General features: G+C 36.8%; 1 protein-coding gene and 1 non-coding gene across 2 annotated transcripts; one reads left to right on the top strand and one right to left on the bottom strand.

The window, feature by feature from the left end:
• Nucleotides 1-18,409: 18,409 nt before the first annotated feature.
• LOC150038108 (small nucleolar RNA R71) lies at nt 18,410-18,516 on the top strand. The gene has a single exon (XR_016528050.1). It is a non-coding gene; the product is annotated as a small nucleolar RNA R71 (small nucleolar RNA).
• Nucleotides 18,517-21,159: 2,643 nt separating this feature from the next.
• LOC120070682 (uncharacterized) lies at nt 21,160-52,665 on the bottom strand. The gene is made up of 7 exons (XM_039022524.2): nt 52,366-52,665; nt 52,129-52,231; nt 51,987-52,048; nt 30,836-30,989; nt 27,302-27,385; nt 22,881-22,918; nt 21,160-21,526 (listed from the first exon to the last, which is right to left on the bottom strand). The coding sequence occupies exons 1-5, from the start codon at nt 52,476-52,478 to the stop codon at nt 27,311-27,313; spliced, it is 507 nt and encodes a 168-aa protein (XP_038878452.1). The 5' UTR covers nt 52,479-52,665; the 3' UTR covers nt 21,160-21,526; nt 22,881-22,918; nt 27,302-27,310.
• Between the last annotated feature and the right edge of the window lie 19,424 nt (nt 52,666-72,089).

Consider the following 72,089-nt stretch of genomic DNA (forward strand, 5'->3'; position numbering starts at 1 on the left):
CCGCATTTTATTATCACCGAGATTTATTTTATTTTCGTATTTTATTTTATCATCACAATTTACTTATCACCGAAATTTATGTTACCGTACTTTACTTATCATCGCATTTTATTATCACAATTTATTTTATCATTGTTTTACTTTCATTATCGCATTTTACTGCTTACCGCATTTTACTTTTCAAATCAATTCATTATTCTTTTTGTTTCCCGATCGCATATATCACATTAGTATCGCTTTAATCACCGCAATCCCTGTGTTCGACCTCAGATCACTCTGAGAAACTTGCATTGGAATTATACTTGGTTCCAGTGTAAGAAAACTTGTGACACGCGCACACTACAGAATGCATACTACGGAAGCATCTAAGCATCACCACATACATCATTTAGAATGTAGTATCGCATATTATCATTGTCGCAGAGCGCATAAATCAGCAACCCTAACAAGTTGTTGGCCACACAATCAACGCATTTAAATTTTCATTACAAGTTTTTGGCACCGTTGTCAGGGACGAAAACTTGAGTCATAGTGCATCATTCATTTTAAATTTTTATTACAGAAGGCCTCTCTTCACTGTCCCCATTATTTATCGAAATAAACAATATTCACAAAAAGCTAAGTCTTTTAGTGCCTCTAGACTTAATGAAGCCTTGCTTCATAAGTTCATTCAAGCCTCTTTCACTAATATGTAAAAGTCTTCGATGTCATAGCTCAAACTCACTATTCTTCTCTATCTTTGACAGTAGAGCATACTTAGATTGGTTAACCTTCTTTACAACATATAGGCCCTTGATTTTATTTCCAACAAGGATTGTCCTCCCTTTTTTTTTCTATCTTCATAGCACCTATTTCACTAGTGAATGTACAACATTGGTCATCAAACATACCACAGGAGACGAAACTTTATTTGAGCTTTGGAACATGCCTAACGTCCCTAAATAGGACTTCCCTACTAGCTTTAGTAACACCAAGCCTCTTCCCATGATTTCACACATTGTTATTACCCATGTAAACTGAGTCTCATTCCTCCGATTTGTAATAAAAAAAAAAACCAGCTCTTCTTGAAAGTCATGTTATAGGTACACCTTGAGTCAAAGACTCAGTCTCCCTCCTTAGTTTCAAAATCCATGGCTGATAACAGGTAGAAATACAAGTTATTACAGCTCAAATTAATAAAACAATAAGAGAAAGTGATGGTAAAATAGGCAATATCATGTTTGAAAGCGCCAAACTAAAAGGAATTGCGATCACTAATGCTCATCGCATAAAAGTAGTTAATTTACCTATTATGTATAGGTACAATTCGATGGCGCATATGAAATTGCGATCCAAGGGCACAATGCGACAACGTGTTTGAATTTGCGATCGTGAGAAATTTCTCAAAAAGTGATCGCATAAAGACCTCGCATCAAGGCGACAACATAATAAATCATGATGGGACGTAAAGCTGATAACGGTCGATTTCGAATTCAGTTGACAAGCCATTAAAAACCATATTGTTGCAAGTACATTGAACTTTTGGTGACTTTTAGACGGCGCAAGAGAGTAGGGAAATTAATGCTACCCATCATTACAATCATTAGTAAGAAGAGTTGCTTCACCTTGAAATCTATAAATATCCAATGCTACTAGAGAGAAAAAGGGATAAAAGATACATATACATATACAGAGACAGAAAGAGAGCAAGGAGATGAGGTGAAGCCAAGAGAAATCGCTTTCCGGACAGATCGAGAGACTGTAAAAAAAAAATACAAAGGAGAGAAGCCCAACCCTTGCGAGAGAAAAAGGCCACGAACTAGAATAGAGTTGAAGTGATAAAGAGTAGTGTAAAAGGCCAAGGAAAGCAAGACATTGCTTGCCTGGCTTGTTATTTCTCAATCCATTTGTTATTTTGTATTCAACACTTTATTTGCAAAAATGGAAACTTCATTTCGATTTATGTCCAGTCTCTCCCCACCATGCATGAGTAACTAAATTTGTGAATGGGTTGAGAAGTACTTAGCTAGCATGACTTAAGCTATGCATTTTATGCGAGCATCTGTCTTATGTATGTGTCATTCATCATTTGGAAGTACTTGGAAGAGTAGTCTAAAGATAGAATCTAGGTTTCAGAGAGTCAGATTAAATTGCATAAGCAAGAGTAGAAACTTAGAAATAAGTTCTATCTGCTTCCTTCCATACACATCGTATGCGTCCTAGAAATAGGAAATGTGGCATTATGCATTGAGAAATGTAGTACTAATATTTGTGTATAGCATGATCGCATGACTTGTACATTATCTTGAGAAATGTTAGCTAAATCGCTTCTCAACATCTTCATCGCATACTTGTTATAACTCTACGCTTTCATCACTCCGCATTCAACTCCATCGCATGGGAAAGTCTAAATCAAAACACCATCTATTTCTTCATCATAACTACAATAGAATCAGATAGTTCGTTGCATATCTACTTAGTAGTCCCTGTGTTCGACCCTGGACTTACCAGGAACCTAAGAAGGCCTATATTTGGGCTTTGTTAGGAAAACTTGTATGATCATCGCATCCACACGTCATCACATACACACATCATCGAATGATAAACCAACACATCAAGTTTTTGGTGCTGTTGTCGAGGACTATGGTATAGATTGCGCTAACATCAAATCTCTTTGATCTTTCCAGCTTTTGACCTTTGTTGCATTTCCATTCCATCTATAAAGGAAGAAGCAAGCATCGTATGGGCGAAGGACACACTCTTGAGCCCAATTACGACCTAGAGATCGAAAGAACCTTTCGTAGAAGACAGAAAAACAGACGTAAACGACGAGGAAGAGTTCACAGAATGGCTGAACAACCTGAAGAACGAGTAGCAATTGAAAACAACATCATGGCAAATCCTATCCTATTGGCAAATGATCGCAATAGACCCATCCGGGACTATGCATCACCAAACTTGTATGATTTCTCCCTAGGAATTATGAGACCAACATTGGATGGATCAAGGTTCAAGATGAAGCCAGTAATGTTACAAATGATACAAACAGCAGGACAGTTTGGAGGACAACGTGGTAAATATTCGCACGCCCATCAATGAAGCTTCATCGAAATTTGTAACACTTTTGTGTTCCTTAATATTTCCCTAGAAGAGGTTCGACTCACACTGTTTCCATTTTCATTATGCGATAAAGCATGAAAATGGGCTTACTCTCTTGAACCAAGAGAGATAACTTCATGGAGCAAGTTGTGGAAAAGTTTATGAAGAAGTATTTCCCTCCCACAGAGAATTCCAGAAGGAGGAAATTGATCACCAATTTTAAACAAGAAGAAGATGAATCTCTCAGTGATGCATGGGTGAAATTCAAGACCCTAGTACACGACTACTAATAACGGGCAGAAATGCACGTTATTACAATGCAAAGATATAAAACAATATAGGATTGCGACGGTAAAAATATGTAAAATTATGTCCAAAAGCATTAAGTTGAGAAAATTGTGATCGCATACGTCCATCACATTAAAGCAACTAATTTACGTATTTTGTGCAGGGAAATGCGTTGGCGCAAGGCAGAATCGTGATCCAAGAAATTTAGCGTCCGAGCACATTAAAAGATTGCGACCGCAAGGCTATGCGATCGTATGCGTTTGCGAAGATCTGCTCAAGAGGGGCCTCATAGAGACGACACATCAAGGTGAAAGCGTAATAAATCACGATGGGACAGAAAGCTGATGATGGCCGAATTCGAATTTAGTTGACAAACCGTTAACGACACACTGTAGCAAGTATACTCAACTTTTTGGTGACAATTAATCGGCGCATCAGACAGAATTAATGACATCCCAACAATACAATCACCCTGAAGCTCTATAAATACCGAAGGCTACCTTCGTTAAAAGAGTTCGGTTCCATTCTAGTTTACCCATATAAAGTGTTCACCATATAGAAGATAGTTAGCCATTGTTCTTAGTTTCCTTACACTTAGAAGGCGGAGGAAAGTGAAGAGAGAAGATGCCGGAAGATCGTTCTTGGTCAGCTTGAGAGAGTGCCGGGAAGCGTTGAGAATGGAGAGAAGGCCGACTCCTGCGAAAGCAAGAATATTCTTTTGGGTAGAGTATAGAAAAACGTAGTATAAAAGCCTTGGGAAGCAAGACATTGCTAGCAGGCTCCCTAACCTTAATTCCTATTGTCATTTTATATTTTGATTTCATTTATAAAATGGAACTTGCAACTCTACATCTGTTCACTCTCTTTACATTATGCATGAGTCACTAAGCTTCCGAATGGGTTGAGAAACACTTAGCTAGCATGACCTAAGATCTTCATTTTGTGTGATTATCTTGTCTTATGTATGCGTCCATCACCCCTTTAGAGCTACTCGAGAGAGAGTCTAAAGAGAGAACCTAGACTTGAGAGAGCTAGGTTAGAATCTAAGCTTGAGAAAGTTAGATTAGAACTGCATAAGCAAGAGATAGAGACTTAGAGATAAGCTCTGTTTTCTAACATGCATCGCATATACCCTAGAAATAGGTTATGGTAGTATGCGGTCGCCTTGTGTATGTGTATGTCATTCATCATCGCATAGACAAGAGTAGAGGCTTAGACATAAGTCCTATAGACATCATCGTATACATCGCATGCATCTTAAAACTAAGAGCTATAGCATTTGCATTGAGAGATGACTTGCTGTTGTATGTATGTAGTATGATCGCATAACGTAAACACAATCATAGAAAGTGTTAGCTAAATCCATTATTAACCCGTTCCCACACATACTTATTGTAAATTTCGTATTATTAACTCTTTTCTCAATTCCGCCGCATAGAATCTATACCTTAAACAAACATACCAACCAACTCATTGTTTTATTTGTCACTGTAAAGAAGTCTGAAATCACCGTCGCATACCGTCTCTATAGTCCCTGTGTTCGACCCTGGGCTTACCAGGCAACTTAGTAGGATTTATACTTGGATTCTGCTAGGAAAACTTGCATGCACAACGCATACTCCACCATCGCAATATACACCATAATTTCATCATATTCACAATGCATCAACTGCCCACATAATGGATTGCCAGATTGCCTCCAAATGGAGATTTCCTATCATGGACTCAATTCTGCATCGCAGACAACTGCGAATGCGGTAGTAGCTGGAGGTCTGCTGGACAAAACTTAATACGAGTGAAAGAACATTCTTGATCGCATCTAGAAAAACCACGAAGATTGGTAAGAAGGTAATGCAAGGAATGGTGCCACTGCATCATTACAAAATCAGATGAATGTGATGATAAATTTACTGCAGGGCATCGCAATAAACATTTCAGAAACTCGAAGTGGGCATGTCAATGCGATAGAGCAAACAAGTACCAGCTGTGTTACATGTGAAGAACCGCATTCTGTTGAGGAGTGTCCATGAAATCCTCAATCAATATACTTTGTCAAAAACCATCCTTTTTCAAACACTTATAACTCGGGGTGGCGAAATCACCCTAATCTTTCTTGGAAAAACAACCAACAACAAGGAAGTCAGCTTATAGCTTAGAGAGAGAGATGATAACGGGTAGAAATGCACGTTATCATAGTGCTTAGTTCTTAAACAATGTTGGTTTGCGTTGATAAAACATGTTAAATTGTGTCTAAAAAGCATCAAATTCATAATATTGTTGATGCTTGTATTTATGAAGTGGAAATATGGATGATATGCGTTGCTGGAATTGCGTTATGCACTCAAGTTTCTCCAGCGGAATTCAAGTGTAAATTCCTCTGAGTTTCCTGGTAAGTCTAGGGTCGAACACAAGGACTTGTGAAAATAGATTGCATTGATAATTTTGATGAAAACTTTACGGTAACCGGGAAAATAAATAAGTGTTTGATTTGTTGATTGCATTGATTAAAAATAAACAAAAAATGCGGCAGAGTTTGCAAAGAGTTGGTAAACGGGAAATGCGATGAGTATGCGGTGAATAGGTTGAGAAAGGTTTCGGCTAACACTCCCTAGAATGTATTCATGTTTGCGATCATGCAACATGCATAAAACAGTAAACCACCTCTCGGTGCGAATACCACGGCTTCTAAGGCTAGAACGCATGCGATATATATGCGATAAGTCTACAAGGTTTACACATAAAGCTCTATTCCTATTTATGCGATGACAAGATGACATCTACAAAAATACGCGACCACATAATATCATACCTATTCCTAGGGTGTATGCAATGCAGTGTTGACAAACAGAGCTTATCTTTAAGTCCCTATATCTTGTTTATGCAAGCCTAATATTGCTCTTTCGAGTCCAGATTCTAACCTAACTCTCTCGAGACATTAGGTTATTTCTTTAGACTCTCTCTCAAATAACTCTAAAGGGTATTTTGCACAGCATAAAACAAGACAATCACAAGCAATGAACTTCCTAAGTCATGTTAGCTTAGTTCTTCTCAACCCATTCAACTAGTTTAGCTACTCATGCATATTAAGAGAGTGAGCAGATGTAGAAATAGAACTTCCATTGAATAGATATGAAGAAGAAGTACAAATAACAATGCAAGTATAATAAAGAGCCTGGTAGCAATTTCTTGCTGCCAGGCGTTTACACTGTTTCTACTCGTGTGCTCTAAAGATATTCTCGCTCTAGCGAGAGTCGACTCGCTCTCTACCCTTACTCCTCAAGGTTCTTTCTTGAGTTGCCCTGAGCGATCTCCAGTGCCACCTCTCTTCTCTTTCTCCGCTTTAAAATGTAAAGGAAATTATGAAAAAAAACAATTGGATGTAAAAACAGTGAACTCGTTAAACCCTTTTCTAAAGAATGCACTTGGTATTTATAGAGAATCCATGGTGAAAGGCGGCTTCTCTCTCCTGGTTATACAGATGGGACAACTTTAATTCTTGATTGACGCATCGAATGATTGCTATCGATAAAGCTAAATGTACTTTGTGACCGTTATCGGTTGTCAACTTAATTTGAATTTGACTATCATCAGCCTTTTGTCCCATTGCTCTAAATTTGTCTTTCACCCTGATGCATCCACCATGTTACGTTGACCAAGTTGCGGCGATCCTTCTTGGGAGAATGTTTGCGAGCATGATCAACGAAAAGCCTTGCGGTGAAGTTGCGTTTCGACCACTGAATTCCTATAATCACAATCTTTGCATTGCGTTAACGCATATTCTGCACAGAAATTCAAAAATCAATAGTTCTAATGCGCTGAACGCATGCGACTACAATATTATAGAATTTATGCTTAATGGATGCAATTTAACATATTTCATCAACGCAATCCAACATTGTTTAAGAACTTAGCACTATGATAACGTGTATTTCTGCCTGTTATCAATTGTGGTCGCATGCGTTCATCGCATTAGAACAGTTGATTTTCATATTTTTGTGCAGAATATGCGATGGCGCAAGGCGGAAATTGTGATCATAAGAAATCATTAGTTGAGCACAGCATTATCGCAAAGCTTTGTGATGAGCGTGTTCATGAATATTCGTCTGAGAAGGATTGCTGCAACTTGGTCAGCACAACATGGTAAGTGCATCTGGGTGAAAGGCTAATTAATCGCGATGGGACAGAAAGCTGATGATAGTCGAATCCGAATTAAGTTGACAACCGATAACGATCACAAGTACATTTAACTTTTTGGTGAAAAATATTCGGTGCATCAGTCAGGAATTAAAGCCGTCCCATCTGTACAATCATGAGAGATAAGCCGGCTTTCACCCTGGATGCTCTATAAATACCAAGCGCATTCTTCAGAAAAAGTTGTTGATCAGTTAATCAATTCACCAGTTTATGAATTTGAGAGCTCAAATCGTCTTTGATCATAGTTTTCCTTTCGTTTTAAGGCGGAGAAAGAGAAGAGTGGTGATGCAGGAGATCGCTCAAGGAAACTCGAGAGAGAACCTTGAGGCGTAGAAGCAGAGAGTGGGCCGACTCTCGCGAGAGCGAGATTATCTTTTGAGCACGAGTAGAAAAACAGTGTAAAAGCCTAGGCAGCAAGAGACTGCTACCAGGCCCTCTATTCTATACTTGCATTGTTATTGTGTACTTCATCTTTATATTCATACAATGGAAGTTCTATTTCTACATCTGTTCACTCTCTTAGCATGCATGAGTAGTTAAAATAGTTGAATAGGTTGAGAAGAACTAAGCTAACATGACCTAGGAACTTCATTGCTTGCAATTATATTGATTTATGTTGTGCCAAATACCCTTTAGAACTACTCGATAGAGAATCTAAAGAAAGAACCTAATGAATCGAGAGAGCTAGGTTAGAATCTGGACTCAAGAGAGCAAGATTAGAACTGCATAAACAAGAGATAGGAACTTAGAGATAAGCTCTATTTGTCAACCTGTATCGCATGCATCCTAGAGATGGGAATGATATTATGTGGTCGCCTTATTTGTGTGTGTGTCATTTTGTTATCGCATAAATAAGAATAGAGGCTTATGTGTAGGTTCTATAAACTTAGCGTATATATCGCATGCGTTCTAGCCTTAGAAGTTATGGCATTCGCACCGAGAGGTGGTTTACTGTTGTATGCATGTTATGATCGCATAGCATGAACGCATCCTAGGAAGTGTTAGCCGAAACTTTTCTCAACCCGTTCACCGCATGCTCATCGCATTTCCCGTTTAATCAACTCTTTTCAAACTCCGCCGCATTTGTTTATTTTTCATTAACGCAAACAAAAATCCCAAAAATTTATTTATTTATCCGGTTACCGCAAGGTCTTCATAAAAATTAACAACGCAATCTATTTTCACAAGTCCCTGAGTTCAACCTTGGACTTACCAGGAAACTCAGTGGAATTTACACTTGGATTCCACTGAGGAAACTTGAGTGCACAACGCAATTTCACCATCGCATATCATCCATAATTCACTTCATAAAATCAAGTATTAAGGGACCACCAGGATTTTTCCAAAGAACTAACGGACAACAGCAACAGCAAGTTAGCAGCTCTCAAACACCACTACCAACATCCCTGGAGAACTTGTTAAAGCAATACATCCAAAAGAATGAAACAGTCCTTCAAAATCAAGTTACATCCATCTACAATTTGGAAATTCAAATAGGACAAATTGCAAGAGAGCTAAAGAACAGACCTCAAGGGACATTGCCTAGCTTAACTGAGCTTCCACGAAATCCAGGGAATACAGAGAAAGAACACTGCCAAGTCACCCTAAGAAGTGGAAAGGCGATGGTAGAAGTCAGGAAGAAGCCTAGCAAGACCAATTCAAAGGAGAAACATACAATTGAATCAAAGAAATCGTTGTCGCAAACTGAGTCAAAGGAGTCCAAGACTATGGAACCTGAAGATGTGATCACCTCTAAGTCTCCAGACCATGGAACAGTGAAAGTATAACTACCTCCTCCTCAAAGACCGAAAAAGAAACAAAATGATGAAGGTCAACATCATCGCTTCTTGGAAATATTAAAACAACTACACATCAATATTCCATTTATAGAAGCGATAGAGCAGATGTCGGTGTATGCCAAGTGTTTGAGGACATTGTTTTGAAGAAGAGAAGCACCAAAAATTCTCCACGGTGGCATTAACATAAGAATCAAATACTATAATCCCACCAAAGATGCGTGACCCAGGCAGTTTGACAATACCCTACTCAATAGGAGGGATCTACATTGGTCAATCATTATGCGATTTTAGGACAAGCATAAACTTAATACTCCTTTCAATCTTCAAGGAATTGAATGTAGGACAGCTAACACCTACAACGGTGACTCTCCAACTTGTAGATAGGTCCCTGGTACACCCTGAAGGAAAATTTAAAGATGTCTTGGTCACAATAGACAAATTCATTCTACCTGTAGACTTCATTATCCTAGATTATGAGGCGGATAAAGATGTCCCAATCATATTGGGACGACCATTCTTGTCTACTGGTCGTGCTCAAATAGATGTGCACAAGGGGGAAATCACAATGAGCATCAATGGAAAGAAGCTCAGGTTTAATATTATCAGGGCAATGAAGTTCCCAGAAAAGGAAGGCTTATCAGATTTCGACGATAAACACACATGCGTTGAAGATTGGGAGTTCGAGGAAGAAAATGAAGAAAGAGAGGATGCTACAACATCCTTAGAAACTTGCCATGCAATAACAGAGATAGTGAACAATGAAGTAATGTTGAATTTGGATGAAGAAAGAAAAACACAGAAACCCTCCCTAGAGCAACCACCTACACTGGAGCTAAAAACTTTACCAACCCACTTGAAGTACGTTTTCCATGGCCAGAATGAAACCTTACTAGTCGTCATATCCTCTACATTACCCGAAGAAAAATAAACTGTGCTGCTCAGTATTCTAAAGAAATATATTAAAGCAATTGGATGGATGCTCACAGACATTGGAGGTATTAGCCTGACGTATTGCATGCATCGAATTCGGCTTGAAGAAATCCAGAAAGGCTCGATAGAACCTCAATGTAGACTAAACCCTGCGGTGAAAGAGGTTGTTAAAAAAGAAATCATCAAATGGTTGGATGTCGGCATTATATACCCTATCACTGATAGCACATTGGTTAGCCCCGTGCAATGTGTTCCCAAGAAGGATGGGATGACAGTAGTCCCTAACCAAACAATAAGTTGATCCCCATGAGGACCGTCACAGGTTGGCTGATTTTACAAGAAACTCAACGTGGCGACAAAAAAAGATAATTTCCCTTTACCTTTCATTGATCAAATGCTCGACCGACTAGTGGGGAATGACTATTTTTGTTTCCTTGATGGGTACGTAGGCTATAACCAATTTATGATCGCACCAGAGGATCAAGAAAAAACCACGTTCACCTTCCATATGGAATGTTCGCCTTTCGTCACATGCCTTTTGAACTATGCAATGCGCCCAGCACGTTTCAAAGGTGTATGATGGCAATCTTCTCCGAGTACCTTCAAGACTTAGTTGAAATCTTTATGGATGATTTCTCAGTCTATGGGCAAACATATGAAATCTGTCTGGAAAACTTGGAGAGAATACTGAAAAGATGTGAAAAGACTAATCTAGTGTTGAACTGGGAAAAGTGCCATTTCATGGTTAAAGAAGGAAATTTGCTTGGGCATAAGATTTCAAAGAATGGGCTACAGGTGGATAAAGAAAAAATTGAAGCCATAGAAAAACTTCCACCTCTAGCAAATGTGAAAGCTTTAAAGAGTTTCTTAGGACACGCGGGGTTCTACAGAAGATTTGTTAAGGACTTCTCCAAAATAGCTCGACCGCTGAATGCATTGTTGGAAGCTGATAGACCTTTTGACTTTGATCCACACTGCCTTATCGCATCCAAAGTACTAAAGGACGCCTTGACTACAGTACAAATTCTGATCGCACCTGATTGGACAAAGCCATTCGAGCTAATGTGTGATGCCAGCGGATATGCGATGGGGGCAGTCTTGGCACAAAAAGTAAAGACAATGTTTCACCCCATCGCATATGCTAGCAAAACATTGAACTCCACGCAGGCAAATTACACCACCACTGAGAAGGAACTTTTAGTGGTAATTTTTGCCATTGATATGGAACTTTTAGTGGATTTTCTCGTACTCCAAAAATTTAATATGGAGATAATTGACCGAAAAGGAACAGAGAACCAGGTCGCTGACCATTTATTGAGGTTAGAAAATCCTGAAGTGGATCGCATCTAGTCGGAGGTGAATGCATCATTCCCTGAGGAGCCATTACTTAGGATTGAAGAACTACCCTAGTATGCAAATAATGTCAACTTCTTGGTCTGCAAACAATTTTCGGAAAACTACACATCCCATTAGAAAAAATGGTTGATTCATGAATGCAAATTCTACTACCTGAACGAGCCAAATCTCTACAAAAGAGGACCAAACCAGATATTGAGACTCTGTGTTCCAGAGACTTTTTTCCAGCGCATACTTTTTCAGTGTCATGAATCACCCTATGGGGGGTATTTCGGTGGACAGCGTACAGTGGCAAAAGTTTTGCAATGAGGGTCGAACACAGGGACTAAGGAAAATAGTATGCGATGGTAAATTTCGACTACTTTGCGGTAACAAATAAAATAATGCGTTGGTTGGTTGGTTGTTTGAAATATAAAAGCTATGCGGCGGATTTGAGAAAAGAGTTAATAATACGAAAGATGCGATGAGTATGTGGGGGATTGGGTTGAGAAGGGATTTAGCTAACATTTCCTAGGATTGCGTTCATGTTATGCGATCATGCTACATACATACAACAGTAAATCATCTCTCAATGCAAATGCCATGGCTTCTAGTTTTAGAACGCATGCGATGTATGTGAGGGTGTCTATAGGACCTATGTTTAAGCCTCTATTCTTGTCTATGCGATGATGAATGATAGACACATACATAAGGCGACCACATACTATCATAACCTATATCTACGGTACATGCGATGCATCTTGGCAAACAGAGCTTATCTCTAATCTCTATCTTTTGCTTATGCAGATCTAATCTTGCTTTCTCGATTCTAGATTCTAACTTAGCTCTCTCAAGTCTTAGGTTCTTTCTTTACACTCTCTCTCGAGTAGCTGTGAAGAGGTGATGGACGCAACATAAGACAAGATGATTGCATGCAATGAAGATCCTAGGTCCTATTAGCTACGTACTTCTCAACCCATTCGACAGTTTTAGCTACTGATGCGTATTTTAAAGAGAGTGAACAGATGTTGAAATGCAAGTTCAATTCTAAATATGAAATCGAAGTACATAATGACAATGTGAAATAAAGATAAAGAGCCTAGTAGCAATTTCTTGCTTCCCAAGGATTTTATATTGTTCTTCTTTACTCAGCTCAAAAGATATTCTTGGTCTCGCAAGAGTCGGCCCTCTCTCTATTTTCCATGCTTCGTGGCACCCTCTCGAGCTGACCAAAATGATCTTCTGACTTCTTTTCCCTTCTCTCGCTTCCGCCTTCTAAGTATAAGGAACGAAGAACAAAGGCTAACTATTATCTATATGGATCAGCTGGAATGAAAAACTGAACTCCTTCAACGGAGGTGGCCTTCAGTACTTATAGAGCTTCAAGGTGAAAAGATTTTTCTCTCTTATGATTGCACTGATGGGATGACATTAATTCTTTGTCTGATACACCAAATAATTGTTTTTGAAAAGTTGAGTATACTTGCTATAGTATGTCATTAACGGCTTGTCAACTTAATTCGGAATCGACCTTCATCAACTTTTTGTCCCATCATAATTTATTAAACTTTTATCCAGATGTGCCCACCTTGATGCAACAGCTCTATGCGGCCACCTTCTTGAGCAGATTTTCACAAACGCAAACGATCGCATAGCCTTACGGTCGCAATCTCTTATGCGTTCGGACGCTAATTTTCCTTTGATTACAATTTCGCTTTGCGTCAACACATTTTCTTACATAAAATACATAAGTTAGCTATTTTAATGTGATGGGCGCATGCGATCGCAATGTTGCAAACTTAATGCTTTTGGATGCAATATTATATATTTTTACCGCTTCAATCCATCATTGTTTTATAACTTTGCACTATAATAACGTACATTTCTACCCGTTATCACACCCCCAAATTTAAAACAATGCTTGTCCTCAAGCATAAACTAAAGATTTTCTTTAGAAAGTCAACCAACTTCTTCTTTCCTAGATTTCTCAAGGTTGCTTTATTCAAATCCTATGTACCAAAATCTCCTTAATTCTTATTCACGTATCTTCTTAAAATATTTCTAAAATTTAAGGACCACAAGTTTAACCTTCAAAAATACTTTACTTGTTTATAGGGCATCGCTTGATTTATTCCATAAAAACTTTTACAATTGGGGTATTTCCAAATGATTTTTATCCTTGCGTATTTTGGACATATTTTTTTCTATGACCTTGCACTGATCCAAGTGTCTAGTCTTCGTTTTTGGCTTGCCCCCACATGTGTCATGCGGACATCCAACTACGAGCAAGACGATCTTTCTCAGTCTAAACTCATGCCCATTTGGCAGCGGAGTTGCAATCATTTATTTATGCATTGATCACGATTTCTTCCTTCGTTTTGGCTTATCTCCACGTGTGTCATGCGGACATCCAACTACGAGTAGGATTCGATCGCAATGTTTTTTTTAGAACCTAAATATAGCAAGTTCGAAAAAGAATACCGCACCCCCAAATTTAAACTTGGCAATGTCTTCATTGCAGAAAGATTGAAAGAAGTCATGCAATACTCTTAGGAAGTTTCGTAAAGAGTCAGTTTGAAAGAAAGCTGGCAGACTACTAACTTCTAGAAATATTTCATGAGATGACTGTCCTAAAATTAAGTTAACTCTAGTATATACGAAAAAATATAGGCATGCATTTCATCATTGAAATCATAAATAGCAAAGAGAAATAATACGGCGGCTTACTAAAGTAATCAATGTTAAATGATTGCACCAACAAAAGAGGATGCGATGATAAAATTATCAAAGTTAAAATGATATGCGATAGAACGAAATTTGGAATAAAGAGGTCAAGGAAGGATACAACCCCCAAATTTGCTCTATCGCCCGCATTGTGTGTGAACGCATCCTTCTTTGCGGCGAACTGCTTTTCTTCGATTGCAGTGATGGAATAAAGTAGTTGTGTCTTTCGTGCGGCTCCTACGCAATCGTTCACCTCGATTGTTGCAAAGAAAACATCGAGAGGGTCAAATAACAGGCAAAGTTAATAAAATCGTTTACCACAATCGTTCAACACGATTGCAACGCCTTTTTTTCCGTAGAAATGCAAAAAGACAAATATACGATAACAGATAAAAGAAAGATAATGAGAGTTTGTGAATCATCGATAGGAAATAAGGATATTCCAAAAGGATTTCGTCCTTGGTGAGTTTGAGTCACATAGTAATGCAGGGACTGCTTATTTCAATCTGAGCTTTCTACGTCCAAGGCGGCTTCCTCTTCTTTTCTCGGTCTTCTTGGATCTTGACTCCTTTAATCCGGAGCTTTTCCCCATTGACGTTCATTATGATTTCCCTCTTGTGCACATCAATTTGAGCGCAACCGATTGAGATTAATGGTCGTCCCAATATGATGGGCGCATCTTCATCCGCTTTATAGTCCAAAATGATGAAGTCTGCCGGTAAGATGAATTTATTAATTGAGGTTGCGGCATCTTCGAACTCTCCTTTAGGAGGTATTCGAGATCTGTCTGCAAGCAAGAGAGTCTCCGTTGTGGGTGTTAGTTTGTCCATATTCAATCGTTTAAAGATTGACTACGGCATTAAGTTTATACTCACCCCAAGATCGCATAGTGCTTGACCAATGTAGACCCCTCCAATTGAGCATGGTATCGTGAAGCTTCCTAGGTCGCACATTTTTGCGGGATCATAGCATTTTGCATTATTGCCATTGTAGCGATCTTTTCTTCAGCATTTAGTTTCTTTTTCAATCTTTGCGGGAATGGTGGTGGTTGTACTTCTTCTATCTCATGTTTTAGAGGCTTGAAAGTGGACGCAACTTCTGGGTTCATCTTCTAGGGCTCTTCTGAATCATATGTCAACGGGTACTCGATCGTCACCGCATTTGAGTTGGTCGTGATGGGTTCTTCCCCTACTTCCGCTATCGTTTTTTTGCTTAGCAAGGAGACTACTAGGCATTGTTCCTTTCTTGTACCCTCAGAGTTGCAAGGGAGCTCAATTGAGCTCGGCAATGCTCCCTACAGTCTATTCTCGAGTTCACCCGCAATATGTCCCATCTGAATTTCAAGATTACGGATGGACGTTGCTTGATTCTAAAGTACTATTTCATTATTTTCAATGTATTTCTTCAGTAAACTCTCCAAGGATGAAGATTGCAGTGCCTGCGAACTATTGGCTTGGTTCTACGTTTGACCGTTTGTTCGCGGGAAAAATCCTAGTGGCCATTCCTTTTGTGCATTGGTTGAAAATTTTGCTGTTGATTTTTCCACGCAAAGTTAGGGTGGTTTCTCCACTCGGGGTTGTACGTATCAGAGACAGGGTTATTCTTTATGAAGCATACTAAATGCGGATTCCCTGGGCATTCTTCAATCGGATGTGCTTCTCCACAGATGACACAACTTGTGGTCGTTTGAGCAATTGCGTTGACCTGCCTTTTTTTCGTTCCCGTGATCTTGATTATGATGCTTGTTGGGGTTGATGCCCTAAAGTCTCGTGTCCTGTAGTTTGTAAACAGTATGTACGAACGCTTATGTTGTTAATATATGATATTTACTTCACATTTTGATTTTCGCTTAGTTAATTGTTTTATTTGCTTTACCACAAACTAATAAACATTAAATCCTTGGTTATCTGTATGTGACTCAAGCATGTGGTGACATATAAGTGGATCATGTCTTGAGTGATAACCAAAATGATCTGTAGTATATGGATATAGGAGGGAAACCTTATCTTGGTAACACTACGAACGCGACCCGCTTTGTGGAATGGTCACAAGTGTTGTAACTTGTCACAGATGGTCTGATCCTGATCATTCGTGTTGGGGACATGCGAGCGGGGGCGTCCTATACAAAGAGTTTGTATAAGACCTTACCACGAAGTGTTAATGTCTCGTTATATAACACCATTCATGATAGAGACTTCACTTCACTAGGATGACCATAGGTAACATGACCTCAATCCTAAGTGAGTTGGGAACTCGTGCCATTGAGGGCGGTCCTTTGATTTGTATGGGTGCGAGTAGCCTGGTCGCCAATTCAAACCTACCATTTTGGGGATTCGTCTAATTTGAGAGCTGGGAACTTAGCTACATAAGATGGAATTCACTCCTTTCCCGAGGCAGGGGTAAGTAGATAGATGTCTCCCTTAAGGGCTAATTCCGGGGCTTGAACGATGTGGTGCCACACACCTTCTCTTGGCCCGAGAGGTGTTCACACATAGTTGGACTATGTTGTATTGTTCATTAGAAGAATCAGTGGTACTTAAGGAGTGAGATGTAACTACAAGGGCAAAACGTTAAATTAGCCAGCTGTACTTACGAGCATCTGTGAAGGGTCATTGTACTCATGATTGGTTATATCCGATGGACACAGAAATATATCTATAGTAAGAAGGGTTCAGCTGTTGGTCTTTAGTGGAATCATTGATAGTTAACGGACTGTAGATCTCGTGACTAAAGAGTTTAGTCAGCTATTCATGTACCTTTGGAGCTTCGAGCCACAGGTCCATTAGGTCACCTTGGTAGCTTGGATAAAGTTGAGAACTAGTGTTTGCGTTAATTTGAAATGTTCAAATTGACATGAGGAAGTTCAATTATATATGATATAATTGGATTGGTTAATTATACATGATATAATTGGCTAAATGTATGAGATACATTATTTTGGAAATACTTAGATATAAATATGATTTATATCAAGTAGAGGAGAAAATACTATAGTAGATATATGATATCAAACTATAAGATATAAATTTAATATCATTATATTTATTTATTAAACAATTTCATTAATTATATGATAAATAACAAATTTTTCCACGTTCGGACATGGGAAGTGGACTGCGATGGTTATGGTAACCAGCGGATTAAAACAATGAAAATCGTTTTCATTTTTAATTAATTGTGCATTCGTATTATTGTTCGCACCCAAAAGATTCTGTGAAAGCGATCACGAGAGCCTATACGATAGAAACTCATCAGTCTAAACGATCGTCTGCCTCACGTTTTCTCCAAATGATCATACACGTTTTTACTAAACGATGGTTCGGTCTTTCATACACAATCGTGTAGCTCTATTATACGATAAGCATTTTCGCTATACGATAGCAGAGTTTCATCTCCCACTTGCTTATCGTCTACACGACGCGTTCTCCTCCGTCCTCTACTAAACTCACCAAAGTCCACTTTTTGGGTTTTTGGCATCGAGGATACCGAACTTTCTCTTGTGGTGGTGTCATCCCCGTGGCAATGTTCGTGTGCGTTCTGATCATTCTATTGCAGTCGACATACTCGCAAGGTGCTGGTAGATCTGTTGGAGGTTTTCCGCTGCATTAGGTTCAGAAGTGTAAAGGGAGTCTTTAACTAGTATGAACCCTTTTCTTGTTAATTACTATATTCTGAGCATGCCGATAATTAGTTTTATATGCATAATCATTTGTGTGGAATGTATGTGTTTTGTGTTTCAGTCATTGTAAAATCGGAGTAATCTAAACCCGCTCATGGAACTCTCGGTATGAGATCCTTCAATGACTTGTATCAAACTCATCATCGTGTTCATTTGGGTTTGTAGGGATGCGATGGCCCAATTATTTGCGTCACTATCTTTAATTCTTAATCTTTGATCGCTTTCTCGCCAGTCCTCGTGATTTTTTGAAATGTGATCAAGTATATTTTTGGCCTCGTCATACGTTTTATCGAGCAGACCACCAGCTGCTGCTGCGTTGGCAACCGTCTGCGGTGCTGGGTTCAGTTCTTTGTAGAAAATCTCCATCTGTAAACAATCTGGTAAGCCATTATGTGGGCAATCTCTTACCAGCCTCTTAAACCTCACCCAGGCATCGCTAAGCAATTCGTCAATATCCTGTTCAAAATTGGTGATCAACTTCCTTCTTCTGGCGTTCTTCGTCAGAGGGAAGTACTTCTTCATGAACTTCTCGACTACTTGTTCCCAAGATGTAATCTCCCCTGGTTCGAGAGAATAAGCCCATTTTCGTGCTTGGTCGCACAATGAAAACGGAAACAATGTTAATCGAACCTCCTTAGTGGAGATGTTAGAGAACAAAAACGTGTTGCAGATCTCAATGAAACTCCGAAGATGGGGCGTGCGGATCTTCGCCATGCATTCCACCAAACTGTCCGGCCGTTTGAATCATTTGCAACATAGCCAGTTTCATTTCAAACCTCGATCCATCCAACACTGGCCTCATGATTCCTGGGGAGAAATCATATAGTCTGGGCAACGCATAATCCCGAATGGGTCTATTGCGATCATTCGTAAGGAGGATGGGGTTGGCCATTATATTATTTGCGTTTGTGGCCCTCTCTTCCAGTTGTTCCACCATTCTTGGAGTTCTGTCTTCTTGTTGTTGGCGATTGTTTTTCAATATTCTTCGGAACGTTCTTTCAATCTCCGAATCTAATTCGCCAGAGATTGAAAGCTGCAAAGAAAACTAAAAAAAAAATTACCGTTATTGCCATAGTCCCCGACAATGGAGCCAAAAACTTGATCCGTTATTTTATGCAATGAAGTAATGGTCTAGAATGCGATGGTGGGATATGCGTTGTACATGCAAGTTTTCTCAGCAAGACCCAAGTATAAATCCTACTGAGTTGCCTTGTAAGTCCAAGGTCGAAGATAGGGACTAAGAAAAACAGTATGTGATGGTAAATTTCGACTACTTTGCGGTAACAAATAAAATGTATTTATAAAAAGTTTACAAACTACGAAATTACAAGGAGATTTAGGATACAAATCCCAACACACTCTTTAATTGATCTTCAAGCTTCCTTCAAGATTACAAACACCAGTTTACTTTTTATTTACAACTCCTTCTCAAACTCTATTTCTCTGTATTTCGATATACAAGCTTTATGCAAAACATTTATTTTCTTGCTTTTGCTTTTTATTACAGATAACTAGAAAAAGTGCTAAGTAATTCATTGTAACCATTTAACGACCACTAACTATTTTCTATTTTATTTGCTTTGACAGAAGCTAGAGATTTTTGTTCAACTTCATAACATCTTGCATGAAATTATTATTATTATTTAATCATTTTAGTACAAATTATTTTTTAGAGCTAAATTTAATATTTATGTACGAAGACTATGATTGAATAAATTTCAAAGTATGAGGACTAAAATGATATTTTAACAATTTTTAATAACGATTATAAAAATGAGAGATCAAACCTAAAAAAATCGACATTATCAGGAAGCGACTCATTGACGCTATAAGCATATTCCCATACACAAATACAAACACATAGATGGAAATGAGTCAAACCTCATTATCTTGAAAAATATGCTAGGCTTGGATGTACGAAATATCGAAGCACATCATATCATCAAGAAATTATATGGAAAAATGTTTTCATTTCTCGTGTTTGTGCGTGCATGCCTATTCCATTTTATTCCTTATTAGCTGAGCATGATTTTAAATGAAGTCTCTCTCCAAAAAAAGAACTTCTAAGATACATTATCTTAATGATCCCACATTGGTGATAAAAGATCTAATTACAGTGTCTTGAAGTGCTTAAGCTTACTCCCTTTTCAAAGTATTTTTTTAGGATTGTAAAGTGTATTGATGCAATGACAAACTATAAGTGTCATGAATATTTTTTATTACGACATTTTTAAGGAGTAATCCTCTTCCAAAATATATTTTGCCTCATTTCTTCTAAAGTTAATTAGGTCACATAAAACTATAAAACTCATAAGAAAAATTCTTACCTTGTTTCGAAACCTTTCGTGGTGACAAACTAATTAGTTCAAATAAAATTATGCTTTACTGTTGGGAACTTTAAATAAAAATGACAACATGCTCAGATATACACAAGAGAATCCAATAGAGATTTTTTTTTTAAAAAAAAAACTCAACCTAGAGCTATGCTATTCAATTTCCACAACGAACCTTAACATAGAACCAATCGTGGCTAATCATAATCTGCAATTCCACACCAATTAAAGCACATAATTATTAATTGTAAAAATATTCTGGTTACCCCAAAATTTTGAAACTATTTTTTTTTTCTCGAAACACATAATATTTTAAATAATCATAGGAGGGATGTACGTATGAGTAAAAAATCGCAGTACAATTCCAACTCAAACAAAAAAGATGTGCATGATTCTCAATGCATTAAAATAAAACACAGTTAGTGTGAGGCTAACTTAAGCATGCGTCTTAAAATCAAACGCCTTGTAAAAAATAATATCTTTTTTATTTTCGTGTAAATGCACATTATCGATAAGTAATAAGTAAGAGTAATCAGTATCATATCAAAGGAACATATATAATAAATTTTCAATAAATTAACAAGATTTTCCTCACAAAAGCAATCGATTTTAACCATAAAATAAGTTGAGAGATGATGATGATTGCGAAAGAAAGGCGAATGACAATAAAAATAGTAATTCAAACATGCATAATCAAATTTCCACAATAAACTAGGAAACATTACGAAAATCCACCCTTTTAACTAACTCCACTAGCTATGCATATTTAGAAAATTTCAGCAGCATAATAACCTAACCATAATAATTAACTTCCAATTTACATTGCACCTAATAAGTGAGATATGAAATTTTTACATAGAGACTTCCAACAAACAATCCAATCTGTCTCAAACCATAAATCAAGCTCATATTCAACTCATAAGATGTCCAGCAAACTTTGGCAAAGCATAACCAAAATCAATAAACTCTCAAAAGCTATAGAAAACAAGGTAAAGTCAGTTGCAATCGCCCAACTCTAGAGTCAAACAATAATTCAAAGTTCCAACTAGAACAACCTTTAACAAGAAATTAAATGGTTAAGTTCTCAAACTAAATAAACTCAAAGAAAATGACTAATGGCTTATCTTTATCATGTCTATCACGAAGGTTGTACTCCTCACCTTCACCTACAAAATTAGACGGCAAAGGGGGCAAGTAGAAAACATGTATGGTAAGTAACTCACACGTCAGGAACCGTCATACAATATACAAGGCACAGATCATGCTAAACGCAACAATAAAACATTGTCATTTTACATATATATTAACTACAATTAAAATAGGCTAGAACACATGAATTGACACACCATAGTATGCAACATCACACAACACATGGTTTACACGTCATGCCCTACTATCCGTACATGATTTACTCGTCATGCTTCACCACCTATACATGTTTTATGCATCATGCTCTACAACACATACATGATTTACATGTCATCCTTCTACAACCCAAACATGATTTAACCATCATACTCAACAATGTATTACATGATTTACAAGTCATGCTTCACAACCGATACATGATACTTATCACACAAACAAGTCACAATAATTCACAAATGATACAAAGAGAATAATCATCACATCAAATATCCAGCGTGCTTTTAGGATGCCCAACCATATAAATAGAATGTCATACAAAATCTTAAGAAGCATCCAAGCATACTTGGCCATTATAAAACAGCCATTTAAGAATCATTTCACATGAGCCATACAGTTACTTATACATAGTAGATATTTAAGAAGCACAGACACCGATACGCGGCATGGTGACACGGCGATACCGACACGGCGACACGCCAATTTTCAAAAAAGTAGGACACGACACGTCGGGGACACGTTATTTTTTTATTAAAAAAATTAAATATATGTCGTGAAATAAACATATTGGGAAATATTCCATTTAAAAACACCATTAATAACCATACAAGATACAATCACAACCATAGATAAGATGACTAACGTCCAATGTGGAGGTGTGGCCGGCGTGGAGTTTTGGGCGTGGAGGTGTGGCCGGCCGTCGATCGAGTGGGCGTGGAGGTGTGGCGTTTTGGGCGTGGGGATTCTAGGAGTTTTGATATTTTGAAGAAAAGAAAAGTGGAAAGGAATAATATATTTTGAGAAATTAAAATAAAAAACACAAAAATCTAAAAATTTTGGGCTTGGGCTGATGCTTTTGGGCTGCTAACTTTAGTTTTATAAGTTTTCATTATTTTTTCTTTTTAATTTTGCAGTGTCGTGTTCCAGAAGTGTCCCAATCGTGTCCCACCCGTGTCCTATCCGTGTCCTCGCCGTGTCGGAAATTTCAAAAAATAATAAAATATTCGACACGCTAGCTGGCGTATCGGTGTCGGACACCTGTCCGACATTGACACTTGGCCATCTTAAGAGTGTCGGTACTTTATAGGTAGATATAAACTACATAACAAAACAATAGACAAACAACCAAACCCACTACGCACAAAATATACTTACCTATTGTTTTTAGTGCTTCCTTGCTATTAGAAAGACTCCTGAAATTATTAAAACAAGATTTCAACGTTAGATCCCAATTAAAAAATTTAACTTGTGTCCCGAAGAATATTCAAAATGAATAAACAACCAAAACAACATTTAAGCATTAACTAAAAAATTCTGAACTAGTTTCAAATTACAAATAAAAAGTCTCCGAGAATTATAAAAAATTTACAGCACTTTAAATGAGTTCGAAGAGGTCTAAAGTAAGGTGTTACCTATTTGAACACACCAAACATATTTATTAATTCTTTAACCAATAAGTTATTTCTAAAGAAACGTTTGTATCATCTACATATGCAGGAAGATATGTCTACGAGAACATCCTGATCAATTAAATAAAATCTTATTAGATCCGCGTAATGTAGAGGTTAAGGTTGATGATGAGGATGTTGCCCTAATTTTGTTGACGTCTTTGACCCCATCGTATGAGACTTCCATTGACTCATATATTGGAGGGAAAGAAGCTCTGACCTTAAAAGATACAAAGTCTACGTTGCTTATGAGGGACGATCAGAATGCAAGAAGTTTAGGTACAGAAAGTCAGGCTTCTGGGTTAGCTACTACAAAGAGCAAGGGACATAGGAATTCTAGTAAGCAAAAGTCGAACCAGAATAATATATGTTCGAAGTCAAAGAGTTCTAAGTCAGATGATGTTTGTCGTAAAGAAAATGGGTATTGAAAAATCGAATGTCTTAAGATAAAAAGGTATTAGGAAAAGAAGGAAGAGAGTGACAAAAAGAAGCATTTGACTCTGTTGCATAAGTTGAGATTGATCCTAAAGAAGTCGAAGTCAATTCTGAAGAAGATCTAGCTTTAGTTGAGAATGAACATTCACATTCTGATGATAAATGGGTTCTTGATTCTAGGGCATCTTATCATATGTGCCCAAATAGAGAGTTGTTCTCAACATATCAATAAATAAACGGAGGAAATGTTAGCATGGCTAATGATGTTGTGTGCAAGATAGTTGAAATCGGCTCAGTTAAGAAATGAACACATAATTGTGTCTTCTACACTTTGAACAAGGTTAGACATGTTCCATTAATAACGAAGAGTTTGATATTTTTAGTGCACTCAATAGTAAGGGTTACAGTTTTAAAGGTAAAGGTGGAGCAATGTATGTCTACAAGGGTTTTGTGATAGTTCGGAAAGGCATAAAACATGGAACATTGTATTTCCTATCAAGTTCTACAATAACAAGTTATGTTGTTGTTTCATCGTTTGTCATTCACAAAGATGATATGAAAAAGTTATGGCATATGAGACTTGGTCATATGAATGAAAAAGGAATGCAAATTCTGTCAAAAAAGGATCTTCTATGTGGACACAAGGTGCAGGATTTTGAATTCTATGAACATTGTGTATTTGGGAAGCTTCATCGCAACAAGTTTCCAAGAGGTGTTCATTAAACAAAAAGGACACTTGATTATGTTCATTCAGTTGTTGGGGACCTTCCAGACTTGAATCTATTGGAGGTAGCATGTATTTTATGTTTATAATTGATGATTACTCAAGAATGACTTAGGTTTTTATGATGAAACATAAAAGTGAAGCCTTCAAAAATTTCAAGCAGTGGTAGATATTAATTTAAAAATCAAACTGGAAAGAAGATCAAAAGGTTGCGAACTGATAATGGTTTGAAATTCTGTGGATCTGAGTTGAATGAGTTTTGTAAAGCTGGGGGGATTGTTCACCATCACACTATCACAAATACTCCACAGTAAAATGGGGTTGTAGAATGTATGAACCAGATGTTGTTGGAGAGTGCAAGATGCATGCTCTCTAATGCAGGGTTGGCTAGAAGGTTTTGGGCAGAAGCAGTAAATACAGCATATTATCTTATCAACCGTGGACCTCACATAGATATTAATTGTAAAACACCTTACGAGGTGTGGTCGCCTGCAAATTATTCTTTATTAAGAGTATTTGGTTGTACTATCTACTATCATATTAATGAGGGCAAATTAGAATCGAGAGCTAAAAATGGTATATTTGGGGTTTTGGGGATGGAGTTAAGGGATATAAAGTATGGTCACCTTCTGAGAATAGAGTTATACTAAGTTGGAATGTGATATTTGATGAAAATTCTATGCTTAACTCAACTATGAAGCCTTTTGTGATGTATACTGATGTGGGAGAAAGTAATAATGTTGATAAACAGGTGGAGATGCAATTCACTTCAGCTGTGAATGAATTACAACACAAGGTAGTGAAGATCAGCATGTTACTACAGAAACTAATATGCAACTAGAAACTGATGCGCCTGAAACATAAGAAATTGTCTTGCCTGAGAATTATAGCTCACAAATAGATCAACCGAGTATACGTGACAGAGCTAGAAGAGTTGGTGTTAGACCTCCTGTAAGGTATGATTTTAAAGACATGGTTACTTTTGCACTGCAGGTTGCTGAAGAGGTGGATCCTCATTAGCCATCTAAGTATATAGAAGCTGTCTCATATAGTGAGTCTACTCAATGGCTTGCTACTGTGGGGGATGAGATGGAATCTCTTAACAAAAGTCAAACTTGGGAATTAGTTAAACGACCTAAGGAGAGAAAATTTGTCATTTGTAAATGGGTCTTCAAGAAAAAGGAGGCAATATCATCTTCATAGGTCATTAAATATAAAGTTCGAGTTGTTGCTAGAAGGTTCACACAGAGAGAAGGAGTTGATTATAATGAGATCTTCTCACCAGTAGTCAGACATACTTCTATCAGGGTGTTATCAGCTATAGTAGCTCACCAGAATTTGGAACTTGAGTAATTAAATGTGAAGACAACTTTCTTACATGGAGAGTTGGAGGAAGAGATTTATATGACCCAGCCAGATGGGTTCCAGTGTCCAGGTAAAGAAGATTATGTTTGTAAGTTGTTGAAATCTTTATATGGGCTAAAACAGTCTCCAAGGTAATAGTACAGACGATTTGACAGCTATATGGTTGGACTTGGCCATAACAGGAATCCGTATGATTGTTGTGTATATCACAACAAAGCTAATGATGGTTTCATGATTTATTTATTTTTATATGTAGTTGATATGCTCATAGCTGCAAAATCCAAGTCTGGCATTCTTAAATGGATGAACCTTCTCAGTGCTGAGTTTGATATGAAGTATTTGGGTGCTGCTTAGAAAATTTTGAGTATGGAGATTCATAGGGATAGAGATAAAAATAAGCTCTTCTTGTCACATAAATGGTATATTTAGAAAATATTATCCAGATTTGTTATGTCATCAGCTAAGCCTATAGATACTCCTAGTGCTGCAAATGCTCGTTTCTCATAATTACTTTCATAACAGTCTAAAGCTGAGAAGCAGTATATGTCTCAAGTTTTTTATGCTAGTGTAGTGGGAAGTTTAATGTATTCTATGGTCTATACTATGTCTGATATTTACCATGTTGTTAATGTTGTCAGTAGGTTCATCGATCAACCTAGAAGGAGCATTGGCAAGTTGTTAAGAGGATATTTCGTTATCTTAGAGGTACATCTGATGTTTGTCTTGTTTATCGGAATGACACAAAGTGTTTGGTGACCAGTTATTCAGATTCTGACTATAATGGAAATGTTGACAGTAGGAGATCTATAACTGACTATGTGTTCACTTTGGGTGGTTCTGTTGTTAGTTGAAAGGCAATCTTACAGCCTATATTTACTGAAGACTTTACATCCACGGGAAGGGAAGATGATTTATTGAAGACTTTACAGAGATAAGTTTTTTTTTTCTTTTTATAGATCTTGTACAAGACATAATGAATTAATTTTCTTTTGATTTGTATGTAAGCTACATATATGATTATAAATCTTTTATGAAGTCTATTTGAAAATAAAAACTAGCCGTTGAGCTATTTGAGATTAAATTCTTTCAAAGTAAATTCAATCTCTTAAAAGAATGGGGGAAATACTAATCGAAAATGTAATTGGTTTCCTTATTGAACTTGGAAAACAACTCAATTTAAACTCTAAAACCTTAGAAAGATCTTAATTAAAAATCTCCTTTTTCCAATTTTTAAAGAAATTTAATTTAGTTCACCTAAGATTTTAAATTAAAATTTTATTTGTTTATTTAAATTACAGTAAACAATAGAAAAGTCCAATTAATTTAAAGTTTAGATCGAAAGGCATATAAATATAAAAATAGCTTGAATCTTGTAATGTGGGGCATTACAACTAACCTCAAAACTTTGATTTTGCTCATAAACTTCAATGTTATGTCTAGAATTAGCTCGAATCTCATATTTTACACAAAACAATCATTGGCCTTTTTTTTTTTTTTTTGGTTATAAGATTAGTAGTTTAAGCTTTCATTTGAATATATATATATATATATATAATGTACAAACGTACAGAGAGATAGAGAGAGATAGAGAGAGAGAGAGTCACCTCAGAGCTTTAGTTTTGCTCATCAACTTCAAAATTCTTGCTAGAATGAACTTGTGCTTCATTTTCCATCAATTGATCATTGGCCTATTTTTTGGCAAAAAAATATCAGTACCGATTCTTTCAAAAAAAAAAGAAGTTTGAGTGAGTGGGAGCAATAAACTCAAGGCTTTGATTTTGCTCATAAACTTCAAAATTCTATTTAAAATTAGCTTGCACCTCTTTTTCTACCCGACTTGTTTTGTTGGAAAGAAACTCTGGTCGTTGGAGGTAAATTGGAAAGATATTGTTAAGAAAGAGGCTCATTGTATTAGTGATCAATTCTCTTCTTCTTTTCGTTTTTTTTTTTTTTCTCTAATCTTTGTTGGTTTGAAGATATCACTGTCTAGATTTTTGCCAATACATTATGATTTAATGGTTACAAATTATAACTCTCAAGAATATTCTTTATCATTACACTTTTACTCCCATATTTTAGAATAATCTACAATATATTTCAAACATCTCCTAAAAGTAATTTCTTTAGATATTGGGCTTTGTTAAAATATATACCAACACTAATTAGTCTAAAAGGCTCTTGAAGTATCTACCATTGAACATAAAAATGTAAATTAGATTTTTTCTAGAAGTATGTTGTAATATATAAAATAAATATCTAAAAAAAGAAAAGATCTAGAAATATCACAGATTTTTTTAGATTCAAGGAATTCGAGAATTTCTTTAGGTAAGGATAATCTAAATACCTAGAATGCTTGTAGGATCCAAGAATAGCCTAGAATAATCCTTTTACTTGGGCTCCAAGGATCTAAAAGATTAAAATACTTTAGAACCGATAATGGGCTTGAGTTTTGCAATGAATACTTGGCAAATTTTCTAGTGACAATTGTATAACTAAGCATAGATTAGTGAGGTACACACCTCAACAAAATGGGGTTACTGGGAGGTTAAATAGTAATAGAAAGGGTTAGGTGTTTACTTTCTGATGCTATCTTATGATAAAATTATTGGGTAGAAGTTGCAGCCTATACTATGTATACTTTGAATAGGTACCCTCACACATCTTTATAGTTGCTTACCCTGACATCACCTTTAGGGAAGAAGAAATGTTTATACAAAAGGAGAAAAAGTTTGAAGATGAAGGTGAGTCATCCAATGTAGGAATTGAGGTGGAGTTACCCACTGAGCAACCAATAGAGTCTAGCCAATCTAGTGACACAGGAGAAACTGAGGAAGATGTAGGGGAACATGAGGAGACAGCAAGTGAGCAACTTGATTTAAGTTAGTATGTCTTAGCTAGGGATAAACAAAGAAGAACCATTACACCTCTAGGTATACTGAAATGAACTATATGAATCTGGTTTTAAATGCTGTTGTAGCTCTTACTAACCAAGAACCAACAACCTTTGAGAAAGCAATAAGTTATGCTAATGCAAGGGATTGGATAGAAGCTATGAATGAGGAGATGCATTCACTAAAGGTGAATGACACTTGGTCTTTAGTTCCTCTACCAAAGGGTTACAAACCTATTGCCTCTAAATGGGTTTTCAAACTTAAGGAAGGAGTATCCTATGATCAAAAGGCTAGGTATAAAGCTAGATTGGTTGCAAAGGGTTCACTCAAAGGGAAGGAATAGACTATTATGAGATTTTCTCTCTAGTTGTCAAATTGACTTCCATAAGACTTCTTCTATCCTTAATTGCTCAAAATAATTTAGAATTGTATCAACTAGATGTCAAAACTGATTTTCTTCATGGACATCTAGAGGAGACAATCTATATGAAGCAACCTAAAGGATTTGAAGTTAAAGGAAAAGAAAATCTCTATTGCTTATTCAACAAGTCTATCTATGAGTTAAAACAATCACCTAGGTTCTGGTACAAGAGATTCAATGACTATATTTCTAATATTGGATTCAAAAGAAGTTCATTTGACATATGTGTTTATGTAAATACAGGTTCTTACAAGGACAAGGTTTACATACTCATATATGTAGATGATATGTTGCTGGCAGGTACGTCCAAAGGAGATCTAACCTATGTTAAAAACCTCTTAAAAAGGGAGTTTGATATGAAGGACTTGGGAGACGCAAGCAAAGTCCTAGGAATAGAGATCCAAAGGAACAAAGAGGAGTCTATTCTAAGCATCAATCAGTCCAATTACTATGAGAAGATCCTTAAAAGATTCAACATGAATGATGTTAAACTTGTGAGCTTATCTATTGCTTAACACTTTAAGCTTTCTGCAGCTAATTCTCCTAAAGATTATGACCAAGAACATCAGGAACAAATGGCTGTCATACCCTATAGTCAAGCTTCGATTTGATCATTTTCACCTTCGAGTCGCACCGAGTATTGTTCAAGAATAATCGAGTAAGATCGAGTATTAGTTCAGTTGCCATCGAGTTCCATCGAGGATTTAACAGAGACTTGTCAGACGAAGAAGGGAATTCTCATTGAGCATTGAGTAGGAAGATGTTGAGCATCAAGTATCAATCATTGAGGATTTGGCATAATATTTCTTAGTCTTTTCCTTCATCTTTTAGGTGTTGATCTTGAGTATTTGGGTCTAGTGAAGAGTGGTTAACCCAACATTATCCTTGATAGATTAGGTAGAGACCCTTCTTGTCATTATTTCTTACATCTCTCAAACTGTCCCTTTTGTACTTGAGAAAGATCACCATCATTCTTCAATCCAATTTATCCATTCTCTACGATCTTACATGGTCTTGTGAGAACAAAGGAAAGTCTTCATCTTGATACTCCAATTGTTGTAGTTGCTTTTGTCAAGCAACTACAACAATACTAGCTAAATTAAATTTTTTGGCCTATTTTTCTCATATAATGCTAGCTAAATTAAGCTTTTGTTTGAATAGAGTGAGAGAAAGTGAGAGAGTAGTTAAACCTAAAAGATTTTATCATAATTAATTAGGTGGAACATCAACAACACATTCCTCGACATTCTTACCCATCATATTCCATTTATTTTTCCACAGACACTTGATTGAATTAGTAAATTCCTAATCTGATATGTCTGGCTTGTTATTCAGGAGGGTCCTTTTGAATTTTCATTAATTTGTTTTGTTTGGTTTTAAGTTGTTTGTTAGGGTTGGTTAGTTATTAGTTGGGTTCTTAGCTTGTTTACCATTGGTTGTTTTGTCTCAACGATGTTCTATAAATATTGGGATGCAACTCTTAATAAGAGATTAGCATTTTATTCAAATTCTGTCCTAATTGGTCTACACCCTAACCATTTAAAATAAAAGAATTACTTTAGTGCATTCTAGATTACACACATTATTTTGCAGTCCACTATGTTGTCGAACCACGATTTCTCATGTGATACACTTCTCTTTCGTTTTCTTATTCTTCTTTTTCAATTTTCATTTTTTTTAATTTTTTGAATTTTTTTTTCATATGTGCTTCAAGTAGTCTACACATTAAAAGATAGGTACACCCCTAGATATATCCAAGTATTACATCTAAAATTATGAATATAAAAAGATTTCATATACATACATATATATATATTGTAAAGTACCTCTTTCAGAAAGGTAGGACCCAGTTGACAATAAAGGTCGAAGAAATCACCCACAATCTTCATACAATTTTCGCTTATCCCTTGAAATAAAGATAAGTTTTTGTGTACTGCACCATCTGTCCTAGTTCCTTCCAGTTGTCGCACTTCATCTTTGCTATAAAAAGAGAAATGAGAAATAATCATAATTTTAATGGGTTTGGAAACAGCCTCTTCGATCATACCAAACTCGACTAAAAAATTTTCCTTTCTAATTTTGACTCACAAACAAAACATTTTGATGTCTTCCAGCATGAATTGCTTATTACAATCAAATTATGTCCATGTCAAATCCACTTTGTAGGCAAAGTTGGAGACCATTACTGTCCAAGATCAAAGCTAATGGTTTATTTTTTTCTCGAAGTCAAGGGGCTTTTGTTAAGATCACTTGATATCCAGGGTGCTCAATGATTTCCAAATCTGAACTCTCCATCGAGGATGAAGAATTCCATCGGAGCAAACCACAGTGGACCTGTGGAGATGATAGTATTGAAGTTTGTGCCATCACAAATTGCAACTTTCAATGGGTCACTTTTTTTCAGATTTTATCTTATCATTGGCAAACATGAGGGGGGAAATTGGATTTCAAAAACATAATTTGAACTTCGAAGTTCCATATCTATATCAAGTGGTTACTTTTTTCCACTGTCATGTTGTTTGTCGATTATAATGGAATTAACAGATAAAAGAAAACATAAAATGTAAAATGTATGTTAGCTACGTCCATGAGTAGGAGAATCATTTTCTTCGAAAGAATAATTCAAATTAAAGATCATATGTGCTTCTAGAGTTAGAAAGTTTATATAGTATACTTCTATAAACCATAGGGTCAAAATCATAAATAATATAAATGTCTTTGACAAAAACACAAGAATAATTAAATGAAGTTGTTTGTTAATATAGTAAAATTTAGATCCAGCTCTCAAAGTCTATTGGTGATAGAAGTTTAACAACTATAGAGTCTATCACTGATAGAATTCGTTGTTGGTAACAATAGATTTTTATCATTGATAGATTCATATCGATGATAGACTTCTATCATCAATAGCAAAATATATTTGTGATAGACTTTTATCATCGAGGATAAAGTTAGGAACTTTGCCTCGTCCCAAACAGACCCAAGACAAGATAACAAATAATCATAGGAGAGGCACTACTACAGAGTGGGTGAAGCATTGAACCATTTGGCCCGAAAGGCTCATTTAAGCTTCAAAGGCCAAGGTCAATGCAAACAAGTTTGCCCTTTTTGTGTGGCCTACCCTTTGGAAAAACACAATTCGAGCCTAATGGACCATTTGGCCCAAATGGCCCACCTCGGCCAACATACCCCATTTGGCTCTCTCTTGGAAGGCTCAATCAAACGTTCTGAAGCCCTATTGATAAAAAGATTTGAGAAAATCCTTGGTTTAGCCCCACTATATCTAGAACATGATAACTTCATATTAACTTAAGTTCATCCCTACCTAAATAAGCTTGCTTTAACCATTTTCTTGAAACTGACTTAAGCATCAAAAATTTTCTAGTAAGCACCACACCGATGTTTTATTATTATTTTTATGGAGGGGAACTCTTTCTCCCAAATTGCATATCCACATGTCAGTTTGATAACTTCATAAATGAGCTATCTTAGTGCCTCTAATCTTACGGGAGATTGTTAAGTAAGTTAATGAACTCTTGGCCAAATCAATGATGGCTAGTCATTATAGGAACAAGAGTTGTTCTGGTATTAATGACTTGTTAAGAATTTCTCAATTCAGAGGAGGGATAATTGACCCCCTTCGGCGGCTTTTATCCTAAGCCTTTGAAGCGACATTGCGAAACTAGATGTCACACGGGGTTCATATTAGTTTTGCTAAAACTTTATTGGATGTTGTTTTGTTTTACAACGGGTATTTGCTTAAAACCTAACGTAGGTCAATATATTTTTCTTTTCAGCAACTCGTTAGCATTTTCGTTTAGTGCTTTTCATATGACTGACTACATACAGTAAAAAGAATCGTGTGAACGTGGCAAACGACCTCGTATTCGTCATGGTTGAGGAATGTCCTCAAGTCCCGACCCTTGATGAACCGCGAAGTATTCGCAATGCATATGAGTTATGGATAATGGCTAATTTGTTAGCCCGACTTCACACTAACATAACTGATGTTTTGGCCAAAAGAGTTGAGAACATGGTCATTGCACGCGAGATCATGGACTCACTACAAGATTTGTTTGAATGTCAGTTCTTACTTTTCGAGCATAAAGGGATGGATGAAAAAACCAGTAGTATCAATTGTTCTGACACTGATCTCACTACTCTCCAAAAAAGGAGACAAGATAGTAAATCTAATTTATTGGTCTTGGAGATGTGTTTGGTAAAGAATGATGATTCTGCCTTGATCCTTGATTCGGGTTCTACCAATCATGTCAGTTCCTTTTACCAAGGATTTAGTTCCTGACAAACGTTGCCACAGGGAGAGATGACTCTACGAGTCGATACTGGTGAGGTTGTTTCAGTTGTTGCTATAGGCAAACTGAAGTTATTTGTTTACAAGAAACGTTATCTATTACTGGCTATACCGTCTCTTTTTCTGAGAATAAAGTATTTATTTTCAATAATGGAACGGAGATTGGTTATGGTTCAATGAAACTAACTTATATGTACTAAGGTCGTTAGTCATAAAAGCTTTGTTTAACATTGAAATGTTCAGTACGATCATAACAGCTAAAAGACCAAAGGTTTCTCCTAAGGAAAACACCCATCTTTGGCATCTTAGGTTAGGTCACATCAACCTCAATAAGATTAAGAAGTTGGTGAAAAGTGGACTTCTAACAAGTTTAGAAAGAAAACTCTTTGCCAGTATGTGAATCATGCCTCGAAGGCAAGATGACCAAACAACCTTTTATTGAAAAATGTTACATGGCCAAGGAAGCCTTAGAGCTTGTACATCCAGACCTCTGTGGTCCGATGAATTTTAGAGCTCGGGGTGGGTATGAATGTTTCATCTCTTTCATAGATCATTATTCTAGGTACGAGTATCTTTACCTAATGTAACGTGAGTCTGAAGCCCTTGACAAGTTCAAGGAGTATAAGGCTGTAGTTGAAAACTTTTTAGGTAAGAAGATAAAAATACTATAATCTGATCATAGTCGAGAGTATATGGACCTCATATTCAAGAATTGTATGATAAAACATGGGATTGCGTCCCAACTCTTAGTCTCTGGTACACCTCGGCAAAATGGTGTATCAGAAAGGAGAAACATAACCTTGTTGGACATTATTTGGTCTATGATGAGTTATGCTCATCTTCCAGACTCGTTTTAAGGTTTTGTAGTGGAGACTTCATGTTATATCCTGAATTGAAGGAACTCTTAATGAAGAGCATCCATGACCACGTTTGGATCTTTTCGATTTCATCATGACCAAAATACAACACATACATTCTAACATACAGTTATGCAAATATACACTAATTAAAGGCATTCTTTGAACACTAAAATATAAGAGAAAGTGCTCTCATACTAGTTGAAGACCCTCTTCAAGCTTTGGAACCCTTATGCAGCGAAAGACCTCTACGCGAACTCTATCGCCCAGCAAACAAGTCGATTGTAGTAGCACGAACAATCACGAACAATGGAATTCAGCGGGGACGACACCACCAAAATGGAGCCCTTGGTATTCTCGGAGTAAGAATCCAAAGAGTGGTCTTTGGTGAATTTATAGAGGTTGGAGAAAGAATTAATCATGTAGACAATAAGCAAGTGGGGGAAAAAAGGAGCTATCGTATAGCTAAGTGCTTATCGTTTAGAGGAAGCTAGATGATCATGTAGGTTTTACTAAGCGATCGTTTAATAAATGGTAGACGATAGTTTAGAGAACGCGACACACTATGCAATCGTTTAGGAACTAGCGTTCGATCATTTAGGTGCGAGGTGTGCGATTGTTTAGGTGATGAGCGACTATCGTATAGGCTCTCAAGCTATGCGATCATTACGTTTTCACACCGATGCCAATTTTTTCGCACTTTTACAAAATGAAACAAATTTTCATTTTATTCATTGGTTACCATAACTAAATGCGGCTGCTCCCACCAACCATGTGAAGTTTTAGGTCAATTATCATATAATTAACTAATTAATAATTAATGAATATAATCATATTATATTCTTACCCTAAAGTTTGATATCACATATCTACTATAGTGATTTCTCCTCCACGTGATATAAATTATATTTATATCTAATTTTCTCCAAAATAATGTATCTCATATATTTAGTTAATTATATCATATATAATCAAAAATTTCAATTATATCATATATAATCCAACTCCCTCTTGTCAATTTGAACATTTCAAACTGACCCAAACATTGATTCTCGAATTTATCCAAGCTACCCAGGGGAGCTAATGAACCTGTGGCTCGAAGCTCCAACGATCCGTGAATAGCTGACTAAACTCTTTAGCCACGAGATCCACCATCCGTTAACTATTAGGCATTCCACTAAAGAACAACAGCTAAACTCTCCTTACCATAAATATATTTTTGTGTCCATCGAATATAACCAATCATGAGTACGGTGAACCTTCACAGATGCTCATAAGCACAACTGGGCCAATTTACCGTTTTGCCCCTATAGTTACATCTTACTCTTTAAGTACTACTAATTCCTCTAATGAACAATACAACATAGTCCAACTATATGTGAAAGCCTCTTGGGCCAAGAGAAGGTGTGTGGCGTCACATCGTTCAAGCCCTAGAATCAGCCCTTAAGGGAGCTATCTATCTACTTACCCCTACTTTGGGGAAGGAGTGAATTCCATCTTGTGTAGCTGAGTTCTCAACGCTCAGATCAAATGAATCCCCAAAATGGTAGGTTTGAATCGGCGACCTGGCCACTCACACCCATACAAATCAAATGACCGCCCTCAATGGCAGGCGTTCCTAACTCACCCAGGATTAAGATCATGTTACCTATGGTCATCCTAGTGAAGTGAAGTTATTGTCATGAATGGTGTTATATAACGAGATTTTAACACTTCGTGTTCAGGTCTTATACAAACTCTTTGTATAGAACACCCTCGCTCGCATGTCCCCTACACGAATGATCAGGATCAAACCATCTGTGACAAGTCACAACACTTGTGACCATTCCACAAAGCATGCCGCATCTGTAGCGTTACTAGGATAAGGTTTCCCTCCTTTATTCATATACTACAGACCATTTTGGTTATCACTCAAGACATGATCCACTTGTATGTTACCACATACATGCTTAAGTTACATACAGATAACCAGGGATTTTATGTTTATTGGTTTGTATTAAAGAAAATAAAACATACAACTGAGCAAAAAAACAAGATGTGCAGTAAATATCATATGTTATACAACACAAGCATTCATACAAACTGTATACAAACTACAGGACACGAGACTTTAGGGTATCAGCCCCAAAATGAACAACGTTCCTTCCAAAAGTGTTTCTAAAACACCTTTGGAGTTATGGAGAGGTTGTAAAGGTAGTTTATGCTACTTCAGAATTTAGGGCTGTCTGACACGTGCTAATGACTAACCCAAAGAAGTTGGAACCGCGTTCAATGGTTTGCCTCTTTGTAGGCTACCTCAAGGAAACAAGAGGTGGATACTTCCATGATCCGAGTGAGAACAAAGTGTTCATAAGCCACGAAGTAAGCTCTTTTGCGTGAGATCTCTAGTAAGACTGAGACTGTTGAGGGTTAAACAAAAGTTGTTGAACAAGCCGATAAATCAATAAGCATTGTTGAGGTCAAAACATTTAGTCAAGTAGCTCAAGAGTTGAGACTGCCTCGACATGGTAGGAGGGTTATGAACCCATCAGATCGCTACATGAGTTTGACTGAAGCCCAAAACATCATTTTGAATGATGGGGTCGAGGATCCATTGCCTTTTAAGAAAGCAATGGAGGATGTTGACAAAGATGAATGGGTTAAAGCCATGAACCAGGAAATGGAGTCTATGTACTTCAATAATGTTTGGGACCTTGTTGATCCACCTGATGGGGTAAGACCTATTGGCTGTAACTGGATCTACAAGCGAAAGAGAGGTGTAGATAGAAAGGTGCAAACCTTGAAGGCTAGACTCGTGGAAAAGGGTTATACCCAGGTTGAGGGAGTTGATTATGAGGAAACTTTTTCACCTATTGTCATGCTCAAGTCTATCTGGATTCTCCTGTCCACTGCCACATTTTTTATGATTATGAAATATGGAAAATAGATGTCAAGACTGCCTTTCTTGATGGTAATCTTGAAGACACCATCTATATGACTCAACCAGAGGGGTTAGTTTCAGATCAAGAGCAAAGAGTTTGCAAGCTTAATAGGTCCATTTATGGGCTGAAACAAGCATCTAGATCTTGGAACATCAGATTTGACACTGCGTTCAAGTCGTTTGGCTTTGATCAGAACGTCGATAAGTCTTGTGTATACAAGAAGATCATCAATTGCTTATTAAATGTTGATTAGGTACAGGATGCGGTATTCCAAGAGGGGTTTGTTACCCTTCAGGCATGGTATCATTTTTTCTAAGGATCAAAGTCTTAAGACACCTCAACAGGTTGAGGAGATGAGACAGATTCCCTATACTTTAGCTATAGGAAGCTTAATGTATGCAATGTTGTGTACCAAATCTGACATTTTCTATGTATTAGGGATTGTTAGTCGGTATCAGTCCAATGTAGGATTTGATCACTGGATGGCGGTTAAGACGATCCTCAAGTATCATCAGAGAATGAGGCACTATATACTCGTGTATGAAGATAAGGATCTGATCCTTACAGGATACACAAATTATGACTTTCAGGCCGATCGAGATTCTTGCAAATCAACATCGGGGTCAGTTTTCACTCTGAATGGAGGGGTTGTTGTCTAGCAAAACATTAAGCAAGGATCCATCACAGACTCCACTATGGAAGCCGAATACGTAGCCACTTGTGAAGCAACTAAGAAGGTTATTTGGCTAAGGAAATTCCTTTCAGATTTGGAAGTTGTTCCAAATATGGATTTTCCAATCATTATGTATTGTGATAACAGCGGGGCTGTAGCAAATTCGAAGGAGCCTTGGAGTCATCGTCGGGGTAAGCACATAAAGCAGAAATACCACTTGATCATACGTTGATGGGAAATTAGATGTCAATTACTCAACAACTAAAAATCCGTGGATGCAATATGCAATGCATGTCCATAATGTATGCATTGATTATCATGCGTCGTGGTCATACGTTGGAATGACTTTGCATTAACAAATGTATGCGATGACCATGCATTCCTGTCACAAGTTTTCTTACGCTCACGCTAAGTATAACGCGAACGCAAGTTTCTCGAGTGATCCGAGGTCGAACTTAGGGACTTATAGCTAGATGTATGTGGTAATGTGCATGTGGCGGTTGAATAAAAGAATGATGCAGGGGTTGTTAAGCTAACACTACTCCTACTCCTAACTAACAGACAATGCAATGAGAATATGCATGAGAGATAGAGACACAAAAACTATTGACAGGAAGTAAATGGATGGAAAAATAGATAAAATGTGGAGATGTTTTCACTGCAACACTGAGCTTGACCGCAAGGGCAACCTCAGTCAACGCAAGCTATGCGATCATGCTACACACACTTGAGCCTAATTCTAGGACATATGCAATGTATATGCAATAGTGCCGGGAAGCCTATGCCTGCCTAAACCTCTATAACCCGCTCACGTGCTCTCGCCGCATGAGCGTGATGGCCACATACCACCATATCCTACTTCCTAGAAGCATGCAATATCCTCTCCGTAGGGTGCATATGTTGTGTTATAGCAAACAAAGCTTATCTCTAAGTTACCCATTCTTGCTTATGCGTTCCAATCCGCTCTCTTGAGTCTTAGATTTGGATTGTAGACTACTCTCTCAAGTATTCCTAAATGATGAATGATGCGCTCATAAGACAAGGTAACCGCGAGAACTTTGCTGCCATAAGATTATTCCTATCTCTAATGAATACTTGCTTACATTGCTTAATGCGACCAACCACTTACCCTCCCGGGCAGTTAGTTGTTGCTGACTTTACTCATAGACAAGTGTTGCATCCGCCTATAGACAGGCATTGCTACAGCTTTACACTAAGCAAATAAGGTTTACTCACACACTCATGCAACGCACACCTCTCGGTGGTTTGCTACATGCTTCATATCCCTAATCCACATGACTAAGTATGCGATAATCTAGCAATTTCATTAAGTTATGCAAAGAAGTTATGGATGCTAAGTAAAAAAAGATGGAGATAGAATTGAAAGAAACACAAAAATGCATTGAACATATAATGTATTAATTCCTTAATCACAAAATGTAATACAATACAACATAAGAAAAGAAGAGAAAATGAAATGACTAGCTGGAAGCAATGTCTTGCTTCCAGCGGATGTGCGTCAAGGTTGCCGGTTGTGCCATGGAAGGGCGATGGAGCTGACTCTCTCGAGATCTAACTATGGTTGTCACTCGAAATGGAAGAAGGAAATGAAGAACTCTCAAGCTTTCTTCTCACGCATTAGTCTAGATCACAGGGGAAAACCTTAGATAAGTTGAAATTCTATTCAACGACTTCTTTATATAGAGTTTGGATCGCCAACAACATTAATGGGCTGCTCTGATTCTGACATTCGCGACACATTAGTCTTTTTGTAAATCTCTGCTGCTAACAGCGTGGTAGGTGAAATGTCAACATCAACTTTTGATTTTTCTGATAAATACGTTGATGCGCTCATTCCACCAACCTTGCAGTGATCCAACTATTATGTGTTATCATGTAGCCCCAATCGTGTAGTGACTACATTCGCTTGATACCGCAACTTCTACACGATGACCACAATCGTTTGACGACCGCAACACCCATGCATTGATCGTATGCGTTCATGTTTGCGATGGAGAGTTTCTCCGCATGCGGTCGTCTATGCGGTAGGCCGGCTTCCGCATTTGCGTCCACTTCCTGCGTTAACTACAAAAATAGACAATTGAACGCATAATAACGCATATTAATGGGTTAGCCGAGATTCTCAATGCTGAATGCCGCAAGTGCCTTTTCTCATGAATTCCTAACATAATTGCTGTATATTTTGCTTAACAGCCATCATAATTCTAAATAAAAGGCCTAAGATGACATCCATTTCGACATGTCATCACACCCCCAAACTTAGAATCATGTTTGTCCTCAAGCATGCGCTATACTCAAGAAATTCTAACTCACCTTCCGGCTTTCTTTTGCGATGACAAGCTTCACAGAATATAATTTCCTCATACCTCTAACCATCGCCGCTATGTTCTCCTCCACTTTGGCTGCTTCTTCAAAAAGATATTTTCTAAGTTTATATCCGGCAAGCCTTGCTAAAAAACTTTTTATTCATTCACCGCAATTTTGTTTTAGCTTTTGAGAATGCGTTCGTTCAAAACACTTCAAAAATTTTGTGATTACTTATTCAAATGCGGCGTTGAACCTGGTTACGCTCTTTGTTTTGGCTTACCCCCACGTGTGTCATGCGGGCATCCAATTTCGGTTGCATTCCATATTTAACTCAACTTTTGTCTTGCTTGATTTGGCTTGCGCTGGACAGAGGAGTTGCGCTATGCGTTGATCTTGGTAACGGCGTTATTTTAAGGCGGAAGCGAGAAAAGCGAGATTGTGCCGAGAGATCATTCCGGTGAACTTAGGATAGTGATGGAAGAGTTAAGATTAGAGAGAGGGCCAGCTCCTGAAGAAGTAGGATTATCTTTTGAACATAATAGAGTTGACAATGTAAAAGCCTTGGGCAGCAAAGGATTGCTACGAGGCTTTCTATCTTTATCTTCCATAGTCATTTTGTACTTAAACTCGTCTATAGAAATGGAATTTACTGCTTTATATCTGTTCACTCTCTGTTTATTATGCATAAGTAGCTAAATTTGTCGAATGGGTTGAGAAGTACTTAGCTAGCTTAATTGGGGATCTTCATTCTATGCAATTATCTTGTATTATGTATGCATTATTCGTTCGTTAGAGATACTCAGGAGGGTAGTCTAAGGGCAGGATCTAGGCTTGGAAAATTTAGGTTAGAATCTAGGCTCAGGAGAGTCAGATTAGAATGCATAATCAAGAGATAGGAGCTTAGGAATAAACACCGTTTGCTATTAACGCATCGCATGCATTCTAGAGATAGGATATGATTGTGTGCAATCACCTTGTCTTTGTATGCATCTTGCATCATCGCATAGAAAAAGAGTAGAGACTTAGGAATAAGCTCTATGGACACTATGGCATTCAACACATGCGTCCTAGAACTAGGAGCAAAACTTGATGCGTTATTTTATGTGATGAAATTATAGAATGAGATGCGGTGATGAAAATGCGTTAAGCAACATGTTTTCTTAGCAGAATCCAAGTATAAACCCCACTGAGTTTCTTGGTAAGTCCAGGGTCGAACTCAGGGATTAGGAAAAACGATATGTGGTGGTAATTTTCAAGAAGACTTTGATAGCCAAAAAATCAAATAGTTGTTTGTGGTAATAAAATAAATGTATGCGGCGGACTTGAGAAAAGATCGATTACGCGAAGATGCACTGAGTATCCAGAGGAATGGGTTGAGAAGGTCTTTAGCTAGCGTTTCCTAGGAATGCGTCAAAGTATGAGGTCATGCTACACTCACGCAACAGAAAATCATTCTCCAATGAAAATGCAGTGCTCCTAGTTCTATGATGCATGTGTTGAATGCAATAGTGTCCATAGAGCTTATTCCTAAGTCTCTACTCTTTTTCTATGCGATGATACAAGATGCATACAAAGACAAGGTGACCACACACAATCATATCCTATCTCTAGGATGCATGCGATGCGTTAATAGCAAACAGTGTTTATTCCTAAGCTCCTATCTCTTGATTATGCGTTTTAATCTGACTCTCCTGAGCCTAGATTCTAACTTGACTTTTTCAAGCCTAGATCCTGTCCTTAGACTACTCTCACGAGTATCTCTAATGGATGAATGATGCAATCATAATACAAGATAATCACATAGAATGAAGATCCCAGTTAAGCTAGCTAAGTACTTCTCAACTCGTTCGACAGATTTAGCTACTCGTGCATAATAAATAGAGAGTGAATAGATATAAAGAAGTAAATTCCATTTCTATAGATGAGTTTAAGTACAAAATGACTGTGGAAGATAAAGATAGAGAGCTTGGTAGCAATCTCTTGTTGCCCAAGGCTTTTACACTGTCAACTCTATTCTGCTCAAAAGATAATCCTGCTTCCGCAGGAGCTAGCCCTCTCTCTGATCTTGACACTTCCAGCACTCTCCCAAGTTCACCGGAACGATCTCTCGGCACAATCTCACTTCTCTCGCTTCCGCTTTAAAATACAAGAAAATCTAAGAATTAACTATGGAGAAAATTATCTAAGTATCCGAACTCCTTTGCTGAATGTTGCCCTCAGTATTTATAGACTTTCGGGGTGAAAGGATGCTTCTCTGTTATTATTACACTAATGGGATGACATTAATTCTCTATCTGATGTGCTGAGTATTTGTCACCAAAAAGTTGAGTGCACTTGCTACAGTAGTTCGTTAGCGGCTTGTCAACTTAATTCGAAATCAACCGTCATCAGCTTTTTGTCCCACCGTGATTTATTATGCTTTTCACCCAGATGCGCCCGTCAAGTTGTGGCGGCTCTATACTGCAATCCTTCTTAAACAAATATTTGCGAACATAAATCACCGCAAAGCCTTGCAGTAATGCTGCGCTCGACCGTTGCTTCCTTATCGTATTTTACGCTTTGTGTCAATGCATATTCTGCACAAAAATACAAAAGTTAACTGTTTTTATGCGATAAACGCATCCGACCACAATGTTAGAAACTTGATGCTTTTTGGACGCAATCTTATATATTTTATCAACGTAAACCTGCATTGTTTAATAACTTAGCACTGTAATAACGTGCATTTCTGCCCGTTATCATGCATCACAGTGATGTGATAGTCACAAAGATTGCATCGGAGCACAACGTTGTTGATCCCTTTACAAAGGCTCTCACAGCTAAAGTGTTCGAGGGTCACTTGGAGAGTCTGGGTCTGCGGGACATGCGACATCTTGTCTAGGGCAAGTGGGAGATGATACTGGGTATACCATAGTTTAGTGTATATTGTACATGTTTTTATATTGTATTGTGCATTAGTCTCCCGAGGCATTAGGACAAGTGGGAGATTGTTTGAATTGGTATCCTAATTCTCTCAGAGTCTCATTGTTTGTAATGATACACATTGTTTTATGAATAAAATAACTGTTATTTAATTCTGGTATTTACTCATATCCAATAAACAAAGTTCCTTGGTTATCTTATGTAAAATTAAGCATGTATATGTGATATACAAGTGGATCATGACTTAAGTGATAACCTAAATAGGTCTGTAGTATAAGGATTAAGGTGGGATACCTGATCCTGGTGACAGTACGGATACGGCCCGCTTTGTAGAGGTTTGCAAGTCTTGTAAACTACTACAAATGGTAGATTCTGACCATTCATGTGGAGACGTGCAAGCGGGCGTATCCTATTCAAAGAGTTTGTATAAGACCGGACCACGTGATGATTAGACTCTATATATAATGCCATTGATACTAGAGACTTACATCTCACCTAAACGACCATAGGTGACACGACCTTAATCTTGAGTGTTTTGGGAACTTCTGCCTTTGAGGGCGGTCCTTTTATTAGTATGGGTGAGAGTGGCCAGATTACCAATTCAACATGTCTATCTTTTTGGGGACTTGTCTAATTTTGGAGCTAGGAACTAAATCCACAAGATTGAATACACTTCTTTCTCGAAGCAGAGATAAGTAGAGAGATTGCTCCCTTAAGGGCTGATTCTAGGGCTTGAACATAGTGGCCACAATTTCTCTTTAGAAGAGAGGACTCATTCATAGTAGGACCGTGACTTATGTTTATTAGAGGGATTTGTGGTACCTAAGGAGTTAGTTGTAACTATAGGGGCATAATGGTTATTGGCCGAGTTGTACTTACGAGCGATCTGTGAAGGGTTGTCGCACTACTGATTAGTTGAGATGGACACATAATATATCTGTGGTAAGGAGAGTTCATCTGTCGATTTTTAGTGGAGTGTCTGGCAGTAAACAGATGGTGAATCTCATGACTAAAGAGTTTAGTCAGTTATTCACGTACCGTTGGAGGTTCGTGCTACAGGTCCATAAGGTCCCCTTGGAGCTCAATGGATTCGGTTGAGGATCAGTTCTTGGTGTTGATTTGAAATGTTCAAATTGACAAGAGGTAATTCGATTATATATGATATGATCGGTATGGTGTATGAGATAATCAGGTGGAGGATTAATGTAAATGAGATTTACATTAAGTACCATGGAAAAGAAAAAGAGCTATGGTTTATATGTTTCATGAGATGAAATATTAAAACTATAGGTTATAAATATAGTATGATAAGTTGGTTATCATTTATATTTAAAATAAATATTGGATAATTAACACTTTTTCTCTAATAAGCAATTTAGTGGGAGGTTATTGGTGGTTTCATGGTAGTAAGATAAAAGGAAAAATATTTTCCTAATTTTAGTAAGTTTTTACAAGCTTGAGATTTGAGATTTCCTCTCTCGAAAATAATCTCATGGAAGTTGTAGAGTAAATTGGATTTACTAAGTGATAGCTTGGATAAGGTAAACGATCGTGTAGTGTTTGTAGGCAATAGACACTTAGCTAAGCAACGAGCTAAACAATTGCATAGGTTTTGCGAGACGATCACGTAGGTTTTGCTAAATGATTGGGCATCGACCTATGCGATAGGTTCTGCCATCTCCCATTTGCTCAATCGCTTACAAGATTGTTGTATCCTCCATCTTCTGCCTCAAACTAAGTCTACACAAAGCCCACCTTTTAGGTTCTCACATCGAGAATACCAAGGTAGCCTTCTTGGTGGTGTCATACTCAACTCGACACCGTCGAGATTCTGTGGAGGCCGTTCGTGTTGTTCGGGGTGTTCGTGACCGAGGCGATCACTTAGTTCGAGTGCGCAGTGTTCGTGCTGTGTAGTTGTCATGTTGGATCAGTGTTAGAGGTTAATGTGTTGCTATGTTCGAGCGTACGTGATAAAGGAGTGTGGTGATGAGTCTACCAATGTGTGTAGCACTTCTCCTTAATCATTTGTATTATCATGTTGTAATTTATGTGATTAATGCATTACCATTTGTTTCTGTTTATGACTGTAAATGTAAAGTTCATATATGATTGTAATTTGGAATGATCTTTCCGCTGCTCATGGAAATCCTCGTGTTCGATTTCCTACACTAAAGGCTATAGAGATCTAACATCATTAATAGCATCGCAGCACCTTCATCTATATATATTTGTCTTCACTTTTAGATCGAGGGGAGGAGAGTTTGTGGTCGATTTTGGGAGCTTTAAGCTTGGCCATTCTAGGCCAGAACCATGAGATTTCTTTGTCTTTTGGCTTCTAATAAATATTATGGCAAGGAAGTCGAGTTTCAATGATCGATCAGGCTGCAAATGTCAATTTTGAGGTTTGTTGCGCATTTGTTTATGAATTCAATGAGACTTTTATGGAATGTTGTGTTTTTTCTGATTGTTCTTGTTTTTTATTTCTTGTTTGAATCCATGTGCAATGTATGTTCAATTGATGTGATAGATTAGTCATCTAAAATTATAGGTTGTACATGTATGTTATATGTGCAAGGTTTTATAGCGAAAACATGCTTAATTTAAGTAGTAACCATGTTGAGTTATAATTATGGATCCATCTCTGGCATTACCAAGCTTTCTAGAAATTCTTGCACTTCCAACATAAGAGTCTTTGTTTCCAAATAAAGGCTAGAACTAAGCTTCAGAGTTTAAGTGACTTGGTCACTCAATTTGCTAAATCAGTTAGGAGATGAGATTAACCATTATTGCAACTATCCTCTAACATTACTGAGTAACAAAGTTGTGAGGTAACCTATATTGACAGCCAAGTTAAGCAATTGATTTCTTAAACTCCAGGCCAAGGTATGACCTTTGAACATATGATTTATGAACCTACTAAAAGTTTTTTTGAGTTTCATCAAGAATTTCTTGAGTTTCAGCAAGAAATCTAAGCCTAGCTGCAAGGCATGTTTGGCTAAATCACCTAGCTTGTAGATTTCGTGTAGAAACTTGTAAACCCTAGAACTTGTATTCCTAAATGTTATGCTTGAGAGTTTATAATGTTGTTTTTTGTCTTAAAACATGATAAATAAATTAGCTTAATTTGTTAAAAGTTGAAGTTAGTAGATAAGGATGAAATTTTACCTAGCTGTAGAAGCCTTGGAAATGGAAGAATTAAATTTAGGGTTGAAAAATATTCTAAGTATTGAGACTTGAGCTCTCGAAGGGAAATTGTGGAATTCTGGCACTTTGTAAAATTTTGAAGTGTGAAAATGGGAAAATGAACCATGCAAGAAGGTTGGTAGCATGAAGGATGTGCCAAGAAGGCCTTGGCGGGTAGCTTAGTATGAGTCTTGTTTTTGCTTCATTAGAGGTTAAATTGGTCAGGGATGGGCGGCCAAGTAGAAGGTCGTGCACTAAAGGTTGCATGCTGAGGGAATGCTTGAGTTAGACAGTAGAATGTGTTGCTGAGCACCCAAGTAAGATGCTGAAAGAGGCTGCCAAACACGCTAAAGATGACCAAGGCACTGAAGATTGATTGTTGGTGTGCAGTGCGATGAGTTTCTTGTCGAAGGACTTGAAGGGTTAAACCTTTTTATGCATTAAAAAGTTGGAAAATAGCTTATTAAGCTTAACTATTGGGCTAGGTGTCATAATTAGAAGTTTAAGGCAAAGGTTGGTGGCTAAGGTGTCAATTAATTAGACAAAGTGGGTATGCAAGAGGAAATATAGCCACGGAAAAAGTTTATAGAAGGAAGTTTTGCATTTTGATAAATGGATTTTAAGTTAAAAGTTTTGGAAGTTCAATATGGAAAATTGTTAAACAAGCAGGCAGCCGCATCGATTAAAGAAGCAAGCAGCTGACCGGGTGGCTTTGAAGGCGAGTGTTAAGCTAAGCGTTCGAGTGTATGTGTGCTCGCATTAGCCAAGGCAAGACGTGCGAGGCTATCTGGCTGTGCCACAAGGAAATGTTAGGTGCCTAAGTGTTGTACGACGTGCATCACGTGAGGACACATAGGACAATGACCGTGTCTGAACGCCTAAGCATAATGAGTGGCAAGTATTGCTACACATCAGTCATCTCACATGCACACTCAAAGGACAATGACCGTGTCTGAACGCCTATCCCTTTTGTCAGTGCATGTATGCCTTGTGCCCACCCGATCGAATAGTATGTCTAACCTGCCAAAGGCTTGACATTGCACTAGTTTTGAAGTCTAATTGTTGGTAAGTTAAAGTGGAGTCCTCAAGGGAATGTTAAGCATGTTGATGACATGCAAAAATACATGTCATCTTAGGTCTTTTATTTAGAATTATAAGGGCTGTTAAGCATAATATGCAGCAATTATGTTAGGAATTCATGAGAAAATGAGTTTGTGTCGTTCAGCAATGAGAATCTCGACTAACCTATTATTATGTGTTATTATACGTTCAATTGTCTATTTTTAGCTAACGCAGGAAGTGAACGCAAACGTGGAAATAGGGCTATCGCAAAGACGACCGCATGCGGAGAAACTCTCCATCGCAAAGGCAAACGTATATGATCAACACATAGGTGTTGCAGTAATCAACCACAAGCGTCCATCGCATAGGAGTTGCGATCGTCAAGAAATTGCGGTCATCGTGGAAAAGTTGTGGTAATCAAGCGAATTCAGCCATTTCAAGATTGCGGCTACACGATAACTCATAATAGTGGGATCACCGCAAGGTTGGTGGAATGAACGCATCAACGCATATCTCGAAAAAATCAAAAGATGATGTTGACATTTCACCGACCACGCCGTTAGCAACAGAGATTCAGAAAAGGACTAACGTGTCGCGAATGTCAGATCAGAGCAGTCCGTTAATGTTGTCGGCGATCAAACTCTATAAATAAAAGACGCTGAGCAGAAATTCAACTTATCCATGGTTTTCCCTCAAGGTTTCCTACCTTCGGGTGGATCCTTGTGATCCAGACTAATGCATGAGAAAGAAGCTTGAGAGTTCTTCATCCCCTTCATCCATTCTGAGTGACGACCAGAGCGTTTGCTGGAGTTAGATCTTGAGAGAATTAGCTCCACCGCCCATCTATGGCACCACCGGCTGCCTTGACACACATCTACTGGAAGTAAGACATTGCTTCCAGCTGGTCATTTCTTTTCTCTTCTTTTCTTATATTGTATTGTATTACATTTTGGGATTAAGAAATTAATACATTGTGTGTCCAATACATTTATGTGTTTCCTCTGATTCCATCTCCATCTTTCTTTACTTAGCATCATTAACTTTCATTGCATCACTTATTGAGATTGGTAGAGTATCGCATATTTAGTCATGTGGATTAGAGATATGAAGCATGTAGCAAACTACCGAGAGATGTGCGTTGCGTGAGTGTGTGAGAAAACCTTATTTGCTTAGTGCGAAGCTGTAACAACGCCTGTCTATAGGCGGACGCAATGCTTGTCTATGAGTAAAGTCATCAACAACTAACTTCCCGAGAGAGTAAGTGGTTGGACGCATCAAATAATGTAAGCTATTGTTCGCTAGAGATAGGAATAATCTTGCGTCAGCCAAGTTCTTGCAATTACCTTGTCTTATGAGTGCATCATTCATCATTTAAGCATACTTAGAAGAGTAGTCTAAAATCCAAATCTAAGACTCGAGAGAGCGGATTGGAACGCATAAGTAAGAATGGGGAACTTAGGAATAAGCTTTGTTTGCTATCATACAACGTATGCACCCTACGGAGAGGATATTGTATGCGTCCAGGAAGTAGGATATGATGGTTGTATGCGGTCATCTCGACCGTTTTGCATACACACTGCATACGTCCTAGATTTAGGATTTTAATATGTGTAGCATGATTGCATAGCTTGCATTGGCTGAGGTTGCCCTTACGGTCACTCCTAAGGGTTGCATTGAAGATATCTTCACATTTTATCTATTTTTCCATCCATTTATCTCACGTCAATAGTTATCGTGTCTCTACCTCTCACTCATACTTCTCATTGCGTTGTCTGTTAGTTAGGAGTAGGAGTAGTGTTAGCATAGAAACCTCTCCATCATTCTTTTATTCAACCGCCGCATACACATTACCACATACGTCTAGCTACAAGTCCTTGAGTTCGACCTTGGATCACCCGAGAAACTTGCGTTCGCGTTATACTTGGCGTGAGTGCAAAAAAACTTGTGACAGTACGCATGGTCATCGTATACATTCATTAACGCATAGTTCATTCCAACGCATGATCATTGATGTATGATAATCAACGCATACACTAAGAACATGCATCGCATATTGCGTCCCACATGATTTTAGCCATCAAGTTTTTGGCGGCTAATTTCACATGTTAAGTTATTAAATACTTAAATGTGGACTCAAAAAGGGAAGCTAGGAAAAATATAAATTAAGGAAAAAAAAGATCTAAAAGGATGAGTTAGTTAAAAGCAAGTTAAGCTCAAAAGGAAGCCAATATCATTAACCAAGGGTACTTATTTATGTAACTGGCCAAATAGAAATTGGGAAGACTTATAAACCCTTGGGAGCTAGCAAGCAACAAAGAGTGATAAAATTATGGTATTTTTAATATGTCCGAATGCTTAAATTTAAGTACGTTTATTTCAAATATTTTTCAACGCATGGTTTAGCAAAAATGATAATGTTGGACGCATGGTCCACCCAAAGTAAGTTTTCAATGTATACTAAGGCATGTTTCAAGCAAAATGATTTATGAAGGAAAGTTTATGAACCATGTTGTTATGCTTGGATTAAGCATGAGTTAATCAATGAAAGCATTCCCAATTTTCTATGCATTTTCATATAATGTTTACCTACTTGAATGCCAAATTTTCTAAAGAATGCTTAAGACTTGAAATACTATGTATGTTTACTAAAAAACATGTTTTTAGTACCCTGATACTCAAGGAGATGAAGGTATTTGGGTCCCCTAATACTCAAAGAGATGAAGGTATCCAAAGCATACATTAGGTATATGTTTATATTAGCCTTTGAGGCATATCTACGTGTACGTATGGCCATTATCGACGTTGATTGTATTGATATTACTCTACATCAACTAAGGTTATTGACCTTGAGTGTAAGTGAGCAAAAGGGGCTCTACCTCAACTAAGGCATAAGGGTACCAAGTAAAGTATGAATGTTTCGTTTTAAAGATTTACTAAGTTATGTTATGTTTCCATGGGTTTCAGTATACTAATGTTATGAATTTAAGTTCAAGTTTATGTGCTTGAGCTAAGCTAGTCTTCTTAACTCTAAAGCTATGGAGACATTTATTTACCTATTATCCTCTGATTAATCTAGTATGACTACATTTATGAACTTATGTTTTCTTAAAAAAATGTTAGTCACTCACTGGGTGTTTTAGCTTGCTCTTTCAAATATTTTACTTTCCTAGTAGTGGCCGATTTCCTAGATCCTAGCTTACAGTTGCCAGTCTGCCACAAGATAGTTGAGCCTTGATAGACTCTGAAGCTACTTAGGCCTTTATTATGTCTTTGTCAAATTTTTGAACTCGTGTACATATAGTGGGAAGGGGTAGAATCCCTAAGTGGTATAAATGTTTAAGTGTGTGCAAGATGGAAACCCCGATTCTAAGCATGTATATATGTGTGGTGATGTTGTTTCTATTGCTGTGAATGAGTTATGAATGTCTACAAGACTATAGCTGAGAATGTATGGAAAGATATTATGTTTATAAACTGTCTATCAGATTAAACAAATGTGAGGAAACATGTTCCAGATACTAGATAGGCAGTAGATGTCATAAGAAGGGTTAGCATCTACTGTCTTCATATCTCCTTTGGGGATAGGAGGGTAGCCTGGGAGGGTATGTAACAAAGTGGTATCAGATCAAAAAAATTTGGGGGGAAAAGGGGAACTAGGATCATGCATAATAGTTAGGATTATGTGAACACCATAATATACCTAACAATGTGTTATATTATTGGAACCATGCCTCGAAGAAGTGCAGATTGAGTAAGCAAACGACAGATGAGAATCGCGACCCTACCAGAGAACCTATAGCACCAGAAGTAGCATCAGAAGGAGAGTCTAGCACTCCTCAAGATAGAGCTAACCCTAATATAGAATATAGGGTTTTTGATCGAATCACTCAAAGGTGCTAGTCAATGTGGGTTCAATTTAGGTAGACCCAGAGAAAAAGTATGGTATAGAAGGAATGAAGGCACTAGGTGCCACTGTGTTCAAAGAAACAACAAATCCGGCAGATGTTGAAGTGTGATTGAATCTAATAGAGAAGTACTTCTGAGTTATGAGATGTTTTGACGACCGTAAGGTCGAGTTAGCTGTATTTCTGCTCCATAAAAGGGCAGAAGATTGGTGGAGAGTTTTGGACTCAAAGAGAAGCGGTGCAGATATGATGAGTTGGAAAGAGAACAAGAGAATCTTAAAGGATAATTATTATCCTAGTTTCTTTTGTGATGCGAAGAGGAATACGTTTCTGAGGCTGGTTCAGGGCCATTCCAAACTAATTACAATATGGGGACTACACGAGAAATCTAAAAGCAAGCTTTTCTAAGACACTAGCTGACCTAGAACTCAAAGGCGCACATCATGAGGGGTTGAAAGCCAAATCCAAACTGCCTTGAACAAACCAAAAGATGGACCAAGTTTGACAAAGAATAAATAAAGTGTTATACTCCATAATTGGGTGTTGAATGTCCAAAGCAACAGTGTTAAGCCAAGTCCCAACCACGGAGGGGGGACTAATGTTACTAATTTATAAACTTATGGGAAAGAAAAAAAAAAAAAAAAAGTACTCAAAGTTCGAAGATAAAGACAGAAAAGTTGTCTCATCCTAAACGAAGACAGAAAACGGATCCATAAGAGGTATAGTTGGGAAGTGAGTGTGGCGATTGGACCATCTACCGGAAACAACACTAAATTAAAACGATGTGAATGAATTGTGTAATTAAAGCGCTGACCTTGGAGATGGTAAAAGAGCGTTGAACGTTATCTGCACTTTCTTTTCTATATCCTTGGATACCTAAAAAGCAGATGGATTGGATGTGGTTTAATTTGTGCACAAACGTTGAGAACATAAATTAAATTAAATTGGTTCTGTACTTGTCGCCGAATTTTGTGTTCAAATTCAGGCCATCGTTCATCAACGAACGCCTTAACTCCTTCTTTAATAATCGAATCTTCAACTACAGTGGAAAATCCATAACTGTAAAAATAAAACAAAATAACAGGTAAAACACCACAAGCTAGCAGATGAAGCTTTTGTATTACTTGAAAAATAAACAACAAATATGTAGGGGAAATTGTAAATTATGAAATAAAAAAAAATTATTATCAAACCTATCCAGAAGTTCATGTACTCTTCTCTTGCAGTCACCTTGAGCTTCTCCAGCTTCATCAGACGCGGCTCTCTTCTTGTTTCGGTTACCGGTGGCGGCCCTGCTCGGATCCATGGAATTCGGAAATGTTGAGATCGAGTGGCTGAGATTATTGATGAGATCAAGTTAGAAGTGAAATTGTTTTCATCATCCATCAGAGTGATATTAAAAGGATGGACAAATAGAGTTCATAAAATGTTTGTGAAGAAATTTCACAGAAGTTCAGTACTGTTACGACTAAATTCGAAAATGAGACTGCTTTAAGTATTCAATATCTTCAATTAATTATTAATTTTGTAATTATATTTTATTGGGCTTCACATTTGTTTTGGAACTTGCGTATGCGTTTATTTTAATGATTTCCCTATACTCTACTCCAATTACTTTTTATCCATACAAGATGCATTAACCCGCAAAAATATTTGTAATAATGAATTGAACTTGAGTTAATTTTTCTTTTTATTTAAAAAACAAATTAATAAATACAGTACTGAAATTGCAACTTTTTTTTCTTGAAACTTGCGAGCTTTTGAAAATATTAGGGCATACATTTATTTTACTTCATTTTAAACTGCCTTAAACTGTCTTGATTTATTTTGTTGAACCTAGGATATTTCTATTTTAGTTTATTTTTAAAGTTTTACACACGAGAGAGAAGGTACTAAATATATCAATTAGGTTAATATATTCATAACACCCACATCAAACGAGAGAGACAATTTTATTTTACTTCATTTTTTTGTCTGACTATTTTTTATTTTTTTACAATATGTGGGATAAGGTGGGGATCAAACATTTGACTTTCAGATGAACGGTATATATTTGATGTCAATTGAGCTATGTTTATTTTGTTTTTTAGGCTAAATTAAAAAAAAAAATACATGAACTTTGTACTTTGTGTAAAAAATATTCATGAAATTTCAAAAATTTCAAAAATACACATTAAGCGCTTCCAAAATACGTCCCCAACATTCGTCGGAGGGATTTCAATGCAACATAGGTTCATTGACTTGGGTTGTTTGTGTCAAATCACCACTTGCAAGCATGGGCATCTGACTGACGGCGTCCGAAAAGTGTTTGAATGTCAGGCAGCTGACCAAGGTATGGAATTTAATGCTGCCCCATCATCAAGCTAGTGAAAAGCAATGCCTATAAATAGATGAAATCCCACCAAAAGAAGGGTAATCAACTCATTGTGTATAATTCTAAAAACTAGAGAGACTTAGAGTTTTGCTGCTGCTACAAGAAGAACACAAGGGGAAAAGATTCATCTCCACCACTGATCAAGAAGTAAAGGAGACCTGGCTCAAGAGAGAACTTTCTTCCATTTCTTACACAAGTTGGTTGTACACGAATTTAAATTGAGCCAAAGAAGACAACATCTCAATTCTACTCTCTTCATCTCATTCGATTAAGTATTGATATTGTAAAGACAGACTGGTTCTTTATGAATTCACATATTTGATCAACTACACTTTGCTACTGTTTATTTCTTGCCACATGATAGATGCATCTATGATTTCACGTAAGTTCAATTTCTAAACACATAAGCCAACATAATTTCTCGGTAAAAGTTATTTTAGCTTGAATTATTTGAGTGAATAAGCAAGCAAGCATTAAGTCAAAAACACTTGGTGCATCTAGAGATAGACGCACTAGTGTTTTATTGCATTATGTGATTAATGCATGCAACCTAAAGTTAGGAATTTGTGTGGCATTCGCATTGAGAAGCGTTGAACAGAAATTACATAGAAACCTAACACATCTACACATACTTATGTTATAAACAAGCAAAGTTTATATCCATCTGCACCACATTCTCATACGTGTACATCTCACTTAGGCTGACATATACCACATTCACTGAACACCATTTTCACATGAACCCCTATTTTCCACTTGACCTTTTGCATCTTTTTGTACGCACGCAACAAACTTACTGTAGATAAAAACTCATTCAGCATTTACTTAGGATCCTTTTACATTAGCTACAATGCAAGCTCTGCATTAACTTTGATCTAAATCTCTGAGTTCGACCCTCGACTTATCAGAAACCAGAATTAGATTTATACTTGGATCCAATTCAGAAAAACTTGAACGTTCAAGAAGTGTCATGCATCCCAGCACACATCACTAACAGATCATCAATGCATCATTCATATTACACCCTATTTTTCCACCTTCCTCAAATAATACATTCCTAGTTCGCATCATGAGGAACACGAACAATCAGACATTTTATGATTGTGACGAGAGCGAGAGATTGCTAGACGATTGCTCATGAGAGCGAGAGATTGCCAGAAGAAGAGTTCTTCAAAGGTATGTCTCTCAATTCCTTTTGTTTTATTAAGAAAGCATGCTATAATTTTGTCTATAATGCATAACTGTTCTTGTATGATTGTAAATGCATTTATTCCTTCACAATGAGTTTGGAAAGATCTTGTTTCCATTTACTGGTTCTCTTGAATAAGAGATCCTTCAATTGGTATCAGAGCCAGGTTGTTCTAATATTCCAAATCCATTGATGTATTAAATTGAATTTACATTCTTGGTGGGTTGTAAGCATGTCTGCATTATGTTTAAGTGTTAAATGTAATTGTGGATGTGGATTAATGGAGTTTCTAGGATGATTTCCTTTGGTTATTGCTTTCTTTTATATTTCAAAGTTAATTGTAAAGACCCCTATCATTTTGGGCATATTAACTTGCTATCAAGTCTGTAACTCAAAGAGTTTGAGTCTATAAGAGTCGCTCGTGATGAAGCTTCAAGGCATGGAGATGTAGTTTACTAAGAGGAAGAAGAAGACCAAGAGTTGGTAAGATCGTGTAGCCTAGGCTAAACGAACGAGTAAAGTGTTTACTCAATCAGTTTGCGTTGGCTACTCAATCAAATTTAATCAACCAAGTAAGATCAAATTAGTTTATATATAATTGAAAGAAAAGGATTTTGATATATACTTGAACCACACCAAGCAAGACTATCAACTAATTACATATTTTTTGAACTAATTTCATTCCAACATTAACAAATTTCAAGAAGCTTAATCATTAGAACAAAACATAAAATTAATGAAATAACACTTGAACCACACCAGCAAAACTTAATAAACCAAGTAAGACCAAATTAGTTTATATATAATTGAAAGAAAATGATTTTGATATACACTTGAACAATACCAAGCAAGACTATTGATGTGTTATTTTATGCGGTGATATAATGAAAGGAATTGCGGGGATGGAAAATGCGTTGTGCAACAAGTTTTCTCAGCAGAACCCAAGTATCTTGCTGAGTTTCTTGGTAAGTCAAGGGTCGAACTCAGGGACTAAGGAAAACAATATGCGGTATAATTTTTAAGATGACTTTGCGGTAACCAATAAATCAAAGAGTTGTTGGGTTGTTGTTTGCGGTATAAAAAGTATGTGGCGGAGTTGAGAAAAGAATTAATAATACGGAAGATGCGATGAATATGGAGGGGAACGGGTTGAGAAGAGGTACAGCTAATACTTCCTAGGGTTGCGTTCATGTTATGCGATCATGCAACACACATACAATAGCAAATCATCTCTCAACGCAAATGCTACAGCTTCTAGTTTTTAGAACGCATGCGGTATATGCGATAAAGTCTATAGGACCTGTACATAAGCCTCTATTCTTGTCTATGCGATGAAGAATGACACACACACATACAAGGCGACTGCATAATACCATAACCTATCTCTAGGGTGCATGCGATGTATGTTGGCAAGCAGGGTTTATCTCTAAGTCCCTATCTCTTGCTTATGCAGATCTAATCTTGCTCTCTCAAGTCTAGATTCTAACCTAGCTCTCTCAAGTCTTAGGTTCTTTCTTTAGACTCTCTCTAGAGTAGCTTTAAAGGGGTGTTAGGCGCAACATAAGACAAGATGATCGCATGCAATGAAAATCCTAAGTCATGTTAGCTAAGTTCTTCTCAACCCATTCGATAAATTTAGCTACTCATGTGTGCTTTTAAGAGAGTGAATAGATGTAGATAAGAAAGTTCCATTTTATAGATATAGATTTGAAATATAGAATAACAATGCGGAATAAGAATAAAAAGCCTGGTAGCAATCTCTTGCTTCCCAAGGCTTTTACACTATTCTTCTCTCCTCTGCTGAAAAGATAATCTTGCTCTCGTAAGAGTCGGCCCTCTCTCTGTTTTCCATGCCTCCTGGGTTCTCTTTTGAGATGACCAGGGCGATCTTCTGGCCTCTCTTCCCTTTTCTTGCTCCACCTCTAAGTAAAAGAAAAAACTACGAACAAGGCTACTTCTATCTAAGGGAAAATTTTGGATGCAAGAATGTATATTTTTATCAACGCAAACCTGCATTGTAATAACGTGCATTTTTGCCTGTTGTCAACTATCAACAAAGTACATATTTTTTAACTAATTTCATTCCAACAGTAACAAATTTCAAGAAGCTTAATCACTGAAACAAAACATAATATTAATGAAATAACACTTGAACTACACCAATCAAGCTTAATCAACCAAGTAAGACCAAATTAGTTTTCATATAATTAGACCAAGTTAGTTTTCATATAATTGAAAACAAGGATTTTGATATACACTTGAACTACACCAAGCAAGACTATCAACCAAGTACATATTTTTTAACTAATTTCATTCCGACATTAACAAAATTCAAAAAGCTTAATCATTAGAACAAAACATAAAATTAATGAAATAACACTTGAACCACACCAATCAAATTTAATGAACCAAGTAAGACCAAATTAGTTTATATATAATTAAAAGAAAAGGATTTTGATATACACTTGACCCACATCAAGCAAGACTATCAACCAAGTACAAATTTTTGAACTAATTTCATTCCAATATTAACAAATTTCAAGAAGCTTAATCATTGGAACAAAACATAAAATTAATGAAATAACACTTGAACTACACCAATCAAGCTTAATCAACCAAGTAAGAACAAGTTAGTTTATATATAATTGAAAGAAAATGATTTTGATATACACTTGAACCACACCAAACAAGACTATCAACCAAGTACATATTTTTTAACTAATTTCATTCCAGCATTAACAAATTTCAAGAAGCTTAATCACTGGAACAAAATATAAAATTAATTAAATAACACATGAACCACACCAATCAAACTTAATCAACCAAGTAAGACTAAATTCCTTTTTATATAATTGAAAGAAAAGGATTTGATATAAACTTGAACCATACCAAGGAAGACTATCAATCGAGTACATATTTTTTTTAACTAATTTCATTCCAACATTAACAAATTTCAAGAAGCTTAATCATTGGAACAAAACATAAAATTAATGAAATAACACTTAAACCACATCAATCAAGCTTAATCAACTAAGTAAGACAAAGTTAGTTTACATATAATTGAAAGAAAATGATTTTGATATACTTGAACTACACCAAGCAAGAATATCAACTAACTACATATTTTTTAACTAATTTCATTCCAACATTAACAAATTTCAAGAAGCTTAATCATTTGAACAAAACATAAAATTAATGAAATCATACTTGAACTACACCAATCAAGCTTAATCAACCAAGTAAGATCAAGTTAGTTTACATATAATTGCATCAAAAAAATTTTGATATATACTTGAACCACACGAAGCAAGAATATCAACCAAGTACATATTTTTTAACTAATTTCATTTCGACATTAACAAAATTCAAGAACCTTAATCATTGGAACAAAACATAAAATTAATGAAATGATACTTGAACCACACCAATCAAACTTAATCAACCAAGTAAGACCAAATTAGTTTATATATAATTGAAAGAAAAGGATTTTGATATACACTTAACCCACATCAAGCAAGACTATCAACTAATTACATATTTTTTAACTAATTTCATTCCAACATTAACAAATTTCAAGAAGCTTAATCATTTGAACAAAACATAAAATTAATGAAATCATACTTGAACTACACCAATCAAGCTTAATCAACCAAGTAAGATCAAGTTAGTTTACATATAATTGCATCAAAAAAATTTTGATATATACTTGAACCACACGAAGCAAGAATATCAACCAAGTACATATTTTTTAACTAATTTCATTTCGACATTAACAAAATTCAAGAACCTTAATCATTGGAACAAAACATAAAATTAATGAAATGATACTTGAACCACACCAATCAAACTTAATCAACCAAGTAAGACCAAATTAGTTTATATATAATTGAAAGAAAAGGATTTTGATATACACTTAACCCACATCAAGCAAGACTATCAACTAATTACATATTTTTTAACTAATTTCATTCCAACATTAACAAATTTCAAGAAGCTTAATCATTGGAACAAAACATAAAATTAATGCAATAACACTTGAATCATACCAATCAAACTTAATCAACCAAGTAAGACAAAATTAGTTTATATATAATTCAAAGAAAAGGATTTTGAAATATACTTGACACACACCAAGCAAGACTATCAACCAAGTACATATTTTTTTTTTTAACTAATTTCATTCCAACATAAACAAATTTCAAGAAGCTTGATTATTGGAACAAAACGTAAAATTAATAAAAATAACACTTGAATCACACCAATCAAGCTTAATAAACCAAGTAAGACAAAGTTAGTTTATATAATTGAAAGAAAAGGATTTTGATATACACTTGAACTACACCAAGCAATACTACCAACCAAGTATATATTCTACTACTAATTTATTTCCAACATTTCAAAATTTCAAGAAGTTTAATCATTGGAACAAAAAATAAAATTAATCAAATAACACTTAAACCACACTAATCAAACTTAATCAACCAAGTAAGACCAAATTAGTTTATATATAATTGAAAGAAAAGGATTTTGATATACACTTAAACTACACCAAGCAAGACTACCAACCAAGTATATATTCTTCAACTAGTTTAATTCCAACATTTCAAAATTTCAATAAGCTTTATCATTAAAATAAAAATAAAAATGAATGAAATACTTCATATTACTAAATTGAAAGTTAATATGAAAATAAAATTTTACCTTTCCAAGCAAACTATTTAAACAATACACAAACTTGAAGAGATCCGAATCAAAGCTTGAAGATTAGAACGCTAGCGAGCACTAGAGCTTGTGAACAGAGTTGAGATGGCAGATCTGACAAAATTACAATGCCGACGACCAGATCGGAAGACCTACGAGTAGATTGGGAAAATAGACGACCAGATCAGAAAAACCCACAACTAAATCTATAGATCCACATTGGCGACTCACCTCTACGATCGAAACCAGTTGGACGAACGGCGAGCTGACCCACCAAAAGAACAACCACCGGAAGAACAACCATCGAAAGAAAAACTGAAAGAATAACACCTATACGATGACAAAAACCAACCAAAAAACACCCGAAGAACACCCACGTGCAGAACAATCGGAGAACACCCACGCAAAGAACACTCGGATAACTCCCAACACCGGTGAAGAACACCCACACAGCGATGAAAACCAATCGAAAAACAACTGGAGGAACAACCACGATGAATAACCATCGGAAGAAAAACAATAGGAAGAACAATGCCCACGCGACGACGAAAAGCAACTAGAGAACACCCACGACAATGACCCACCACTGAAAGAAGCCCACGACGACGAAGATCCAAGTAACACCGGTGACAACGACGATCGAAAATGATGTGCATGGCCAAGCTAAGGAGAAGAGAGGGTTTGGTAAGAGAGGAGTGAAAGGAGAGAGAAGATTTGATATGAAATGAAGAAGATATTTTTTTAATAAAGTTAAAAAAAAATGAGAGGCCTCTAATGTTGGTTTTAAATCGATATTGTAGCCCTCTTCAATATCCATTTAAAACCAACATTAAAGATCCATTTTTTTAAACCGACATTATACATTCGATTTCACTTTTTTCAACCGACATTAAAGCCCAAAATTCTTGTAGTGATATCACAGATAATTACTAATTCTCTTAATTCAAATTTGAACTATTGAAATTAACTTATCACGTTATTCTAAGGCTAATTCTATTTGTGAGCTAGTAGGGGGACTTAATGGACCTACAAATCATGGGCTCCAACGATCCGAGATTAATTAGCTAAACTTTTCACACCGAATTAACCCCCATTAGTTAACTACCGAGTCACTCCACTAAAGTCCAATAGTTACACTCCCCTCACTGTAGATATATTGTCTCCACTCGATATAATCATAATTAGTAAGCTAACACTTCACAAGTTGTTCATAATAACGACTGGGTCAAATGGTTATTTTACTGTAAGACCCTAACACTAAATCTGAAGTGGGAGATTAAATAGAGAAGAAAAATCCTAAGTAAGGATATTGCGACAAAGAGTGAAAAACATTAATACTAAATTATCCAAAAAGGTGACCAATGGGTCAACACATATGGAGGGCTTAGGCATGTTAAAGCAAGAGTGCATGGAGAATGGAAGCAAGAAGACTTGAAAAATGGCTTAGGACTTGCATACAACCAATGCAAAAGCATGCTGACACAGGCAGGAGGCATGCGTCGAGTGGGCATGCCAAGCGCACAGGCCATGCGTCGAGGCCAAGCGTGTAGCCCATGAGTTGAGCAGGTATTTCGAGCGCCCTACCTAAGCATCAAGCGGGCAAGCCGGACGCCCATCCTATACGTCGAGCGCTGCCAAGTCTGCCGAGCAGCCATGCGTCAATGCCTTATGCCAAGCGCACGCCCACGCGGCGAGACACGCCTATGCGGCCGAGTGCGCCTATGCAGCCAAACAAGCAAGTGCCTAGACAGCACGCCCATGCGTCGATGGTTAGCACCGTGCGTCCATGCCAAGTAGGCCAAGCAAGCATACCTAGCAAGCCATGCGTCGAGGGTGAGCAGCCACCCTATGCGTTGGTGATGGTCGACCCATGCGATGGCTAAATGGAATTTCAGTGGAGGTAAGTTGATGCGTTAAGGACAAAGAGTAAGGCTAATTGATGGAAAGAAACTCCAAGGAGAGATGCCAATAGTTATACGATCATAAGTCTTAACAATTTAAATAGAGGAATATGTTTAAGTATTTAAGTGATTTAGGTGGCAAAAGGAGGTTCACACAAAATTCTAGCAGTAGGTGGACAAATGAGATTTCATGGAATAGAGGTCTTATCAACCTAAGCAGGAGGTGGGTGAAGGAGATTACATGCAAAAAAGGAAATTGTGGGTGGTAAGTTGAGGTGAGAACAACTCAAGGCTAGGCTGGAATAGGCTAAGTGTTGGCAGCTCCAAAGTGAGACAATGGGAGTTGAGTTGTCATAAGGGGGTGAGTTTGGAATGGCTATAAATAGAAGGGTTGGGCAAGAAGGATTTATTCATACCATCACCAAAATCTTGTGTTGATAGCATATTTAGAGTGTTACGTTTGAGTTATTAGGCTGCCAAGTTAATTGGAGTTCAAAAGAAACAAAGGTTGCATTAGTGAAGCATTAAGCTAGCCCGGACGCACAGCCAGCGAGCGCATCCGGCACCTTGTGCGCACGCCTTGCAGCACTGCGTCCATCAAACAACACACCTCGCTCAACGCATCCCGCATGCTAGCCCACCCAACAACCCCACCGTGCGACGCATCACGCCCAACACGTCAGCCCCTGTGCAGCACAACACGCCACCCTGCACACAGCCAAATGCCCAGCTGCCTACCACAGTCCAAATAATCTCTAAAGAGGCTAATTTTAGGATTTTGGCTAAATTGAAGTAGGGTAAGCTGGTACTTTGATTAAATAATGATATTTTGGCTATTTTGACATTATTTATTGATATAATAAGTATTAATTGAGGAATTTCCATTGATATGGAGGAATTCTCAGGAAGATATTCTCAAGCTGATTTTAGTGGAAAAACTTGCTTGTGGTGAGTGGTTATTTAGTTTTATACATTGATATGTGAATATATGCATATGTAAGTGCAAAATGCATGCTGATGATGTTATGATGCTTACCATGATATTGTCTATGAAATTTCTATGAAAACCGAGATTATACTCGGACTACATAAGTTAGCATGCTTAAAAAAGGTACTTGGCGGGAAAATATAGTCGGCCTCGGTCGGCGGGAAATAATAGTTAGTGACGAAGACGGGAAATATAGTCAAGTTATCTAAGCATGACTAGTGGGAAAAGAATTGTCGATGTGCACATTGGCGGGAAAAGTGGGTTATAGGAAAGTTTCCATAAAAAGTTGTTATGATTAATAGTATGTACATTATATGAACATGCCAAGTATAACATGGAACTAGAGGATGATGATTGAATGAATTTACACATGGTCATGCATAAATTATACTGAAATTGTGATTATAAGGAGTCTACAAACCACCAAAACACCAGGACTTGGTAAATTCTCAGGGCATAGCTCGGATCATGTGATAAAGGAACATAGGAAATTGAACTGTATGTATGAAACTTAGATAAATTATGGTAAACATGTTAAGTCTTTAATAGATAAGGGGGGAAATGTTAAATTAAAATGTTATTTTGGAATACTACTGGTGTACCCTCATGCTCCCTTCCAAGTCTTGGGGCTAAGGCTAAGGAGGGGGTGTGACATTTACCCCAGAGATTACCTCTTGTTTCTTAAGTCCCACCGATCTTCTAATGAACAATTGGTTTGTGATCTGATCATCAAATCAAATCCCTCTCGAGCGAATGAGACGATGAGGCTCCTTGTTCAAGACCCGGAGTCAGTACTTAAGGAACCAACCGCTCTACTATCCCTAAAAATTGATAGGAGTGAATTCCATCTTGCACCATATGTCCCCAACTATCTACCTAGTCTTACCCCTAAAATGGGAGGCTTATTGAGCCGGCACTGTTGAGCCAACCCTCACCTATACAAGTCTAAGGATAATCCTGAATAAATAGGAGTTCATAGTTAGATCAGGATTAAGGTCAAGTTACCTAGGTCATCGCTATGAAATAGTCAGTCTTAAATAGTAAACAACGTTATAAAGTAAGAGTGACTTATTTCTTGGTCCGATCTTTGTGCAAACTCATTGCATAGGACGCCTTCACTCTTCATGTCACTATATGAACGAATCAGGATCACTTCGTTTGTAGTATTTTAAAACTCCTTGTAACAACTACAGAGTGGGCCGCATCCGATAGTGTTACCATAATAAGACATCAAACCTTATTCGTATATATAAAGATTATTTTGACTATTTACTCGAACCTAATCCACTCTTATGTCTCTACATAAAGTTGAAGTATTCATATAATAGCCATGGATCTTAGTTTATTGGATTTAGTCTTTACAAGTGCAATTTACAAATTCAATAACAACTTTATTGAAGAAATATTGAATAACATCTTAATAGAAAAAATGTACTATACAAACTGCGAGTCGTAGGATATACATCCCAACAAACTCCCACTTGAACTAAAACTTCAGTGGATAAATATATACAAATATATACAATGTTGAGTTCAAAGAGAGAATAAATACAATAAACTAGGGTATCAGATACCCATAAATTCTTCCACTTTCCATAGTACTAAGCATCTCGTAGTCCTAATCCTGGTGACCCTCGAACACTTTAGTTGAGAGGGCCTTTGTAAAAGGATCAGCTAAGTTGTCTTGTGAGGATATCTGCGTGACGATCATGTCTCCTCTGTGTACAATCTCCCTGATGAGATGGTACTTTCGCTCGATGTGATTTACACGTTTATAGCTTTTAGGTTCCCTTGAGTTTGCAACTGCTCCACTGTTATCACAATATAAGGTGATGGCAGATGTATATTTGGAACTACTTCCAAATCAATTAGGAACTTTCTGATCAATACTGCTTCTTTTGTTGCTTTACTTGCAGCTACATACTCAACTTCCATTGTGGAGTCAGCAATACAACTTTGCTCGATACTCCTCCATACTACCGCTCCTCCATTTAGAGTGAATACCAACCCCAAAGGATGATAAAATACATGGATGTTCTAGTGGACATTATGCACTTGTTACTACACAACAACCCCTTAGAGGAAGGGCCAAGCAAGGTGGACAACGGGTGGGAGAAAATCAGTCTAGAAGTCAGAATCAATGTATCTTATAAGGATCATATCCTTAGCTCCATACACGAGCACATAGTTTCTCGTTCTTCGAAGATACTTGAGGATGTTCTTAACGTCAGTCCAATGATCATATCCTGGATTGGTCTAAAATCTGCTGACAATTCCAACTGCATAGCATATATCGGGACGAGTACGCAACATGACATACATTAAGCTCCCTATTGCTAGTGCATATGGAATTCGTTTCATAACCTCAACCTCTTGAGGTGTCTTAGGACTTTGTTCCTTAGACAGATGAATTCCATGTCTGAAAGGTAACATTCCTTTGTTGGAATTTTACATTTTATATCTAGACAACATCTTGTCTATATAAGATGCCTGAGATAATGCTAAAGTTCTGTTTTTGCGGTTCTAAACTATATGGATCACAAGAACATATTGCAATTCTCTCAAATATTTCATTTGGAATTGCATAGCAAGTCATCTCTTAACATCAACAAGAAATTTTACCTCATTTCATATCAACAACATACAGAACTAGAAAAGTGACAGTACTGTTGACGATTTTCCTGTAAGTTTTGGATAGGGAGTGTTTTTTTATAAGTTTTGGAAAGGGAGAGTGATTTTTTTATAAGTTTTGGAAAAAGAAGAGAGTAAAATTTTGAGAAGTTTTGGAAGAAGAAGACGAACGCAGAGAGCAATGAAGGCATTAGCAAGGTGGAGGAGGAAGGTGATGCGTTATTTTATGCAATGAAATAATGGAAAAGTATGCCATGATGGAAAATGCGTTGTGCAAACAAGTTTTCTCATTAATACCCAAGTATAAATCCTACTGAGTTTCCTAGTAAGCCCAGGGTCGAACTCAGGGACTAAGGAAAACAATATGCGATGGTAATTTATAGATCACTTTGTGGTAACAGTTAAATCAATGGTTTGATTGGTTTATTGTTTACAGTATAAAAAGTATGCAGTGGATTTGAGAAAAGAGTGATTATGCGACAGATGCACTGAGTATACGGCAGAACGAGTTAAGAAGGTCTTTAGCTAGCATTTCCCGAGAATGCGTTCAAATTATGCGATTATGCTACACTCATGCGATAGCAAATAATTTTCCAATGCAAATATGGTGGCTCCTAATTTTAGGACTCATTCGATGAATGCGATAGTGTTTATAGAGCTTATTCCTAAGTCTCTACTTCTTGCCTATGCAATGATGCAAGATGCACACAAGGACAAGGTGACCGCATACAATCATAACCTATCTCTAGGATGCATGCGATGCGTTAGTAGCAAACAGAGCTTATTCCTAGGCTTCTATCTCTTGATTATGCATTTCTAATCTGATTCTCCCAAGCCTAGATTCTAATATGCCTTTTCCAAGCCTAGATTCTATCTTTAGACTACCCTTCCGAGTATCTCTAATGGACGAATGACGCATATATAATACAAGATAATCGCATACAATGAAGATCTCAGGTTATGCTAGCTAAGTGCTTCTCAACCCATTCGATAGATTTAGCTACTCATGCGTAATGTATAGAGAGTGAATAGATATAAAGATGCAATTTCCATTTATATAAATAAGTTCAGAGTACAAAATGACAATGGAAATAAGGGTAGAGAGCCTGGTAGCAATTCCTTGCTTCCCAAAGCTTTTACACTGTGTTATCTTTATTCCACCCAAAAGATGTTCTTGTTTCCGCAAGTGTCGGCCCTCTCTCTGGTTTCGACACTTCAAGCACTCTTCCAAGTTCACCAGAACGATCTCTCAGTATAATCTTCCTTCACTCGCTTCCGCCTTCTAAGTAAAAGAAAACTATGAACAAGGCTACTTCTATCTATAGGAAAATTATCTAACTAAACGAACTTCTTTACTGAAAGTGGCCTTCAGTTTTTATAGGGATTTGGGGTGAAAGGCTTCTTCTCTCTTATGATTGCACTAATGGGATGACATTAATTCTCTGTCTGATGTGCCGAATATTTGTCACCAAAAAGTTGAGTGTACTTGCTACAGTAGATCGTTAACGGCTTGTCAACTTAATTCGAAATCTACCGTCATCAGCTTTCTGTCCCATCGTGATTTATTACGCTTTTCACCCAGATGCGCCAGCTCTATATGGCAACCTTCTTGAGCAGATATTCGCGAGCGCAAATGATCACATAGTCTTGCGTCAACACAATCTCTTAATGCGCTCGGACATTAATTTCTTTGGATCGCATTTTCGCCTTGCGTCAATGCATTTTCTGCACAAAAATACACAAGTTAGCTGTTTTAATGCGATGGATGCATGCGATCGCAATGTTGTGAACTTAATGCTTTTGGACGCAATATTGTATATTTTTATCATCGCAATCCTGCATTGTTTTATAACTTTTCACTGTAATAACATGCGTTTCTGCCCATTATCAAAGGCAAAGGGAAATATGTGATTTGGGAAGGTGATGGTGGGGGTTTAAAACATTGTAGGTCGTGTTTTGAAAACTCGACCCACAGATTAATGTTGGATGTAGAAATTGCAGGCTGGGCAGCTAGCCAGGTGGGAGAAGATTAAAGTTGATTAAAGATGAGTCAGCTGGGCAAGTGAGATGGGACGGGACATGTGTCGAGTGTTGAAAACTCAACAAATGTAGGTTGAGTTTGCGACACTCAACTACTTAAACATCGAGTTCTCAAAACTCGACTTAATCTCTTTCTCTTCCTTGGACTGCCAAATTTCCATATATTTCTAAATACTTTCCAAACTACCCTGATTCACTAAATAGTTTTGCAAACTACAATATTTTAATAAAACATCCGACGGTGAGGGACAAATTTGAAATAACGAAAAACAAAATGTCAATACTAAAAATTTGAAAAATCTCGAATGTGGAAGATATAGTTGCAAAAACATATTCTTGAATTGCCACCCACTATAAATTCCCGTGTTTAAAAGTATTTGTTACATACTTAATCTTTTACTAGGAATCAATTTAATCCTATCAAACCAAATTAAAAGATTACAATTAGATTTCTAATCTTATTTGAAACGTGATCTTAGGTCAATCTCAATCATATTTTAAAACACTTCTAAAACTGATAAAAACCTAAGGTTTGCATGCAATTCTTTATTATTGATTTTAATTCTAATTTCGTTTATTATAACACTTATAAAAAATGAAACAATTAAAACTAACAAACATTGCAAGCTAGACATACATAAGTTATTTACAACAATTATAAATTAACCTAAGGTAGTGTCATGCTTCATGCAATATTCATTCATTACTAATATATAACTTTTATATAAACACGTATTGAATTAAGTTATAGCATACATTCCATACAAACATTCGACCTTATATTATAACATTTATAATATAAATGATGCATGGATATGCTATAATGTATGCATACATATATTATAACTCTTGTATTATATAATGCATGAGTATGTGTACGTAATTTAAATCATGGATACTAATATATTATAATATTTATAAAATAAAATGATGCATGAAATGAAATGCATAACCTTGGTGGGTTTTAAAACCATATGATATACATTATGAAATATAAAATAAACGTATATCACATTTATATTTAACTAAAGTTGATGGACTGGGATAAATAATCTCAAAATTGAAAATTAAATGGCTAAATTATTACAAAAATTGAGTCCATTGGTTTGGAACAAGTGAACCGGATCTCGAACTGCTCGTCTCAAATCACTCCACCAAGAACCCTTCAAACTTGATCATGTAACAAACTCCTGATCGTCGAGTAACGAGCCATCGAGTATAAACAATCGTATATATTCAATCGCATAGCTTTTGACTACGTAATGAGCATGAAAGTTTATGCGATCATTCAACGTGCATTGAGTATCGTATACCATGCAATCATGTAGCTATTGACTATGCGATGAGCATGATAGTCTATACGATCATTTAGCACGCAAGCCTTGCATCGAGTATCATATACTGCACGATCGTCTACCCATCGAACGCCTATGCGATCATGTAGCCAACGCAACACGATCGTGTAGCAAACTCTACATGATCGCGTAGCATTAGCTATGCGATCATTTAGTAAATGCTACACGATAGTGTAGAAAACTCTACAAGAATACATAACAAAATCTAAACGATCGTTTAGCTCTAGCTACACGATGTAGCCACCATTTCGTCTTCTCCATCGAAATGCACTGCAACCTTTTTTCTGATGCTTCACGAACAACTCAAAACTAAAATGAACACAAACTCGATTACAAGTTTATGCCCAAAAATGCAAGGGCCCTTACAAATTAACTTTGTAATTTAAACAGAAAGCCATAAACAGATATTACTACCCCAAAACATCCATCAATAACCATCCACATACATTCAACATTTAAACGCAATGCAGAAATTAAAATCGACCACTACTGTTAATGATTTCAATACATAAATGGAATTTGGAAACAGAACGCAAACCTGGCTCTGATACCAATTGAAGGAACTCGTTTTAAAGAGATTCTTGAGCGGAAGCGGATCGTCCAAATTCTATTTTGATTGAAAAACAAATTTACAGCAAACATACAAGATATGCTTTCTTTAATAAATTACAACATTCTTTTTATGAATAAAAAGTTTCAAGAGATTATACCTTTGAAGAACATTTCTTCTAGTAAAACCTTCAAACTATCACAAACTTAACAAATAGCAACAAAATTTGAAGATCCTCTTGAAGAAATTTCAAACCAAAAGTATGAAGACACAACAACAGGGAGTCCTCGGTATTCTCAGGATGAGAACCCAGGAGTGGTGGGCTTCGACTATTTTGGTAAGGAGGGTGTTGAGTTTGGTGGAGGAAGAAGATTGAAGACTTTCTATCGTATAGAAAAGTTCTCAATCGTTTAGTGAATAATCTCTATTGTATAAATTCTCACTTGTGAAGATTCTATGTGGAAGAAAAGAAAACTTATTTCTTTTTATTCCATTTGCCATAAAAAATCAATTAACTACCCACTAAGGTGGTTAAAGAGAAAATAGGATTTATTATACAAAATAATAAAATAATATAAATAAATATGATAACCAACTTATCATATTATATTTATAACTTATAGTTTTAATATTGTATCATATACAATATAACATATAGTTTTTTTTCTCTATTTTATGGTATTTAAATATAAATCATATTTATATTAAAATTAACAACTATTTGAATCTCATTCAAATATTTATTTCCTCCAATTAAACTATAATGTATCAAATACATTATAACTATTATATCATATATAATTGAATCAATTTATTTATATCATATATAATTAAATTCCATCTTATTAATTTGAACAATTCAAATCAACCCAAAAACTGATTCTCAACTAAATCCTTTTGAGCTACCAAAAGGACCGTATGGATTTGTAGCTTGAAGCTCTAACAATACGTGAATTATTAATTAAACTCTTTAATTACATTATCCACCATCCGTTAAATGTCGGACACTGTACTAAAGACCGACAGTTACACTCTTCACACTAAAGATATATTTTTGTGTCCATTGGATATAACAAATCAACAGTATGATGACCCTTCACAAATTGCTCGTAAGTACAGCTAGCCCAAATTACCGTTTTTCCCCTGTAGTTACATCTAACTTCTTAAGTACCACTAATCCCTTTAATGAACAATAGATCATAGTCTTACTTTGACTAAACCCCTCTCAGGCGAAGAAAGGATGTGGCGCCACATTGTTCAAGACCCCGAATCAACCCTTAAGGAAGCAATTTATCTATTTACCTTTACTTCGGGGAAGGAGTGAATTCCATCTTGTGAATCTGAGTTCCCAGCTCCCCAATCAGACGAATCCTCAAAATGATAGGTTTGTTTGGTCGGCAATCTGGCCATTCTCACCCATACTAATTAAAGGACCGCATCATAGGCAAGAGTTCACAACTCACTTAGGATTAAGGTCATGTTATCTATGGTCATCCTAGTGAAATGAAAGTCTCTATTATGAATGATATTATATAATGAGACTCCACATTTTGTGGTCCAGTATTATACAAACTCCTTTGTATAGAATAACCCCGCTCGTATGTCTAATATATGAATGATCAAGATTAGGTCATTTGTAGCACTTTACAACATGTATAATACCTACAAAGTGGGCCATACTCGTAGTGTCACCAGGATAAGGTACCCAACCTTATCCATATACTACAGACCATTTAGGTTATCACTTAAATATGATCCACCTGTATCTCTCCACATACATGTTCAAGTTACAACAATAACTTTGGATATTAGTTTATTGGTTTATGGTTCATGCAAGTAAATATCACATATTTAATAGACAAAGTGAATAAAATATCATATATTATAAATCACATAAGAGTTTGTTCATACAAAGGTTTACAAACTATAGGACCCTACGAGATTTAGGGCATCAATCCCAACAGTGAGATCATGGAGTCCATGAGGGGAATATTTAGACAATCGTCCTCGCAACTCAGGCACAACGCTCTTAAAGAAATCTTCAATGCCCATATGCAAGAAGGGGCATCTGTTTGAGAACATGTTCTCAACATGATGGTCCACTTCAGCGTGGTAGAAATGAACGGGTCTACCATCAATGAAGCCAATCAGGTTAGCTTCATATTGGAATCTTTACTTGAAAGTTTCTTTCATTTTCGTAGCAATGTTTTATGCATAGGATTGACTACAACCTGACCACTCTACTCAATGAGCTGCAGACTTTTCAGTCCCTACATAAAAACAAGGACAAAAAAGGTAAGGCAAATGTTGCTTCATCTTTTAAGAAGTTCCATAAAGGTTCAACCTCTGAAACTAAGTTTGAACCTTCTTCCTCCGGCACCAAAAAGTGGAAGAAGAAGAAGGGTGGAAAGGGGAAGGCTAACCCTACAGTTGCTGCTCAAAGGGGTAGAAAACCGATCAAGGCTACAAAAGGAATTTGTTTCCATTGCAACCAAGATGGGTACTAGAGAACTGGCCCAAATAATTGGCGGAAAAGAAGAAAGCCAAGCAAGGTAAATTTGATTTACTTGTTCTGGTAACTTGTTTAGTGGAGAATGATGATTTTTCCTGGATTATTGACTTTGGGGCCACTAACAACGTTTGTTCATCATTTCAGGGAATTAGTTCCTGATGGCAACTTCAAGCTGGTGAAATGACGATGCGGGTTGGAACTGGGCACGTTTGTCTCGGCTATAGTAGTTGAAGGAATCCAGTTGACTTTACAGAATAAATTTCTTGTATTAGATAATATTTATGTAGTTCCTGATTTGAAAAGGAACCTTATTTCTGTAAAGTGTTTGTTAGAACAATCCTACACAATCAACTTTTTTGTTAATGAGGTGTTTATTTCCATAAACGGCGTTGATATTTGTTCTGCAAAATTGGAAAATGACCTTTATGTACTAATACCGTTAGCTACTAAAGCCCTCTATAACATTGAAATGTTTAAAATTGCAGCAACTCAAAATAAAATACTTAAAATTTCTCAAAAAGAAAATGATCAACTTTGGCACCTACGATTAGGTGACATAAATCTCAATAGAATTGGGAAGTTAGTAAAGAACGGACTTCTAAATGAGTTATAAGAAAATTCTTTGCCAGTGTGTGAGTCATGCCTTGAAGGAAAAATGACAAAAAGGCCTTTTACT

This window comes from Benincasa hispida, chromosome 2, assembly GCF_027475165.1.
Source record: "Benincasa hispida cultivar pf3 chromosome 2, pf3_genome.v1.1, whole genome shotgun sequence".
NCBI classification, from domain to species: Eukaryota; Viridiplantae; Streptophyta; class Magnoliopsida; order Cucurbitales; family Cucurbitaceae; genus Benincasa; species Benincasa hispida.

Excerpts from the sequence above, each read along its gene's own strand:
- LOC120070682 (XM_039022524.2), bottom strand. The coding sequence starts at position 52,478 with ATGGATCCGAGCAGGGCCGCCACCGGTAACCGAAACAAGAAGAGAGCC. Across the intron at positions 52,049-52,128 it reads AACACAAAATTCGGCGACAA|GTATCCAAGGATATAGAAAA; the intron begins GTACAGAACCAA and ends TCTGCTTTTTAG. Across the intron at positions 27,386-30,835 it reads GTCCTACCTTTCTGAAAGAG|GCCAATGATCAATTGATGGA; the intron begins GTACTTTACAAT and ends GCCAAAAAATAG.